The sequence below is a fragment of the Watersipora subatra genome, chromosome 2, assembly GCF_963576615.1.
Source record: "Watersipora subatra chromosome 2, tzWatSuba1.1, whole genome shotgun sequence".
NCBI lineage: Eukaryota > Metazoa > Bryozoa > Gymnolaemata > Cheilostomatida > Watersiporidae > Watersipora > Watersipora subatra.
Genome location: NC_088709.1, coordinates 40,896,204 through 40,948,920, shown reverse-complemented (window position 1 = coordinate 40,948,920; position 52,717 = coordinate 40,896,204). Strand labels below are relative to the sequence as shown.

Below are 52,717 nucleotides of genomic sequence, written 5' to 3'. Positions count from 1 at the left end.
CCAGCCATTTTGCCGATATTGCTTAATATGTATACATTATTTTTTCAATTTCAAACTCGATCTAGAACGTTTGTTTGGGTTATATATTTCATTTTGCCAACATTTTAACAAGCACTGCTATACAAAAAGTTTTTTGTGTTTATACCTTGTGCATTTTAATTATCTGTGTAATCACAAAAAATTGATACGGCTATAATTTCATCAACATAAGTAGTTATTTGTTTTTTAACTCGGACGCATTTAATGAATTCACACAAAAATCTTTGTTTTCAAGTTGAAAATTATCAAACGGAGATTTAAAGTTAAATTTTAGGCTAATTTTGTAGAGAAATCTTTGGACAACACTGTCACTACTATAAAAGTCTTAAAGATCATCGGTTATGTTATCAACGCATAATAAATTTCAGTTACTAGCAATTGCTGGGAAAGTCGCAAAAATGTATCTATGGCGGTCGACCATAGAAAATGCATGAGTGAGTCTACTTCAGTGAAAGGGTTGAAAACGTTGGATTTGCCACTGTTTGTGATAATAAACATGTTCATTTCCTTCTGCATCTGAGTTACTTTTACTTTTTTTCCAGCTACGAGTACTGCAGAACTACAGCTACTACAGAACATGCACGGGCACTCCGAGCCTGGCGATAGGGACGGTGAGACGAAAGCGTGCAGCGTATATTACAAAAAAGCACACCATCTCATTTAATTTTAGAAATGCTTGAAGCAGTACAATGCCTTCCAAACGGCCTACTGCCCAAATGCAAGAACAGATTGATTCCTGTAGAGAAAAAGGCCGAATTCGCAAAGCAGCAGCTAGACGAGCAGAAACTGCAGAGCAAACACAGCTATGTCCACAACGAAACGGAACTGCTACTGCAGCTGTTAGAAGTGCAGAAACTGCAGAGCAAACGCAGCTACGCCTACAACGAAACAGAATAGCTACTGCATCTGCTAGATGTGCAGAAACTGCAGAGCAAACACAGCTACGCCTACAACGAAACAGAATAGCAGCTGCTAGAAGAGCAGAAACCACCGGACAAACACAGGTACATTGAGAGCAGGCCAGAATAGATGCTGCAGCCGCTAGAAGTGCAGAGACTACTGAACCTACCCCAGCAGCAACTCAAACGGCTCAGAGCAGCCGCTACATCGGCCAGACGTGCAGAAACCTCCGAGCAGATGCAGCGGCGACAAAAACATGATGCACTAGCTACAACAGCTGCTCGGCGAGCTGAATGTTCACAGCAGATGAAACGGCGACAACAGCAAGATGCACTAACTACAGCAGCTGCTACTAGGCGCCGTGTATGGTCAGAAAACTTCGCACTTGACTACAGTCCTGCAACACAGTATAGGGCCAAATTTTTTTATGGGACAAATGTCCAAAAATGCTCCAGATGTAGTGCCGTACGTTGAAAAGGCGAGAGGCCATATATGTAGTTTATATAGTAGATTTTATAGATAATAAATTTTATCAACAACCGCATTACTGCTGCACAGTTTGTATATACCATGTCAAAACACAGGCTATAGACGAAGAACTGGTGAGTCATGATTAGTGTTTCAAGCATGCAGAAGTCTCAATTCAATAAATGCTGGCGATAGCTAAGCAGTGCAATAGCAAAATATTTTCTAGAATTTCTTAAAATATGTAAAACCTTTTAGTACTGCCAGTTTGAAGAACGTCAGTTTGCCTAGCAATGTCAATTTCATTATCAGTTCTGTGTACAAAATAAAGGACAATTCCGATTTGAGTGGTTCGAGACTGATGCATTGTAAACTAGCTGTAAAACACATTGCATATTTCCATTGGTCTCTCCAACATTATTCACATGTACAACTGCATATGTGTATGCAGTCAGATCAGTACAAAAGTTTCAGTAGATTGCATATTTGGAGTTGTTTTACACTATGAAAGACAACTCTCAATAAAACTATTGCTTTACGTAAATCTGTTCCAGAACACAGGTAATGCAGCTAGTCTATATATATATATATATATATATATATATATATATATATATATATATATATATATATATATATATATATATATATATATATATATATATATATATATATATGTGTTTTTGCATTTTTACTATCAACATGTTGTTTATTTACTGTGAAAACGGAAAAATAATTTTTTGGTGTTGAAATAACACTGCTAAGAATCTGGCACTAAAAATTCCTACTTCAGAAAGTCCGTCTAAAAAGTCATAGACCACCAGGTTATAGATGCCATGACTATAGAAACATGACCAGAGAGAATATGACTGTCAAGAGCATAGATATAGAGATGATCACTCCATGGAACATGGTTATGGACACCTTGCCTTTGGGAACATGGCCACAGGGACATGAAAATAAAGATCTAATTTATCTAGAAGCTGGCAATTGAAAGCATGGCTATTGTGAACATGTTTATAAAAACAATGGTGATAGCGAAAACAGCTACACAGAACTTGGCTATAAAAAACTTTGTTATAGAAAACAGAGCTATAAAAGACATTGTTATGGAGAACATGGTTATAAAGAATGTGGTTATGGAGACCTTGGCCGTAGAAGACATGGTCTCAGAGGAAATCTACAGTAGATATGAAAAGCACAATTGCAAAGTACTTGAAGGTAGTGATTGTTTAAGTTTGATACCACTGTTTAACTGACCAATAGGAAAAAAGCTGTCGCTAGAATCACCTTGCTGAGCATCTGATGTTGCTTACAAAGCTGTCATGTCTGTTGAATAGAGAGACCAGAGTACCTAAACAAACAAGCAGGAAAGAAATGGATTGCTGTACATAAAATCTATGTTCCCACAGCCACCCATGTCATTCAATTGGCTTTCCTAAATTAAATCTACTCAAACACCAAACATAGCGGAGTCAACACGCATTTCACAAGTTGATAGGAAACAGGGAGGTGAAAACAAAATGCTACTAATGAACTTTGATAATTTTAATTTGAAGAATATGAAACACCAACCAGCTGTAATACGTCTAAATGCATAAATATTCATCTCATCTGCAATTGTAATAATACTAATTGTGTGTTGATCTTAATCTGGGTAGACAAAGACAGAGATATGGAAGTCAAGCTTATAAAGAAGATGGTTATAAATGTAGTGGTAATAAAAGATGATGAGAGGGAACAAGAGTGCAAAGAACATATCTCTTGAGAAAAATGGTTATAGAGAACATGGTAATAGAGAAATTCATGGTAGAGAAAATGGTGGTGGAGTACGTGTTTATGACGAGCAAGGTTGTCGAGGACATGGTTACAGATGCAATGACTATAGAAACAGCAACAGAACACATGGTTGTAAAGAATATAGATATAGAAATCATTACTACACAGAACATGGTTATGGGTACCATGGCTCTGAGAAAATGGTTACGGATGGCATGTCTCTGGGAACATGGTTACGAACACCATGGCTCTGGGAACATGGTTACGGATGCCACGACTCTGGGAACATGGTTACGGGCACCATGGCTCTGGGAACATGGTTACGGGCACCATGGCTTTGGGAACATGGTTACGAACACCATGGCTCTGGGAACATGGTTATATAAACAATGAGTTTGGAAACATGGCCACGAAGAACATGATTTTAGATAACATAGAAATGAAGATAATGATTATACAGAAGTTGGCCATAGAAAACACGGCTGTAGAGAACATGTTTACCAACCAAATGGTTATAGAGAAAACGGCTACACAGAAAATAGCTGTGGAGAACTTGGCTATGGCAAATGTGGCTAAAAGAACATGGTCATAGATAAAGTGGCAAGGAAGAACTTGGCTATAGAGAACATGGTCGTAGATAACATGGTCATCAAGACATTGGTATACAGAACATGGATATAGAGAACACCGTCATATAAAACATCCAGGCTATCAAGACCAATGTTATAAACAGTGGAATATAGAGGTAAAGGCCAGAAAAAACATGATCATGGAGACCATGTCTGTTGGCACATGGCCACTTATGACACGGCTGTAGAAAACATGAAGATAGAGGTCATGAATATACAAATGATAGCCATGGCAAACATGGCTATAGAGAACATGGTTATAGGTAAACTTGCTGTAAAGAACTTGACTAGGGAGAAAATCATTGAAGAGAACATGGTCATCGACGCATTGGTATACAGACAATGAATATTTAGAACATGGCTATCAAGAACATGGTTAGAAAGCGTGGCTATACGAACATGGCTATAGCTTACAAGATTACGATGAAGAACAAGGTTATGGAGAACATGGTTACAGATAGCACAGCTGTAGAGAACATGGTTATGGGGGAACAAGGTTATGGAGAACATGGTTACAGATAACACAGCTGTAGAGAACATGGTTATGGGAGAACAAGGTTGTGGAAAACATGGTTATTAATTGCTGTACGATTGATATAAAGTATATTGCTACAGAGAACATGAATATAGAGAAAACAGATAGATAGAACATATTTATAGGGTCGTGTTGGTAGAGAAAATGGCTGTAATGGATATGGTTATAGAGGAAATAGATCTAGTAGACAATGAGTTGAAGGAGTTTATGGATGACATGATAATACAGGAGAGAACTGTAGATGTTGTGGTTATAGAACAAATAGTTATAAAGAACCAGACTACAGATAGTATGGTTATAGAGAGCAAGGAGAAAAACATGCTGATAGAAACATTCTTAGAAAGAACACTGTTATACAGAACATGGCTATTAAGAACATGGTTATATAGAACATAGTTATAGAGAATGTGGCTGTACAAAATTTGTTTTAGGAACATGACAATAGAGAACATTGCTATGAAGAACCGAGTTATAGAGAACTTAGTTGAAGAGCGCATGGCCTTAGAGAAAATGGCTAAAGAGATCATCTATTAAAGAAAAGATGGCTATAAAAAACACGCATCATGGAAATGGATATCGAGAACATGACTGTAAAGAAAATGGATGTAGAGAAAAGGGCTGTAGAGCAAATGGCAATGGAAAACATGGTTTTCGAATAACTTTACATTATATATGGAAGTCATAATATCAAAGTACTTGAAGGCAGTAATTGTTAAAGTTTGATTACATTTTTAACTTACCCTCGGAAAGGAAGCTGCCACTAGAATCACTGGGCTGCATGTCCTATGTGGCTTACAGAACTGTCATGTCTGTTTTTTAAATTGAAAGATCAATGTCCTAAACAAACAAGCAGACTAAATATGGACTGTTTTATATAAAATCTACAACTCTGCAATAACCATGACAGACACTAAGTTTTCAAGGATGAAAACTACTCAATTACTATAACGTAGCCTTCTACAAGGGAACATAGTCATATAGATATTGGTATTCAGAACATGTACTGTAGCTCAATGATTCCCTTATCACTTCAGCAGTAGTCTTACCAGGGATAAAACTGAGAGTCCCTTTTTAGCAGACCCCTTGTGGTAGTATACCCAGCTGTATGCTCATATGACCAACATTATGGTATAACATAGCCTTTTACAAGGGAACCTGGTCATAGAGAAATTGGTATTCAGAACATGTAGCTCAATGATTCCCTTATCTCTTCAGAGGTAGTTTTACTAGAGATAAAACTGAGAGTCCCTTTCTGGCAGACCCCTTGTGGTAATATACCCAGCTGTATCACATGACCAACATGCAACTTGAGTATACTGAGTATGCATGTATTGATTCAACATTTTGCAGCTAAAGATGCGTAAGTTTAGGTCATGCCATAAAGTTTCATCATAGTTTCATTTTCAATATATTATTATCGAACAGTACCTGGTTGTATGGACCAGTTTTTCGCACTGTGAAATTTGGGACACTACCAGCAAGCTCATAGCTGCCATCCGCAACCACTTATCGTAAGGCAAAAATCGTGTGGCTGGTTAACATTAAGTTAACATTGATTTTTGATGGAGTTATTGCAGACTTAACAGTTCAAACAAACTGATCCCAGTGTTTCAATGCAAACATGTGCTAACTGGAAAGTGCTGAAACCATAAAAATAGGACCCGAGAAACAAGAGAAATTAAAATGGACAGATATATTGTTAAAAATTAGATAGCAATTATTGGTGATCCGCCACTGAAAGCTCTCCAAAGACCTGTAAAATCATAAAATGTAAAATTCATGTGGCGGTTATTTTGTGGTTGTGTTGACATCACCTCAACACTTGATTCTGTGACGAGTTTTCATAAAAACAAACTGTGGTAGGCAGTACCAATATTGCTTATCTTGCTTTAAAATAGTTGGACATGTATTCACGTGTATACAAGTCTATATACAGTATACAATGCAATTATACTGCATGCTACATGACTGTCACACGCTTACTACTGCTACAGCGCTACAAATGCAACTACATGGATGTCCTGTTATTCAATCCATTAAAGTAATACCATATTTACCTTCCTCACAGTTTGTGTTGACTGATGGACTCTAGTTCTGGGTTATATTCAACACCTACGATATAAACAATTTATCAGGATATTGTAAAACCTCTATTGGAATGCCACTATAGGAGAAGGGTTGAAAAATACACCACCACCCTTTAATTGAGCGTAACTTCCTATGAAATGCCACTAGAGCGGAAGGGTTGAAAAATAGAGCACCACAGCAGTAAATTGAGGTTTTACGGTAACTAGAATTATTAGATTTGTACAAGAATAGTTAAAGAAATTTGCTTTAAAAACTTTGTCTGATTAAAACCTAATTTACCTGCATTTATGAGAAAATAACACGTGTTTTTATTAGTTATAGCTCGTGTGTGTGTGTTTCTGTGTGCGTGTTTGTGTGTGCGTGTTTCTGTGTGCGTGTTTTTGTGTGCGTGTTTCTGTGTGCGAGTTTCTGTGTGCGTGTTTCTGTGTGCAGGTTTCTGTGTGTGTGTGTGCAGGTGTGTGTGCACTTCTCTGTGTTTGCACCTGTGTGTGTGCGTGCCCGCGTGCAGGTGCGTGTGCACTTCTCTATGTTTGCACCTGTGTGTGTGTGTGTGTGTGTGTGTGTGTGTGTGTGTGTGAGCGTGTGTGCAGGTGCGTGTGCACTTCTCTGCGTGCACCTGTGTGTGTGAGCGTGTGTATGTGTTTTCCTGTGATTGTTTATTCTGTGAGTGTGTGTGTGTTTTTGTGAGTGTTTTTCTGTGTGTTGATGAGTTTTTTGTGCGTTGTTGAGTTTTTCTGTGTCAGTGCATTTTTCTGCGTCGGGGTGTTTTCTGTATCGATGCGTTTTGCTGTGTCGGTGCGTTTCTCTGCGTCGGTGTGTTTCTGTGTCGGTGTGTGTCTCTGCGTCTCAGTGTGTCGGTGTTAGCGTATAACTGTGTCAGCATTTCGCTTTGTGTGTGTTTCGGTGCTTATATCTTGGTGCGTGTCCAGCTATAGCTATTAAAAATCCACATTCTTTTGGACTTGAACTGACGGAGATTGCAACCGCGAGTTCTAAATCCACACGCTCTCAGGGTTGGCATTCTTCCTGAGAAAAACTGGGGATAATGGGAAATATTATAATGCCAGAACTTTTTATCCAAACATTTTTGTAAACAATAGTTACTTTGATAAGAATTTAGAGTATAATTCAGCCGAATATTAACTTTTTAGTTTTGCCCGTTTTTGGACGAACAGTGAGTTTTTCATGGGGCGGTAAAAGACGCCTTGGGAAATATTACGCCAACCCTGCGCGCTCTACCACTGCAATATACAAGGAATATTGATCAAAGCCCCTATCATATACACTATACCGTATGATCACGCTAAATGACATATTATTTGAGCATTGTGCCCACGCGCTACGATGCCCCTGTTATAAAGTACTTTTCGCCAAACTCTAGGAAAAACAATGCTTTTTCGTTATTTCTTTTGTTATTGCGACATTTTTCCGCCACAAGGTATCAACAATTATTTTATCTCGCAATTAAAATTTGGCGATTTGTGTACTAAGTCTGTCTCAAAGGTAAGAACTCTCGACTTAGTAGGTACATTGTAATGTTATATTATCTTGCAGATCATAACCACAGCACACACTAAAGTCATTGTAGGTACATATAGTTAACTAAGGTTAACATATTATTTTGTTACTATTCTTTAATGATGATTGATTTTACCAGGAGGTGATTAGATTTAGATAATTAGATAGACGCATTAGATAATTACTGTGGGTTTCTAGTACTTTCTACACCACTCTATGTATGCCTATAGTCTGCGATATTGTCACATGCCAACACTGGCGTGCAAAAATTGGCACGCCAATTTCCGCATGCTAACACTGAAACGAACTAAAATCATATAATTGTATACCAAATAACTTTTTATTGTAATCGTAGCAAAACAGACTCTATTTAGCCATTACTTGCTAACAATTTCACATTTACATTTCTATTTTTCCTCTTAATTTATTTCAACGAAACACTGCCTTCAAGTTATTAAATTAAAAACTTAGTTGTTTTAGAAAACCTTTACAATTGCTTTATTTTTTTCTTAATTCATCTGAACTGAGCAAAAATACTTCTCTCATGATACAAAGTTTAAATGTTAGAATGGTAAATGTTGTATATGCTAAACAGAAATCAATTTTCTGTTCAAATACTTTTTATTACCCGGGCAATGCCGGGTAGTACGGCTAGTGTGAACTATAAATCAATATTGTAAGGGACGATCTGATTGGCCTGCTTTAGGTGAAATCAGTCAATACCGGTGATGACATCGGTTTGGTCGATACTAGGGTTAACCTTTACCTTAACTTTACTTTAATCTAGGGTACACAATGAGGCTGGACTTAAACTACAGAATCTAGGAATAACTCTAGTAAATGCAATAAGAAACCTTAGTTGTTGCATGAACTATTACGATGTAGGTGGGGAAATAATTGTGTTCTAGATGAATTATTTAAGAACAGAAGCAACCAATCAAATGCTTGCTTTGTCGGAAGAATAAGCTCGATATATGCTAAAAGCACGAAGTCGTCAGTCATGTTCGATTTGGTTCACTCAGATAGAACCAAAGCTTATCATTTATTGACATCTTAGTTTTATCAAATATAATACTCACTTTGTTTTTTACAAATAGTTATATTATCGTTCAATATGCATCATATGTGATCACATAACAAAAAGACAAGTCACCATACAATTTTTACAAAGCCAAATGAGAATATATGGGAGTATTTAAACGCATACCAGCATACAAAGGTGTGTCTTAAAAATGTCTTACAAGCAAAGCAATTACTGCACATCTTACATTAAAATGACTTCTCTCTATTGTGTGTCTTCATATGTCTTGTTAGACTTCCACGCAAAGTAAAACTACTACTGCAAATCTTGCATTGGAATGGCTTTTCTCCAGTATGAGTCTTCATGTGTCTTGTTAGACTATTGCGACGGGCAAACCTACTACTGCACAACTTACACTGAAATGGTTTTTCACCAGTATGAGTCCTTATGTGACCTGTTAGAGTATTGCGTCGAGCAAACCTGCTACTGCAAATCTTGCATTGAAATGGTTTATCACTAGTATGAGTCCTCATATGGATTGGTAGATAACTACGATTAGCAAACCGGCTACTGCAAATCTTGCATTGGAACGGTTTCTCTCCAGTATGAGTACTCATGTGTTCCGTTAGGGAGCTACGGCTAGCAAAGCTACTTCTGCAAATCTTGCATTGAAATGGCTTTTCTCCAGTATGAGTCCTCACGTGTCTTGTTAGATTATTGCGTTGAACAAACCTGCTACTGCAAACCTCGCATTGAAATGGCTTTTCTCCAGTATGAGTCCTTGTGTGAATTGTTAGACTATTGCGACGGGCAAACCTGCTGCTGCACGTTTTACACTGAAAAGGCTTCTCTCCAGTAGAAGTCTTCATGTCTCTTCTTCGAGTACTGCGGTGAGTAAATCTACCAGAATAATCACCTATAATAAAAGTTGACAGTGTGAGAGTTTGTTTGGCACACAGGCTTGGTGGTACCAAATATAGGTAAGTATTGTTGTCATGAAAGGTCACTTAAACCCTACAAGTAACATAAGATTTTTAGAGTTCTCATCACAAAACACCTAATTTATGTGACACTACAAACATGAGATGTAAGTTTAGACACAAATCTTGAAATGTGCTAATATTGACCAGCTGTCAAAGCTAAAGCATTGAGTATGAAAAGTTTAAATATTTTATAAGTCTAAATAAGTTTGATAAGTTTAAATATTTCGCTATTTGTGTCATGCATCTCGTGTCATGTTACAACATCCACATCCTTAATAGTCAAATAACAATATTATGTCTGCATGCCTTTTTTGTGTTAGGAAGTTTTGTGTGACATTCGAGTCTATCTATCCTTATTAAATAAGTTCATATAGTCAGCACTGTTTCATCAGACATGTACTTGCAATAAGCTAGTACGTATTACTAGTAAAGTAAACTTGTTAGGTTTATGAATGAGCAACCGGTGAATTCTAATATAAAGAGAAGAGGGAAAACCACTAAATAATTTAAAATGGATAGAAAAATAAAGTTCAGAGAGTGTTTGATCAAAAGTTAGCCCGAGTGCAGTTAAAATGTAATCAACTTGAATCAAATAGGCAAATTTCATTATGTGACAAACTGATAGAGATACAATTTTATTGTCTGAAGTCATTAGTCAGCTTTCGGTTTGAGCCAATCGCTGGTTTCTTATGCTGAGTAGCTTCTTCATGAAAAACCAGGAGTTAAACATGTCCAAAACTCAAGCAAGCTGCCAACCTCTTGTCATCTATATTTTTTTCAAATGATTCTCCAAAATGTTACCATCTTTCAACTTATTATAAAGCAAAAATAAGCCAATTTTCATCAACTAATACAAGTAAAAATGACGATGACGACCGAAGGTGTTGTGATGAAAATGAGTTGGATCTTGTAACAGTATGTAAGGATTAAAACTAGTGATACACATGTTGAGATGGCAGCCTGGCAAGACTGGACTAGCTAGGTAAAACTGCAGCTCAAAAGAAACTTGATGAGAAATACAGGTTCAAGATGCGCTAAAGAATAATGACATGTTGGGATGTAAAAAGAAAAGTACAGTCTAATAGTCTTGATGGAAAGAAAAGGGTAAATGAGAAAGTGGTGCATTGATTATAAATAACCAAAACAATTACGAAATAGGAAAAGTATTTTCTGTTAAAACATTTAGAGAAAAACATGACTTTATGAGTAGCTAACAGCAAATGTTTGTAGAGAATGCAAGCAAGGTTACAGTCATCATCACAGAGGTGCCATGGCAATAACAAAAACTAGCATTTACACCTTGGTGATGATGTCCTCAAAACCGGGGTATGTAGTGGTGGAAGTTAATATTGATTTTTGATGGAGTTATTGCAGACTTGACAGTTCAAACAAACTGATCCCAGTGTTTCAATGCAAATATGTGCTAACTGGAAAGTGCTGAAACCATAAAAATAGGACCCGAGAAACAAGAGAAATTAAAATGGACAGATATTGTTGAAAAATAGATAGCAATTATTGGTGATCCGCCACTGAAAGCTCTCCAAAGACCTGTAAAATCATAAAATGTAAAATTCATCTGGCGGTTATTTTGTGGTTGCATTGACATCACCTCAACACTTGATTCTGTGACGAGTTTTCATAAAAACAAACTGTGTGGTAGGCAGTACCAGTATTGCTTATCTTGCTTTAAAAATAGTTGGACTTGTATACACGTGTATACAAGTCTATATACAGTATACAATGCAATTATACTGCATGCTACATGACTTTCACACGCTTACTACTGCTAGAGCACTACAAATGCAACTACATGGATGTCCTGTTATTCAATCCATTAAAGTAATGCCATATTCACCTTCATCACAGTTTGTGTTGACTGATGGACTCTCTAGTTCTGGGTTATGTTCAACATCTACAATATAAACTATTTATCAGGATATTGTAAAACCTCTATTGAATGCCACTATAGGAGAAGGGTTGAAAAATACACCACCACCCTTTAATTGAACGTCACTTCCTATAAAATGCCACTAGAGCGGAAGGGTTGAAAAATAGAGTGCTACGGAAGTAAATTGAGGTTTTACGGTAACTTGAATTATTAGATTTGTACAAGAATATTTAAACAAATTTGCTTTAAAAACTATGTCTGATTAAAACCTAATTTACCTTCTGCAATTTTTGAGAAAATAGCATGTGTTTTTATTATTTATAGCTTGTGTGTGTGTTTCTGTGTGCGTGTTTCTGTGTGCATTTCTGTGTGCGTGTTTCTGTGTGCGTTTCCGTGTGCGTGTTTCTGTGTGCGGGTGTGTGTATGTGTGTGCGTGTGTGCAGGTGCGTGTGCACTTCTCTGTGTTTGCACCTGTGTGTGTGCGTGCGCGTGTGCACTTCTGTGTTTGCACCTGTGTGTGTGTGTGTGTGAGCGTGTGTGCAGGTGCGTGTGCACTTCGCTGTTTGCACCTGTGTGTGTGAGCGTGTGTGCTGCGTGTTTGTGTTTTCCTGTGATTGTTTATTCTGTGAGTGTGTGTGTTTTTGTGAGTGTTTTTCTGTGTGTTGATGAGTTTTTTTGTGCGTTGTTGAGTTTTTCTGTGTCGGTGCGTTTTTCTGCATTTGGGTGTGTTCTGTATCGATGCAATTTGCTGTCTCGGCGAGTTTCTCTGTGTCGGTGTGTTTCTGTGTCGATGTCTTTCTGTGTCGGTGTGTGTCTCTGCGTCTCAGTGTGTCGGTGTTAGCGTATCACTGTGTCAGCGTTTCGCTTTGTGTGTGTTTCAGTGCTTATGTTTCGGTGCGTGTCCAGCTATAGCTATTAAAATTCCACAATCTTTTGGATTTGAACTGACGGAGATTGCAACCACGAGTTCTAAATCCACACGCTCTCAGGGTTGGCATTCTTCCTGAGAAAAACTGGAGATAATGGGAAATACTATAATGCCAGAACTTTTATCCAAACATTTTGGTAAACAATGATTACTTTGATAAGAATTTAGAGTATAATTCGGCAGAAGATTAACTTTTCTTAGACAGTCATTTCCCAATATTCTAATCCGTTTGTTCAGTTTACCGGTCTCGACTACTTGGCATTATCTTCATGTGTTTTCGTTTTTTAATTGTTTTCTAATTTTCGTTTTATGCTTACTGCCATGTTTCACACATATCAATTTTGCATTTTGTTCAATATTAATATTTAATACATGTAAATAAACGAATAACATCTTGTAATCTGGTCTTTTCATTCAATATTTAGTAAATAAACTAATTATAAAGGTTATGTGATTTCTTAGCTTGTGTACTGATAAAGAGTCGTAAAGAAGCTCTATGACAGCTAATGGTAGAAGTGTATTGCTATTCTTTGCTTAAACATTATTCAACTTGTCAAAAAAAGGTGTTTTAGTTTTGCCCGTTTTTGGACAAACAGTGAGTTTTTCATGGGGTGGTAAAAGCCGCCATGGGAAATATTACGCCAACCCTGCGCGCTCTACCACTGCGATATACAAGGAATATTGATCAAAGCCCCTATCATAAACACTATACCGTATGATCACGCTAAATGACATTATTTGAGCATTGTGCCCACGCGCTACGATGCCCCTGTTATAAAGTACTTTTCGCCTAACTCTAGCAAACACAATGCTTTTTCGTTATTTCTTTTGTTATTGCGACATTTTTCCGCCACAAGGTATCAACAATTATTTTATCTCGCAATTAAAATTTGGCGATTTGTGTACTAAGTCTGTCTCAAAGGTAAGAACTCTCGACTTAGTAGGTACATTGTAATGTTATATTATCTTGCAGATCATAACCACAGCACACACTAAAGTCATTGTAGGTACATATAGTTAACTAAGGTTAACATATTATTTTGTTACTATTCTTTAATGATGATTGATTTTACCAGGAGGTGATTAGATTTAGATAATTAGATTATTAGATAGACACATTAGATAATTACTGTGGGTTTCTAGTACTTTCTACACCACTCTATGTATGCCCATAGTCTGCGATATTGTCACATGCCAACACTGGCGTGCAAAAATTGGCACGCCAATTTCCGCATGCTAACACTGAAACGAACTAAAATCATATAATTGTATACCAAATAACTTTTTATTGTAATCGTAACGAAACAGACTATATTTAGCCATTACTTGCTAACAATTTCACATTTACATTTCTATTTTTCCTCTTAATTTATTTCAACAAAACACTGCCTTCAAGTTATTAAATTAAAAACTTAGTTGTTTTAGAAAACCTTTACAATTGTTTTATTTTTTTCTTCATTCATCTGAACTGAGCAAAAATACTTCTCTCATGATACAAAGTTTAAATGTTAGAATGGTAAATGTTGTATATGCTAAACAGAAATCAATTTTCTGTCCAAATACTTTTTATTACCCGGGCAATGCCGGGTAGTACGGCTAGTGTGAACTATAAATCAATATTGTAAGGGACGATCTGATTGGCCTGCTTTAGGTGAAATCAGTCGATACCGGTGATGACATCGGTTTGGTCGATACTAAGGTTAACCTTTACCTTAACTTTACTTTAATCTAGGGTACACAATGAGGCTGGACTTAAACTACAGAATCTAGGAATAACTCTAATAAATGCAATAAGAAACTTTAGTTGTTGCATGAACTATTACGATGTAGGTGGGGAAATAATTGTGTTCTAGATGAATTATCTAAGAACAGAAGCAACCAATCAAATGCTTGCTTTGTCGGAAGAATAAGCTCAATATATGCTAAAAGCACGAAGTCGTCAGTCATGTTCGATTTGGTTCACTCAGATAGAACCAAAGCTTATCATTTATTGGACATCTTATTTTTATCAAATATAATACTCACTTTGTTTTTTACAAATAGTTAATTATATTATCGTTCAATATGCATCAAATGTGATCACATAACAAAAAGACAAGCCACCATACAATTTTTACAAAGCCAAATGAAAATATATGGGAGTATTTAAACACATACCAGCATACAAAGTTGTGTCTTAAAAATGTCTTACAAGCAGAGCACTTACTGCACATCTTACATTAAAATGACTTCTCTCTATTGTGTGTCTTCATATGTCTTGTTAGACTTCCACGCAAAGTAAAACTACTACTGCAAATCTTGCATTGGAATGGCTTTTCTCCAGTATGAGTCTTCATGTGTCTTGTTAGACTATTGCGACGGGCAAACCTACTACTGCACAACTTACACTGAAATGGTTTTTCACCAGTATGAGTCCTTATGTGACCTGTTAGAGTATTGCGACGGGCAAACCTCCTACTGCAAATCTCGCATTGAAATGGCTTTTCTCCAGTATGAGTCCTTGTAAAATGATTAAAACTAGCTATACTCATGTTGAGATGGCAGCCTGGCAAAACCGAACTAGCTAGGTAAAACTGCATATTTGCAGTAAATCTGCAGCTCAAAAGAAAATTTAGACTGTATAAAAGAAGCTTTGAGCTTCCTGATAGTCTTCATGTACGAAAGGACAAATATGGAGGCAGTGTGTTTATCAAAAACAGCTACAGCAATTACCAAATAGAAAAACTATTTTCTATTAGGACACCAAAAAACATGACTTTATGAGTAGCTATTAGCAAATGTTTGTAGAAAACACCAGCAAGAAGGTAAGTCATCATCAAGGAGAACTAAATGTACTAAACAAGGATGATAGCTCTGAGAGATTGATCAAAGTGTTATTGTAGCTGCAAATGGCGTATTGATCAATGGCAACAAGTCACAAAAACTGTAATTACAGCCTTATGCAATGACACCACTTGATCTAGTACAAGGAATACAATCAACCCCATATACAGTGAAACTCGGATGACTCGCATAACTCAAAAACACGGTTAACTCAACGTATTTGTTTGGTCCGTTCCCACGCAATGATAAATAGCTTTAGATAACTCGACCGAAACTCCGTTAACTCGAACAGTTTTTTGCCAAACGGCTACCGAGATGGTTGTTACTATCGCTTTAGAATATCACTTTATTCCAAGCCATAGAGATAAACATCGACTTTTAGTAGTTCTTAGGGCTCGTTATTACCAACATCGGCAAAATATTTTCATTAATGATTTTTCTAAAGGTTTGCAAAAATCAAATTTTACCAAACATCCCTTAGCGATAACCCTTCGAAAGCAAGAAAAGCGAGGTAAAATTCGGATAAATTTAAAGTAAAATCGGCAAAATCGATAATGGGTTTTTAATAGTAAAGCAGTTTTGTAATAACTGACTTACTGCAAAATTGATCTTGGTTAAAATGCTCGGTAAAAAAATAAGTATGTATTTTTTCTGAGCGTTTTAACCGCGATCAAGTTGTGCCAATTTTAATCTGAGAGCTTCCTGGCAGTCACATCACCTAAAGCAACAAACAAATCTCAAGTGATAGAAAAATATCTATACTTTCTGATTAAAAATATTTAAAACTGCACACGAGAGACCCTTTAACGTGCAACAAGCAATCTATGCTTTTGATTTATATATAATTTGTATATGTACATGTATCTACTGATAAATACGTGCACTTATGACTGTCTTGATAACTTGAACGCTTTAATAACTCGAACACTTTTGCTCGGTTTCTTGAAGTTTGAGTTATCCGAGTTTCACTGTATTTGTACAGAAAAAAGTGTTCAACGAAAACAAGTGATACTTTTAACTAGATGGGTGTATAAATAAACTGACGAATGTGAGTAACAAATAGATTGGAAAATCTCTGAGTGACAGAGCATCCAAACTAATAAAATTCTGTAATCTAATTAAACATTGACCCCTAAGAAATATTGACACATACATGTTGGATAGAACTAAGATTTTAAGAAAATCGCACAGAGCACAACCAAACTAATGCTTCAAAGTAGATAAATTGTTTGGAGAGAACAAAAATGATCTAAAATCGTATACTCCTTATGAACAAATGATACCAAATGATCTTTTGAATGGTACTCCATTCAAGTTATTTTTTAGCTAAAGCAATTTAATGGAACATGTAGTCTGTGATCAAGTAGTGCAAGAGAAGATAAGAATCGAACCAACGTGAACAAAATAGTCTCAAAGTAGAAATGATGCGCCGGTTGCATCTTCTCTGGTGTGTAAAGATTTTTGCCACGTAACTACGCACCATGGTGGACAGTAGGAACAACAAATTTAATCATGTAGAGAAAGTCTTTGCACTACTAGACTGGTGCACATTACATCTTCTATCTGATGATCTCATGAGATCTGTCAAGTGGCCAGGTAAAGAGCACATCATAAGACTTAAATACCCTACAGGATGAAAATATTGGATGGATATAGAAATTCGCGATTTCGCGAGCAGTCAATTCTGCGAATTATTAACTCTATTTTTAAACACAAAAGAGAATAACTATTGCCTCAAATTAAAAACTAGCCGCTAGGCAGAAGTACTAAACGTAGCCAAGTTCCATAATTTTTTTAAATCATCGCCATGATTACGAGTTAACCCCATCGCCAACGCATCACACTTCTTTACAAAATTATTCAAGGTTGTCACAAGTTATGTAGAATGGCGTCATCGCAAAAATGGCCGCTAGGGAGAATTACTAAACGTAGCTGAGTTCCAAAACTTTTTTATAATCATCGCCTGGGTTTCGATTGTCAATGCATCACACTTCTTTAGAAAATTATTCAAAGTTTTCACAAGTTATTCAGCATGGCGTCGTCATCGCAAAAATATCTCCTAGTCTTTTTACATTGAAATCAACTCCATCAACCTCTAATACCGAAGTTGATGACGATAATAATTATAATCTGGACATTAATTAAGGTATGTATTTTATTTGCAGTGCAGATACGTTTTTTCCATATTTAACTGCGTTAGTTCATTATATTGTTTAAAAACTGATAGCTTTCATTAAATACTTCAGCTATTGTTTTTGTACTTCCTTTACACTTATTAATATTTTTTCTTTTTTTGTGTTTACTGCAGATTGAGAATGAAACAGAACCTATTCAGATTACGAAAACTAGAGACAAGTAGTAATATTGACCAAGGCAGGAATATTGGCAGAGAAGCAACCAGTTAAGCTAGACCCCTTTATCAACAACAACTCTTTGATATGGCTGCAACCATAGAGTTATCTCCCCCTAGAGTGATAACTACACAAGCGTTTCCGGTGCCAACAAGGAGCGTTTAGGCCACGCCTCTTTTTTTGTGCTAGTCAGTCGTAGTGATTGACTAGATCGATAACATCAGCCATGAGAAGGGTTAAACAAGGATCATGAATTCCAGTTGAGATAGTAATTAATGCTCATATTAAAAAAATGATGATTATAGTTTATTACTCTAATATATGCTTATTATTTAAAGCAATTCAATACCTACCAGGGATTGCTAAACATATGGAAATGTTTACTTTTTCATTTCCATAAACATAAATATTTCCATAATTTTAGGGAAATAGATATGGAAATTTTATTTTACAAGTATGGAAATGGTATGAAAATGGAAATAATATGGAAATGAATTATGGAAATGCTATAGAAATGGAAATGAATTATGGAAATGGAATTAATATGGAAATGAATTATGGAAATGGAAATAATATGGAAATGGAAATACTATGGAAATGAAGTAGGGAAATGGAATTAATATGGAAATGAATTATGGAAATAGAAATAATATGGAAATGGAAATAATATGGAAATGAATTATGGAAATGGAAATACTATGGAAATGAAGTAGGGAAATGGAATTAATATGGAAATGAATTATGGAAATAGAAATAATATGGAAATGGAAATAACATGGAAATGAATTTTGGAAATGGAATTAATATGGAAATGAATTATGGAACTTTTATGGAAATGGAAATAATATAGAAATTAATTATGGAAATGAATTATGGAAATAATATGGAAATGAAGTAGGGAAATGTTATGGAAATAGAAATAATATGGAAATGAATTATGAAAATGTTCTGGAAATGGAAATAATATGGAAATGAATTATGAAAATGGAAATTGTGACATACACGTATTCCCTGATACCTACATGACTTGCCAAGGCACTGAATAGATAGTGAGTAAAAGTGAAGGTAATGCAAGCAGTTACTCATAGATAACATACATAGTCATACTGGGGTTGTATTACATTGGTGTGATGGGAAGCTAATCAACTGCCATCAACTATGAGCTGTACTACCCGGTGTTGCCCGAGTAATTAAAAAGTATTTGGACAGAAAATTTATTTTTATATAACATTTACTATTCTAACTTTTAAACTTCATATCATGAGAAAATATTTTTAAGCAGTTTAAATGAATTAAGAGGAAAAAGAAAACAACTCTAAAGGTTTGCAAGCTTTTTCAAACAACTACAACTTTTAAATTTCATATCATGAAAGAAGTGTTTTGTTGAAATAAATTAAGAAAAAAATAAAACTGTAAATGTGTTTAAATGTAAAATAATTAGCAAGTAATGGCTAAATATAATCTGTTTAGCTATGATTACAATGAAAAATTATTTAATAAATAAGGTAATAAAAAAGTCTATTTTATTTTTATATAATTATAGTTAGTAGAATTAAGTATTTATTTTTATTTAACATATAACAACATTTACCACTTTAACTTTCAAACTACATATTATGAAAAGTGTTTTGTGTAATTAAAATAAATGAAGAGAAGAGAGAAAATAAAAACAACTGTAAATGTTTTCAAGCTTTTTCAAACAACTACCACTTTTAAACTTCATATCATGAAAGAAGTTTTTTGTTAAAATGAATTAAGAAGACAAATGAAACTGCAAATGTGTTTAAATGTAAAATAATTAGCAAGTAATGCTAAATATAATCTGTTTAGCTATGATTACAATAACAAATTATTGTAATCATAGCTAATTTTTATTACTTTATTTAATAAATAAAGTAATTCACAACTACTTTTTATTACTTTATTTAATAAATATTACTAGTAATTTTATTACTTTATTTAATAAATAAAGTAATAAAAAGTCTATTTTATTTTTAAATTTTTAATTATAATTTAGTATAATTAAGTATAATTTATTTTTATTTAACATATAACAACATTTGCCACTCTAACTTTCAAACTTTTTGCTTGCTTACATCAAGCAAAGATGTCCACTAACTAGTGGACATCTTTGCATCAAGCTAGTCTATATATTTGATTGATATGTATTGAAATCTAAGATTACATGCAAGGGCTGTTTATGAACTGAGGTGACAATGAACCACTCTATCACCATACAATGTCAATACTTTCAGTTGATGGCAGTTGATTAGCTTCCCATCACACCAATGTAATACAACCCCAGTAGGACTATCTATCTTACCTATGAATAACCAATGATATACAGCCCCTCATGTGTGGGGGCTGTATATCATTGGAGTAACTGATTGCATTAACTCACTTACTTAACACCATCTATTCAGTGCCTTTGCAATGCATGTAGGTATTGAACTGCTTTAAATAATAAGCATACATGTATATTAGAGTAATCGTTATTTCTTTAATACGAGCAATAATTACTATCTTAACTGGAAATTCATGATCATTCTCATGGCTAATGTTATTGTTCTGTCGATCACTACGATTGACTAGCACAAAAAAGGGGCGTGGCCTAAACGCTCCTTGTTGGCACCAGAAACGCTCGTGTTGTTGAATGCAGTTGTCACTCTAGGGGGAGATAACTCTATGGCTGCAACAAACATGATTATATTATATATAATTATATTCTATTTCATGTATAGATATATTATAATTTATTACAAACTTGAGCGTAGAAATAAAATATTTCAAATACAAATAAAATTTTACAAACAATCAATGGAGTAAATAAACAGTTTAGTCCATATGGTGGTTGTCTGGCAATAAAATTAAACTGATACTCTTGATAAGTAAATACTAGCATGTAATGGTGCTCTCTGACTAGTTATTTTGGTTATAGCAGCTCTATATCGCTCTCACTGTCTTGGGTAGGTGATGAAGGCGATACTCTCGCTACCACATGGCTGGTAAGGGAGTTATCGTCAGAACTCTCTTCATGGTTTACCATTGCAAAGTTCTGCCGGTTGGCCAAACATTTGTGCTCGTATCGGCGTTCTTGTTCCTTTTTTAAAACAGATATATTCTCTTTTTTAGCAGCTGTGGTCACTTCTAACTCAATTTCAAGATCTTCCTGAATTATTGGTGATCTTGTATTGCAGTACGCAGTAATTTTAAAGTGCTTTATAACTTTCTAATGATGAGCAGACTTACTGCTGCTGCAACTGTGCTTCTATTGCAAATTGTCCACTGCGCTCTACGGCTCATTTACTTCCAATATGCAATCTGTGAAAATCAGCAACTCATACATACATTGAATGCGCATTATACAAAACCTAAACTGTATGTACACCGCAACTGCGCTTTAGTAGATACTGTAGATCAATTGATACCACATCTGCCCTTTATTGTACAAAATAGTCAGATGTTATGTTTAGCAAACCCATGAACTTGTGCTCTAACTCCTATATCATTTCAGATTAGCGTCAGGCATTATCACTATTCCTATAAAATTGGGGTAATTGTAGTATATTCCCATTAAAATTATGAATTAAAACCTTAATAGATTCTCTTTGCAACGGTATACAACATGCTAATTGTGATCAATTTACTCACTCATACTCAATATTGACCAGCATTCATATCTGGTGGTTATTTTGTGGTTGCATTGACATCACCTCAACACTTGGATTCTCTGACGATTTTTCATGAAAAAATGCTGTGCATATATGTGTAGTGTTATTCAAAGGTTTCTGCTGCATCTAGCTTTACGCAATGTGCACTAGCGATGCACCAACCACTCTATCTAGCAATACACAGTGTGGTAGGCAGTACCAAATAGTTGTACTTATATACACGTGTATACAGTGCAGTAGCGCAAGTATACAATGCAATTATACTGCATGCTACATGACTGTCACATGCTTACTACTGCTACAGCACTACAAATGCAACTACAGTAATACTTCAACTTACGAGTGCTCCAACGTACGAGAAACTTGAGATACGAGCCAGCTTTTAAGCAAGTTTTAGCACTAACATACGAACCATGTTTGAGATACGTGCACGTGAGTCAGTTGCCAAGTATGCCGGAGGTGTTTTATGACAACAGCATCCATCTGTATTTTTTAACTGCTCAGGTTATACTTTTGTACCGTGTTTTTGTGCACGCTTTTCAGTGCAAAATTATGCGAATTAAAAGTACTGCGCGTAGACCGAAAGTTTGCCAGTAAAATGAAAAATAATGCAAAGAAAAAGCAAATGATAACAATTGATATTAAACGAAAAATTATTGAAAACATGCGAAATGTGTATGCATGATTGAGCTAACTCAGCAATATGACAGAAATACATCCACAATTATCAAACAGAAGGATTGTATTCAGGGCATTTAGCTCGCAAAAGGACTAACCATAGTTTCTAAACGGCGCAGCGATCTTCACGACCGCTAATGGAGAGACCGCTCAGGCATTGGGATAAAAGATAAACAATTGGCCGGTGACAGCGTAACTGAAACGACGCTACCTATTTGAAAAGGCCGGTGCTATCTATCAAAACTATAAAAATAGACATTCGGACAAGTTGGCTAGTGGTCGTGCATTAAACCTTTGTGACGACACCTGTGTTCGTCCTAATCGCAACATGTTGAAAGGGTCACAAAGGCAAACGTCCTTAGATAGGTTCATCTTAAAACGGCCGGCTAGTCGTGAAAGCGAAACAAAGGAAAAATTAGCTAACCAGCGAGAACCTTCAAACTATGAACGCTGAAGAAATTTTAATTACGCTAAGTTAAAAACGAAAGTTTGCTTTTAGATTTGCTTCTAAGTTTGTCTTTTAAGACTTTGATAAAATCCAAATTTATCAAAGTCAACTGTCGTAAGGAAGGATAACTTATATCTCCCTCTCTGGCAAATGCTAGCGTTGGCTGCTATTGTATGTATTTAATTTTACATTTTAATTTATCACATTTCCTTGCATTATTTTTTATTTGTTTCTTTTTGAAAGCGTGTGGTAAGTTAGGACAATAACCAACATGTTCTTTCTGTTACAATATCTTGTTTGAGTGTTTTATTTGCATTTTTTAGAGTATGGAAACCAATCAATATATATTTAATTGTTCTATATATAAATAAATGCACCAACATACGAGTAAATTGACATACGAGCTCAGTCTCGGAACGCATTAAGCTCGTAAGTCGAAGTATGACTGTACATGGATGTCCTGTTATTCAATCCATTAAAGTAATACCATATTTACCTTCATCACAGTTTGTGTTGACTGATGAACTCTCTAGTTCTGGATTATATTCAACATCTACAATATAAACAGTTTATCAGGATATTGTAAAACCTCTATTGGAATACCACTATAAGAGAAGGATTGAAAAATACAGCACCACCCTTTAATTGAACGTCACTTCTTATAAAATGCCACTAAAAAGGAAGGGTTGAAAAATAGAGCACCACAGCAATATATTGAGGTTTTACGGTAAATCAAATTATTAGATTTGTACAAAAAAAACTTAAACAAAGTTGCTAAAGAAATTATATGTGATTAAAACCTAATCTACTTTCTGCAAACTTTGAGAAAATAGCTCACATTTCATTAGCTCTCATGTACCAGTAGTAGCCAATCAAATTCTAAAACTAGTCAAGTTCAGAATTTCTTCATAGAATTTACACTTAAACTGTAACTCTGGTCAGATTTAGTATTTTATCTTGAACAACAAACCAGTAGGTGAGACAATAGAGGAAAGTGATTACCATATTTAATCAACTCAATGGCAACAAAGCTTATCAACAGCAGTTATCACAATTATCTGATAAATCCATAGATACTGTATATAAACCTAGATTGGCCAATAGGGAAAAAGCATGTCAGACTTAAATAGCATGACGTAATGTCATTGTATTGTACCTCATGCTTGACTGCACTCCTTGTTGTTAACAATGGAGATAATCAGGAGAAGGTGACAAAATCACATTTTTTTTCACATAAAAACCTTCTTGGATACATAATCCAGTAAACTAAAGCATTTCTGTGATAATATCTGATAACCACCATAGATTAAAGCTATAAAAGCTATGAATTGCTGCACACAAGTCATGAGCCATCCAGGCTTTATTTGCCACCCTCTCCTATCCCCATTCTCTCTTTTCCCCTTCTCCAAAGAAGAAGTGAAAAGGGGAGAAGAGAGAAGGGGGAAAGGAGAGGGGGGGGGCAAACAGCCCACCCACCCAAAGAGCCAGACCTTGGCTAGGTAAAAGACTAATATCATGTTGAACTAAACATGACTAAATATGATGAGCCTGTGAAGTTTTGATCTGTTCAGGGAAATGGAATCAATGGCTTTCTTAGCTAGAGCTGGAACGAGACCAAGGAATGCAGGGTCGGATCAGACTCAGGGTCAGCAATGAGGGCCAAGATCGGGTCGGACCAGGTCAGCACGCGCGATTTTTTATTCATTTAAGGTTAAGAGATAGTTCTATTACAGCCTAATGTTGTTACATCAATAAACTAAGAAAAAAGAAACCATTATCACACCAATCATTATATTTTGTGGCTTGGTTTATAGATGCAATCTACAATTTACGGCTAGACATTGGTGGATCAAGGCTATTCAATAGGTGATAGATTAATGGCATGTTTTATTTCGTCTGGTCCTTCCGCTCTAGGACTATATGCGACTCAATTTCAATCGCACTTAAAAAGCGATATACAACCGCTGTTGTTTAGCCATAAACCTCCCTGTGTCTTTGTATAGAAAGACCCGAGGGTCGGGTAGCCAGACCCGGGCACCTCTGACCCGGTGGTTAAAGACCAGACGAACTACCTGTGCCAGCACTATTCTTAGCTTCATAATGCGCCCTAATCGAAATATATCTCTTTGCTATCTCACGAGCTAGGCTACTAGCTTGGTGATTACACTTAAACAATAGCAGGATGTTGAACCTCAGCAACTTCTCCATGGTAGCCATTAGTGCTAGCCTGGGAAAGTTTTTTACCAATCCAGCACTACTAAGCAACACCCTCATCGCTTTCTCACTGTGATTGCAAACTTCAATCACCACAGGCGAAGACAAAGTCAAGCTACCTTAGCTTAACTGAGTTTAAGTCAAGTTAGCCTTACACTCCCACAGTTAGCCTTAAACCATAACTGTCACGTACAACTTTTATCGTATATTTTAGGTAAATCAGCCACGCTGGTTCCGATTTTGTACTCAAAATAAAGATTGGTCTGCTAACCTTCAAAGTAATTTAGGCTTTTTTAAAGCGTTTCAATATCCGTTTCGAAAACAACACAATTGGCATTACAAGCTCCGCCCATAAATATGTGACGAAACCTAGCTTTTTCAAGAACAGAAGTTAGGAATGTTTAGTCTGATTTAGAATAATAAGGATAGGTGTCTTAAAACCCATTATTATAAGGCTGAATTTAGATATTAATGTATTTTAAAACACCCATCTCTATTATTCTAAATCAGTCTAAACATCCTTACGTAACTTCTTTCCTAAAAAGCTAGGTTACGTCACATATTTATGGGCGGAGCTTGTTGTGCCAATCATGCTGTTTCGGAGACTGATATTAAAACGCTGTAAAAAAGCCTTCATTACTCTGAAATTTAGTGGACTAACCTTTATTTTGAGTACAAAATCGGAATCAGCGTGTCTGATTTACCTAGTAACAACGATAAAAGTTGTTCGTGACAGTTATGGTTTAAGACATACTTGCATACTCATCATATTTATATTTTACAGTCATGTTTAGTTCAGCATGATATTCGTATATTTACCTAGCCAGGGTCTGGCTCTTTGAGCGGGTGGGCTATTTGCCCCCCCTCTTTTTCCCTTCTCTCTTTTCCCCTTTTCAATTCTTCTTTGGAGAAGGGAAAAGAAAGAATGGGAATAGGAGAGGGTGGCAAATAAAGCCCTGATGGCTCATGACTTGTGTGCAACAATTCATAGCTTTTATAGTTTTAATCTATGGTAGTTATCAGATATTATCACAGAATTGCTTTAGTTTACCGGATTATGTATCCAAGAAGGTCTTTATGTGAAAATAAATTAGATTTTGTCACCTTCTCCTGATTAGCTCCATTGTTAAGAACAGTGCAGTCAAGCATGAGGTACAATACAATGACGTTACGTCATGCTATTTAAGTCTGACCAGGCAACCGATGGGAATAGCTATTATTGGCCAATCTAGGTTTATATATCTATGGATAAATCTCAAACTAACCAGTAGGGTAAAGATTATCTGGACCACCATCATAACCTGGTTCTCTTTTCACTTCTGTAACTTCTACAATAATTATGAGAGTTTGTCAGAAGCTTTAGGTATATACAATGAATAATCAAAGTTATCATGAAAAATCCTTCTGTATAATTACCTTCATAACTGTCATTGTTGACTGCTGAGTCATTAGGTTCTACCTTAACTTCAATATCTACAATATAAAGTATTGATAATTTACTAGCTACAAACACTGGTTTAGTGGAGCTACACAAAAGGACCAGCCTAAACAGTACTTTAAGCTGGCTGAAGCACCACAATAGAATAGTATGTAGTTACAATACACTATGGTACAACCCTTTCTCTATTATTATAGTGGCGGTCAAATGGAACTGGTGTTCAAAAAGAGGCTGACATTGTATTTTTCAAAAAGCTCATCAGAATTTAAGAAAAATATATTTAACTGTTTTATAGGCGAATCGATTATAGTCTACATTGTGCACTTTCCGTCAGACTGCGACATTAACCCCTTTGGATGCACTGAATCTGCTAATTTGTCAAGGATCTCTAAATAAATATGCATTGGGAAACCAAGAAATATCTCTAACAGTTCATATATATTGCTTACAGTAACCTTCACTGATATTATTTTGCAATTTGCTGGTGCTTTCAACTTTTTTTGTATTCTCAATTTCCAAGTAAATGTTCATTTTATAACCATATCTAACAATGTTGCGTAAAAGCTCATTGCACTCATTTATATCAGGGTTGGCAAAATATCGATATTTTTAAAATATCATATCACTGATATACATCATGATATTTATGATAATTATTTTTGAAACGAATGACACTTTTGAAAAAAAATTGAAGTTAGGTTGAATTTGTATGATGTTTACATTGTGATTGACGTATTTTATAGGTTGTATGTGACCAGTCAGCAACGTTTAATACCAAACACTTGAATTATTGTAAGCCAAATATAATAATAATATTTATAAATATGAAAATGTTTATCAAACATTGGATTGGAAATCATGACATGAATGCAAAGTGCAAACAAAATAGAGCAAATAGTAAATACACACTATGATAGTCTAAGCATGTTTTAATGTCCTACTCTTGTCTAGTTTAGGTATTTGTAAACACCAGCTTGCCAGCCTTCACCACATCAAGACGATTTCTCAACTTGCTGTAAACCAGTCCACCTTCGATGAAAACACACTCAACACTAGCAGCCAGAGTTATATCATCATATTTATAGATTTTATACTGAGCCAGAATTCTTTGAAGCTATTCATTGAAAGACATACAGAAAATGATGAGATGAGTTACTCTGTCATCTCAGGGAGTCAGTGTAATGTGCTTACAATTCTGTCTCTGGGTGTCAGATTGTTCAATTCAAAATCATGGATTAGGAAGTTCAAAGAGTTTTCGGCAGGCTGGTTTTCCAATAAGGCAATAGATTATAACAGTTGAACATGAGATAAGATAATCAGGTTAGGGAGATAGTACTGGGATGAAGGAATACAACTTGGATTTGAAAAACTCTTCGCAACTCAAACACTAATTAATTGGTCTAGCCCAGGGGTAGGGAACCAATGGCTCTTGAGCCATATGTGGCTCTTTTGATGATTGCATCTGGCTCTTTGATAAATCATTGGAAAAATAATCCATAAATTGGCTGTTAATTTAATGAACATAATAATACAAATAATGCTGAAATTACAATAATAATAAACACAATAAAAAATAACGTCAATTTAATAAAGATATATTTTCATTTGCAGCTTTTTTATGTGGCACTCGCAGCAGTTTCTAGTGCTTTCTGTACTACGCTCTGCTCAGGCCGCACAAAGATCGCACGAGTTATTGTTAGATCAAAAGGTAAACCCTTCAAACCAAAGTATGGCTAAAAGAAAAGCTTGTTATTTAAACATTGTTGTTCAAAAATTTTTATACTCCAAAATTGCTCAAACGTACTAAATTTGTTGGTATTCCTTTTTCATTTTAGGTTTTCGAGATTCAAAATATACATATGGCTCGCTGAGAATTAAATTTTGAAACATGTGGTTTTTTGGCTCTCTCAGTCAAAAAGGTTCCTGACCCCTGGTCTAGCCAATGTCACCTCCTTAGTCTGGCTGTCTTTGTTTGTCTGTATTGGGTAAGCATAATAGCCCCCTATGCAAGTATTTGATGACTTTAAATTTAGGTGTTATTTAGCATTTGTAGACTGCTAGCAATAGTTGTAAGGTGAAAACGGAACGATAAAATTGATATTTTTCAAAAAGATCAAAAATATCGATTTTTTTGACCCAAAAATATCATATCTATCGGCAATATATATCAAGCGATATATATCAAGCCAACCCTAATTGATATGTTCGCTACAATATACAGCCGGAACTGACTTTTTATATGCAATACAAGATGAGTTATGAGCATCAATCTATTGTAGGCCGTGTTACGATAAGCGCAATGATGCTATCAGATAATATGCTATAAATTTAAAAATTTATAAGTTATACAATAATGATTTATCAAACGCTACAAATATGTATTCATAAACAACTGACTAGCGTACAAACAACTTCTTGAACAGAGCAAAACATTTATGCGTTGCATTTAGCTTAAGCAATAACCTTTTAGCAGCATTGCATAGCAAAACTTTCGGTCTAAAATTAGTCGTTCATATACCATCATAAATATAAACTGGTTTTACATACATCAAAGTATCAGGACCACATTAAACAAGCAACTACTATTAGCCTGATACAGTTAGTAATTATTTCTATGATGTTGCTTTCAATGTTTCAACGAAAAGAAAAACGAAAACCTTCCGAGTTAAAAAATGGACTTCGATAGGAACAGAAACAAGGGAAGAAATAATTTTTATTGATGTAACCGAGTCATTGTTAGTACGATTTGGAGGACACTTTTCTACTGATCACTTGCTATTATGGATTCATAAAGATCAAATAATGTCAAAGTGGTGGTGGTCAAATGGAGGTGCCGATCAAATAAAGGTGGCATTCCAATAGAGGTGGCATTCAATTAGAAGTGTTACGGTATGTTTACAGAGAACATAGCTATACTAAACATGCATATAAAAGAAATAACAATAGCAGACAGACTTATAGAAAACTAGCTGTGCTACCCGCAACGCCGGGTAATAAAAATATCTTTGGTCAGAACATTGATTTGTATTTAACATACAACATTTGCCATTCTAACTTTCAAATTGCATATCATTAGACAAGTGTTTTGCATAATTGAAATAAATTAAGAGCGAAAATAAAAACAACTTTAAAAGTTTTCAAAATTTGTCAAACAACTCTTAAACTTCATATTATGAAGAAAATGTTTTGTGCAGGTCAAATAAATTAAAAAAATAAAACGACTATAAAAAGTTTAGATGTAAATGTGAAATAGTTAGCAAGTAATAGCTAAATGAAGTCAGTTTTGCAACAATTACAATAAAGGATGATTCCATGATACAATTATTATGAGCTGAGAAAACAAAATAAAAATCCTAAATATGTTAAATTAATAATAACTATTCTTGCATAGAAGTGTGTGTTTAAAAAAGGTTACTGCTTCACCAGAAGATATCCATCAAAACTTTGAATTTGACGATACTATTACTTCTCGATACTGGTATAAATGTAAAAATGAGATATCGTACTTTGTCTGATCGAAAGGAGAGAGAATGTTGAGGCTTTACCACGGAGACGATATAATTATCCGCGCGAGAAGAATTGGCCTTGACTCCAGATATAGTAATTGAACCTTATGAAAGATATTTTTTAACAGGGGCATCGTAACACGTGGCCGCATCGGTACAATAATCAGTGTGCGCTATAGCTATATCTATTATAGCCGGAATGCATACAGACATACGACATACTTCGAGAAATATATATATAAACATGGCTAAAAAGCAAATAGATATAGAGAAAATTACAAAGTGATTTGATAATTTGATTGATGAATAGGAAATAAATGCAGTGAACATGGCTATTAAATGGCTTCAAGAAAATAGGTATGGAAGACATGAATACATATTGCAAAAATTCTTAAAGGTTGCCTTGCAACAAAATTCACATTGCAGTTGTTTGGTATCAAAAGATTCACCATGTCTTACTCTGCGGTGTTGTAAGTGCAAAATAGAGTCAAACATGGATAACTCGTCCACGGATAGCTCGAACACGTGGTTAATTCGAACATTTCCTTTGGTCCGTTCCCACGTAATGATAAATTGCTATAGATAACTCGAACTCAACACTGTTAATTCGAACTGTTTTTTTGCCCAACAGCTACCGAAACGGTTGTTATCGCTTTAGAAAATCACTTTATTCAAAGCCATAGAGGTAAACTTCATCTTTTCGTAATTCATAAGTGTCGTTATTACCACCATCGGCAAAATATTTTTGTCAACGACTTTTCTAAAAGTTTGGTGAAAATTGATTTATACTGCGATACGATGAATAGCACGGGCTAGCCGGGTCACGCGCGCAAGGATTTTCGCCACGCACATATAAAACAAAAATCGCATGTTGTTTTGTATGTGCGTGGCGAAAATCCTTGAGTGCGTGACCCGGCTAGCCCGTGATGAATAGTTTTCCGACGTTGATTCCGTGTTGAATCAACGTCGGAATGTTGAATGTTTAAAACGTCTTAAAATTGGTGTAATTAAACGTATACGTTGTCTGAGCTACAAAAAAACTATTCATCGTTTGACCTAAACACAGAATATGTGCGTACATTCAATAAGTATCTATTGAAAAAGCGTGAGTGATATAGAATGTACTGTAAAACCTCGTAAAACTTCTAATTGAACTGCCTCGGAGTGTTGCTCTTAACGAATCCCAGGTAAAGTAAGGTAATCTGCATAAACTTCAAGAAAAAATGGCAAAATTGATCGTGGGTAAAACCCCAAAAGAAAAAAATGTCTTTTCTTTTGAGCATTTCAACAACGATCAAGTTTTGCCAATGTCAATCTGAAAAACGTCCTGGCAATAACATCACCTCAAACAACAAACCAATCTCAAGTGATAGAAAAATCTCTATACTTTTTCATGAAAACGTTTTAAACTTTACATTAGAAGCATTTAATTTGAAACAAGCCATTTGTGCTTTTGATTTATATTATAGTTTGTATATGTACATGTATCTACTAATAAATAAGTAAATATATGGACTTGTGACAGTGCTCTGATAACTTGAACGCTCTGATAATTCGAACACTTTTGCTCGGTCCCTTGAGGTTCGAGTTATCCATGTTTGACTGTATGTGGAAATGTGACTACAAGCTCTTAAAAGCTCAAAAACAAACAGTTAATCGCCGCCATCACGAAACCGCCGGAGATCAGAATCCCTTTCCAAAACGGCTCAAATGGGATGTAGCTGAACAAGATGGCTTCTGTTTACACTTTCATGCAACCTCATTCGTCGAAATATTTTCACAAATATACTTTACGCAATCAATAAAACCATGTCTATAATTGTCCTTACACGTCTAATTCATCATCATTGTAATGCTGTCACTTTGAGCACTGATATCTCAAAACCGACTGTAAAAATTCGTTTAATTTTTTAACCTTAGCTCGAAAGAGTACATATCATCCTCTGATAAACATTGTTGGTCACCAGTGATAGTTGAAAAACGCTGCAGAAATTGTTCGCGCCAATTGGCAAGAAGTATGGGTCACATGATCAGAATACGACTAGATGATTAGACCAATCCGAAACAAATTTGTAAAATAGCGAACAACTATAATTGATGCAGGCTTTTTGGTAAAACCTGAAGTGTTTGTCATAAACTAGTGCTATGAGAAGTTTTATATTGAGCCTTTTATTGGCCTTTCAATTCGTGTCAAAACAATAACCAAATCGTTTGACTACGTCAGAGAAATAAATGTATTCCAATATACGGCGGTTTCGTGATGGCGGTGATGGACTGTTCGTTTTTGAGCTTTTAAGAGCTTGTAATCACATTTCCACATATTTTGTACCTACAACACAGCAGAGTAAGACATGGTGAATCTTTTGATACCAAATAACTGTAATGTGAATTTTTTTGCAAGTCAACCTTTAAGGCCAATAATCTTTATAATATACATAGTTCAGTAGAACTCTCTAACTAACCTGTTGGATAGAGACTGTCACTCAAATCCTTTGCTGCTGGGTCTGATTTTACTAACACAGTTTTCATTGCAGACATTATATGGAGAGATCAGTTTATCTAAATAAGAAAAGAGCGTAAGACTAGTTTAGGTAAAATCCATGTTTGAACGCCACCTCTATTTGACCGCAACTACGAGAGAAGGGTTGAAAAATAGAGCTCCACCCTCTATTTGAACGCCATCTCCATTTGACTGCCACTTTGACTATTTTTGATGTTTATGAACCTATAAAGTCAAGTGATCAGTGAAAGTGTCCAAAAAATCGTATTATTAACTAGAAATTCCACTGTCATAAAGCCCACGACCAAAGTGATAATGGAAAAAAGAAAGGGTACTGTTGATTGTTGAAAAAGTAGTTCTCAGCAGGAATTGACAGAGTATAGTGTAAATGAGACCTGTTTGAAATAGAAATATAAATGTTCTAGAAATAGCTTGAAAAGCTTGGTTTAATATGATAATAAATCACACCTAATCACACAAGAAATCACACCTAATCTACTACTATCTCAAACCTGTTTTACAACGATAAAAAAAATTAATTTAAGCTGTAGGCCTAACCTACTGTAATGTATGTATTTTGACAACAACAATAAGGAAACATGTTTATTATAACTCTGAAATTCAAAAGTAGCTGTAAAATGGCAAGCTAATGTGTACTATACACAGTTTGAAAGTCGGATGTGTTGAATGTAGAATGGTATTGATAGCGGTCTTTAAAAGAAAGCAAGTATGAGGGTTCACGCGTCTGGAAGATTTCTGCAAACTGCAGCAAAATAAAAGCTGTTATAAAAATGTTATAAAGCTGAAGGCCTAATCTACTGTAATGTATGTAATTCAACAACAATAAGGAAATATGTTTATTATAAATCTGAAATGCAAATTAGAAGTAAAATGGCAAGCTACTGTGTACTATACAGTTTGAAAGTTGGCTGCGTTGAATGTATAATGGTTTTGATAGCGATCTTTAAAGCACATAAATTACATAATTTTTTATTGTATATTTCAATACATCGGAGTCTTGGCTTTCGAATGAACTATTGTTTGCCATGGTGAGACAGACATTGGTTGGTGTTTATAGGATTTCCCCAGAGCTCTACCGCGAAAAAGTTTACTGGCATAGTCACGAAAATTGTGACGTCACAATTCTCATATTCGTTGTTGTGTGCTCTTACCGCTTATTTATCAACTACAATAATGACGATAATGACGCTAGTGGCAGGCGAAGGTAGGACAACTCCAGAGAACGAATGAAGATGACAAAGGAATTAGTGTCATTAGTTCTCCATGTACATATTATTTCTATGATAAGTACCTCAGATTCCAAGAACCATACTCTGTTTTCCCAATGATATTATGCACTAGCTCTTTATTTTTAATGTGATGTTGAGGGTGACAACTGAGACTAATTAATTTCAAGCATTGCGTGATCTCGCGAAAGTGCGATTGACATTTAGTCCAAGGGCCACGCAACAGCAGGTCATAATTTAATCGATGTGATTTCATTACCTTTATCAACGACAGTGCATTTATTGAAGCATAATTAATTAACCCAGAACATGTGTTTGCATTGGTCGAGCATTAGCCCGATCGCGGGCTTTGTTGATTATCTAGAATCTTAGTCTATTATTAGCGCTCTTCGGGTTTAACAGCACCGATTGTCACAGAAAAATGCAGCCTCAGTGACAGCGAACGGGATCGACGACCTAACGCTAAATGAGAATTATGACGTCACATTTTGAGTACCTGAACCAAGTGTTTTTTTTTGCAGGACGTACTTTTGACACCCCATTTTTCATAGTTCTATTATTCTTTGTGTATTGAATATAGGCTCATTCGAAAGCCAAGACTCTGATGTATTGAAATATATAATAAAAAAATTATGTAATTTATGTGCTTTAACAGAAAGCAAGTATGAGCATTCACGCATCTGAAACTGCAGCAAAATAAAAAATGTTCTCATCATAAAGGGGCGTTGTAGTTCCGCCCTAGCTTGTACATAAGTTGTAAAGAATTTCGGCTAGCGTTTTAAATAATGAAACCTTCGGTGATTGGACAAAAAACATAGGCTGATAAACTGTGTACCACAATTTCGTACCTGTAATTCGGTCTACGCCTCAAACGGTCTAGGTTTATTACAGAAACCTTCGAATAAATTCGATTACAAGGAAACAATGCCACAGACTGGTGAAGTGAGCAAGGTATTCTCGTGAAATGCGCACTGCTAAATAGTTCTACTATCTGTCGTACGGCTTTATTGGCGTATCGTAGGCCAGTCTTAACTTTTATTAAACCAAGCTTTTCAAGCGTTTTGTGGCGATTTTCGTCCAAATTAATCTGTCTATTTGTGTATAATCCGATCGGATGGGTAAGTTTTAAGATAATGCCGAGGGTTTACACAGACTCGATAACATATTTAAATAGGCTTAAATGTGTTTTGTATCGTTATTATACTTCAATGACTCTACAAAACGATGGTTAAATTTTTTGATGAGATTTCAAAACAGGGGTTCGTCTCATTGTTGATGAATAATTTTCGTAAGTTGTGTGCACATGCACTTATCATAAAAACTCTCAAACTTCGTTCCGCTCGTTTGGTCGTGGGATTAATCGTTTACATTATTAACAATCAATTCTCTGGTTGTCCAACTCCAAAGCTTTTTGCTTTTTTGTTGTTAAAACTTTGAAAGCAACACTATAGAAAAAATTAATATCTGTCTCAGGCTAATAGTAGTTCCTTGTTTAACGCGGTCTGTTTATTTCGAAGTAGTCTACGTATATAAGAAAAAACAGTTTAAATTTACGATGATAGATGAACTTTCAAAGCAAAGCCATAGAAATAATTACTGTCTCAGGCTAATAGTTGTTTCTTGTTTAACGCAGTCTTAATACTTCGAAGAACATGCATAAAAAACGGTTTGCAAGTTTTGGGGCAAAAGTTTTGCTTAACGAGCAAAGCTTTTACGTGTTGCATTTGTGCTAAATGCAGCGAGTGAAAGTTTTGCTCTGCCAAACGATTGTTTGGACACTAATATCGACTAGTTCAGCAGTGCAGAAGAAGAGTTGAAGTCAGAAAATATTGTGGAAGGCATTGGACAACTAGAAGATGTTCGTTCCATCAAAAGCAACAATCAGAACATAGCGATCCGAGCAAACGATGCAAATATTTTTGTTTTAAAAATGTTCATTTTTGTTTTTGCATGTAATATAAGTGTGGTTCGTTTATGTCACTTGTTCATGAATATATATATGTGTATTTGTATAATTTGATAGATTATCATTATATAACTTATAAATATGCAAATTTATAGCAGGTTATTTAATAACATCCTTGTAGCTATCTTCACATGGCTTACAATGGACCGATGCTCGTAACTTCACTTCTATTGCACATAACAAGCTAGTTTTGGCAGCAAACTGTAACAAACATATTTATGAGTGAAATGAACTTTTATACAACATTGTTAAATATAGATATAAAATGAAAATATGTCTTCAAATTTAGAATGAAACAAAAATTGAAAATGTCAACAAACTTGCAACGGAGGACGCAGGCTATAATATCATCGCAGGTCAATATGAAGCAATAGATATCAACTGGTAGAGGTATTTCTCGGTTTGTCGATGCATATTTATTAAAAAATCTTTGACAGGTTGGAGGGAAGGTAGCAGATTTATTGCATCCAAAAGGTTTAATATCGCTCCACCAGAAAAAGAGAACAAAACATAGGTGACATTCGCTTCTCCTGTAATAGGGCTAAACTTATTTTCCCAAAATTTTGACGAGCCATTCGAGAAATAAAATGCCAACCTCTATTTGAACGCCGCCTCCAAATGACCGCCACTATAAAGGAATGGTGGAAAAATAGAGCACCATGGCATTCAATTAGAGGTTTTACGACGTATTGATTTGAGGATCATCGATGGTGATTGGTTGAACTCAACCTGTCAAAACTACTATCTAGGAATATAGTGACAAAATAATATTTCCATGTTTTGATATATCTTGGCAGTCTCAGTGTTTTATACTTTTAGCATTACAGTTACCGGTCTTTTTGGCTTATACTGACCTTCCCTTTTTTGCACAACTGCTATAACTGCTATAATAGTGATAAATTTGTTGCATTATGTGATAAACAATGTCTACAGCATTATAATAATTGTCAAGTAATGTAAGCTCCACAAACGGCTCTACAACCAATTGGATTGATTCCGCACTGTAGGTTTTAAAGTATGAATACAACAAGAGAAAACAACTTTTGGAGCTAATAGGTAGTAAACAGGCGTAGTGCAATCACTGCAGAAGGATCGACCTGACATGTGATCAGTGTAGGACAAAACACAAAATCTCAGAGAAAATTTAGTGTATATGCTAAATGCTGTGAACAGGGATGCTCTAAAGTTAGTACCAGAAATCACCATGATCACCTTAGATGCTAACTCCTTCTGTACATTAGTTTATATAACCAGTTTACACCAGAACCGTGTTTTTCAGGCATGTGACTCGTATGTATGAATCCAGTCTTGTTAGCAATATCTTATAGAGTACTTTCAAGTTAGTTAGGCAAATAGGTAATCAGAATAGAACCAATATCTGAACATTCCTAATTTGGGTTTAATAATATTCCATTCTTGTTTTGTTATTGCTATACAGGCATCGATAATTCTGTTCTTATCAAACTGTTGGCTATCCAAGTACGGGATCTCACGTTGATGGATATCTATATATATATTTCTCAAAGTTGGTCGTATGTGTGCTGTTCCAGCTATAGCTATAAAATCTTGGAATTAAAATTCCGCGTTCGGATGGATTTGAACTCACTACAAATGCATCCGTAAGTTTCTTATCCAGACGCTCTACCATTGAGCCTACAAGGCGTCATAATCAGAGTTGAATACGTCATCAAAATAAAGGGATTCCAACCTACGACCGTTTTTTTGAACTGTTTCTTTTTGATCTTTTAAGAAGTTGTAATCACATTTCCACATATTTGGAACCTAAAACACAGCAGAGTAAAACATGGTGAACCTTTTGGTACCAAATAACTGTAATGTGAATTTTGTTGCAGATCAACATTTAAGAAATATTTTTTGTAAGGTTCAATTACTATATCTGCGTTCAAGGCCAATTCTTCTCGCGCAGACAATTATATTATTTCCGTGGGAAGAGCCTCAAAATTCTATCTCTGTTCGGTCAGACAAAGATTGTACGATAACTCATGTTTACATTTGTACCAGTATCGAGAGGTACCAGTATCATCGTATTCAAAGTTTTGATGGAATAGCTTCTGGTGGAACAGTAATCTTTTTTATACACACACACACTTTTATGCAAGAATTGTTATTATTAATTCAACATATTCAGGATTTTTATTTTGTTTTCTCGGTTCATATTATTGTATCATTACCGAATTATCTTTTATTGTAATCGTAGCAAAACCGACTTAATTTAGCTTTTACTTGCTAATTACTTCACGTTTCCATCTAAACCCTTTTATAGTTGTTTTATTTTCTTTAATATATTCGCACAAAACATTTTTCTCATGATATGAAGTTTGAAAGTTAGAATTGCCAGTGTTGTTATATGTTAAATACAAATCAATTTTATGAGCAACACCAGGTAGTACAGCTAGTTCAAGTATAATAAGAAGTAGTAGTAATAAAAAGTGTTTATCACAACTTATACAACATTTACCGTTATAATTTTATATGCAGGGTTTTTCTGTATGAGCTAAAAGTTTAATTATATTTAGTTATACACATATTTATAGCATTTTTAAAAAAGTCCGGGCACATATTTTCTAATAGTAGTTCAAACGTATTATCTGAAGGATGTGTATTTTAACAAACCACCATTAAAACTTGGTAGGTGTAACAAATATGTGCACAATTATTCCATAGAATGGCAAGTAAGCTGTGGTGTAGTGGATAGCACGCCTGTCGGTAGAACTGGGGTTTCCCAGTTCAATTCCAGTGCAAAGCAACTTTTTCCATTCTTAAAACTTTGGCGCTATAGCTGGACATTTGGACGACAGACCAACAAATGACAAATAAACATTAAAGCTATATACACTGTATATAGATGAAAATGCAGTTTCAGTTTTATCCATCCATGTATAATGCTTTGAATTTTATGATTCTGTCTAGAGCATATTAACACTTGTCATTAGGAAGTGAAGTCCATGAACATCCTCATATTGTCCACAAACTCAAAACTACCGGACAACAAAGGCTGTTTCTGGAGTTTACTTATAATCCACTACTTTCCACCTAGTGTGAACTTTTTAACATTAAAAAGTCCTTCATACATCAGTCCCAAAATATTCCCTAGTATTGAATGATGCAGGCTATACTGGATTTCTATTTATAACGCAAAAAGTTTTTAGCTTTTGAGTTTTTTTTAAATATTTTAAAAAATTGTTTCAATTTGGATTAATTTACGCATGTTGCTATACGCTTGAAGGAACATTGGTGCTGCTACTAGTGAACTCATCTATAGGGAGGCAACAAAATCTTTTTGCAAACACTAATATAAAAAACTGCTTTAACTTGGAGTAGTTTACTCATGTTTGTCATACTCATGAAGGGGCACTAGTGCTGCTCAATCACAAACGCATATCTGTATCGTTATAAGTATTTAATTAATTATAAGCTAAGCTATCTGTAAAACTTAGTAATCTGTTAATGGCATTAGTACATCCTCACAATTTTATCTCACTTTAACTTTTCGAGAAAATTTGTATTACACTCAATGCCGAGTTTCAAGCACGTTTTACTGCCGCTACAATATCGCATGTGTGATTGTTTGGATCGTTACGACTGAAAGGCGGAGCTTTATTTCACTAATTTTAGCAGAGAGGATAAATAAATACTCATAAATAAACAAAGCAGACAACTCCCTTTATATGAGGTTTCTCACTAGAAAATTTTAATTAGTTTGACATAAAAGATTAAATTAGTTTATCTCGTGCCTGCCAAGTCTTTTTTGTAAAATATTTTGGGTTTAACCCACTCAGGACTGTTCCCGAATACCTCGGGAAGAGTTGTGCTCTCCAGGGCCCATTCCCGAAGTACTCGGGTTAAACTTTGATTTGCTCTATTGCTTAGCTGTTTAGGTACATCGGTTTTATTCATTCACCAAACGAAGTTTAAGAGTCTGGGCATCATTTTGATACCAAATATGTGATTAGACAAGAAAGTTTTAACTAACAAATTATGTGATAGATATCAACTGTTTTGGAAATTTGATGATCGCCATTTTGGAAAAGGTTTATCCGAACGATGGCAAAATTTTTAAGTGAATTAGATGTGGTAATCAGCTCAGGGAAAGAAAATAGCAACAAAAGTAATGTTCAAGAAGAAAATGAGAATTTTCTGATGGAAGAAGGTAAGTTTTATGTGGCTATTTATAGAATTTTACCGAAAAAAAAAACGATAAAAAGCCGAAATTTTTCTTGTGAATTTCTAACAAACTTTATTCTAACCACAGGTGTCCTTTAGCGGGGATATTGCCGAAGCCGAGATCGGGCCGTAGTCTACACACACAAAATAACAACAAAGGTCCACGTAGTTATGAGCAAAAATAAAAGTATCCACCCAAATATCTCACCAATCCGATGAGCAGCACAGACAAAAACTAAACCAATCGACTGAGCCACCCATCATGTCAAAATATTCCAAGTTTCAAGTCATGTCTTGGACAACTCACCTTATGGTTTGCCAAAACTTGTCCCAAAGTCCCTATTAATTTGAGACTGTCCAATATCTGTTTTAGAAATGGTCGCCGCTAGCCTAACGTCCTGATTCAACATTTTAGTAACTATCAGGGCATTGCTGAGCTCTCCCGATCTTTTTGATTCCCTCTTAAGTTTTGTTTACAATAGCGTTAACCCGATGTTGATTGGTTCTTGCATGCTTAAGAAAGATTCAAAAAGATCAGGAGCACTCAGCAACGCCCCGATAGTTACTAAGATGTTGAATCAGAACGTTAGGCTAGGCTAGCGGCAACCATTTCTAAAACGGATATTAGACAGTCTCAAATTAATAAGGACTTTGGGACAAGTTTTGACAAACCATAAGGTGAGTTGTGCAAGACATGACTTGAAACTTGGAATATTTTGACATGATGGATGCCTCAGTCGACTGGTTTAGTTTTTGTGCGTGCTGCTAATCGGATTGGTGAAATATTTGGGCGGATACTTTTGTTTTTGCTCATAACTAGGTGGACCTTTGTTGTTTTTTTGTGTGTGTAGACTACGACCCGGTCTCGGCTTCGGCAATATCCCCGCTAAAGGACACCTGTGATTCTAACAGTGTAAGATATGGATTTTTTTCATGATACACATGATTATAACATTTTCAATCCAATAAAATTTAGATCTTTTTGCAGCATGAACTCATCACTCTATTACCCCATAATAAACAATAGTTTTATGATTTCCTTGTAGAACTACAAGATAATAAAAATTTCTTATTTCATTTATATCCAATTCTTCAACCCACAATTAGTCAAGCATATAGTTCTCAACCTCAACATCTACTATAAACTAGCCCCAACCACTAGGCTCTAATATTGGTCGATAGGGGACACTTACCACAGTAATCATCTCCATGACTGTTTGTGTTTATATTTACAGTATCAAAAAATATTTGCAATTTGTAGGCTATTACCAATTGTTAGCTGCAGTAGACTACTTATTTTCAATTTTTTATCAGGTATTTACCCTGAAAAGCTACTAAAGCACAATTCTTTTAGGCTGTATCATATTTGCTACATGAAGGTGAAGACAGCCAAGGGCTTGTGAGTGATGATGCCGTTGATGATGAGCCTAGGGCTTCAACACCAATATCTGATGAATACTGCATCAACTAACTTATAATGGCAGCAAATATGCATGTGTAGTTGGCATCAAATAACTCTCACCGTGTCATAATTTTTTAATGAACTCACCCTTATTATACATGTATATATTGTTTCGTTTTCATGCATTTTCATTTTTACTGTATTTTTTACAATATATTTTACTGCATTTTTACACCTATTTTTTTTGCTGGTAATTGATTGTCTGTTAGCTGGTAACTTGAGTATTTTTTATGCATAATATATTCATAATAACCTCTGCAATGCATTTCAATATAAATTAACAAATTGTTTGATTATATAATTGATAAAACTGTCAGTGACGTAGTGTTGGTTAGAAGCTAGTAACACTTGTTCTATTGCTCGGAATTGAGAAATCTTTTTTTTTAGTTGCTGCTGATAAAGTTTGCTATCAATCTAACATAGGTCCAACAATGTCAGTATCAAAAAACTGCTTGTGAGCTGCTAGGAAACATGAAAAACAATTTTGATAAAATAAAAGTTCACAGAATTATTAGAAATTGTGGTCAGTAGAATTTGTAAAGGTGCACAAAAATTTATATCACATTGTAGCCTGGAATGTCTTTGTTAAGCTGCAAAAAACAAATCAAGATTATTTTGAAAAGAACTCTAGTTATACTCAATTTTGTGTAGCTCTATTTTAATTGTAAGGCTAGTGAAAAATTAATTGGGCTGGGGGAGCAGTCAACCATTAACTAATTAGTCCTGAATGGGTTTTAATTATCATGCTAACAAACTATAGGAGTTGAGGTGTTTTAATTAGGTATAGTACAAAATTAGTTTTTTGTGAAATTGTAAAAGTAATTTTATTAAAGCAAAGTCACACCACGAGCAGACAGCTTCATCTTTGCAATAAATGAATTGAATGAAAATTTAAAAGCTAAAATGGAAAGCCTGAAATGCAGCTCAGTAGCAAAGCTTTCGCCTGTAAACCTCTGACCCATAAATGTAAGTAAGCTTTACAGCTTGGAAAAGTGATATCATGGTTCTGGAGCTTGCGGCCGCAGAGATATATTTAAAAAACGATAACTGCCATCAAAGGTATTATGTTTGCATTATGTTGCTAATATTCACCGTCTGTAAAGAATTTTTATTGTAACATTCAATGAGTATAAAAAATCAAGCTTGCCTAGTTTTATGTATACAAAGTTGTTTTTATTAAATAAACATAATCATTTAATAGTTTTTCAATTAAGATTATTAGCACATTTGTTTTGTAAATACAGTCAAACATGGATAACTCGAACTTCACGGGACCGAGCGAAAGTGTTCAAATTATCAGAGCGTTCAAGTTATCAGAGCACTGTCACAAGTCCATGTATTTACTTATTTATTAGTAGATACATGTACATATACAAACTATAATATAAATCAAAAGCACAAATGGCTTGTTTCAAATTAAATGCTTCTAATGTAAAGTTTAAAACGTTTTTATCAAAAAGTATTAAGATTTTTCTATCACTTGTGATTGGTTTGTTGTTTGAGGTGATGTTATTGCCAGGACGTTTTTTAGATTGACATTGGCAAAACTTGATCGTTGTTGAAATGCTCAAAAGAAAAGCCATCTTTTTCTTTTGAGCGTTTTACCCACGATCAATTTTGCCGATTTTTCTTTAAGTTTATGCAAAGATGACCTCACTTTACCTTGCTTCCGAAGGGCGATCGCTAAGCGGATGTTTGGTATAAATCAAATTTCACAAAACCTTTAGAAAAGTCGTTGACAAAAATATTTTGTCGATGGTGGTAATAACGACGCTTATGAATTACGAAAAGTTGAGGTTTACCTCTATGGCTTGGAATAAAGTGATTTTCTAAAGCGATAACAACCGTTTCGGTAGCCGTTGGACAAAAAACAGTTCGAGATAGCAGTGTTGAGTTTGAGTTATCTATAGCAATTTATCATTACGTGGGAACGGACCAAAGAAACCGTTCGAGTTAACCATGTGTTCGAGCTATCCATAGGCGAGTTATCCATGTTTGACTGTAGTTTGCAGTATTTTTACTGAGTCAACCGGTAAGAAAACAGCAAGTGCTGACCTAAAGTTTTAAAAAGCTGGTCTTTGTTTCTTGGCATTTCCTCTGTACTTTTAAAAAGAAAATTACTCAGCATTATCAATTTGAACTTAGCTTATAACATCAAAACCTTTACTAATATAAAACATTCATTTAGTTTGTGTTTTAAACTGTGTTTTTAAACATCTGCAATAAATGCTCTCATAACATGATTGATCCATTTTGAGAAAGTTTATGTTATGGGGATTTTACGCTACACAAATGATAAAATTGTGAGCTGCTTAATCTGTTACAATGTAGTCACAAACTCACCTTTTCATCCTTCAAATAAAAAACAAGTAAGCCTAAGTTTTAATGATTGCACAGTAATTGTCATATTATTAATTTGTATCAACAACTTTTCTAAAACATGAGAATATAAATCTTAGTTTATATTATCTATTGAGTTTTGAAATTGAGGAAAAAGGATTTTGAGGATTTTGAGGAAAAAGTGTTAGTGAAAGGTTAGATCAGAGAGTAGGGAAAATGTGAGTCAATTGTTATGGGTTTTCACAAAAAAAGAATGTTTTTTCATGTTTGTGCTAATGGTACTTTTAGTACTTTGGTGTCGTGTGTATAGTGCATGTGGGCATTAGAGTAAAAATCTAAAGGGATTGCAATTTTTTCAGTAATGATTTTATGTTTTAGCTTTTGCTCTTAAGTTTTTCGACACACTGCAAGAGTGGCCCATGACCACTCAGACATGAGGTCAGAAATCATGTCATTTTTGGTAAGGTTAAACGCCCACCTAAAAGCTTTCTATTCACTGATTCGAGAGAGTGAATAGGAAAAATAAAAATGGGCTTTGATAAAAATGGGGACCAGACAGTTGAGGAATACTCAAGAATTGGGCGGCAGATGGTTCTAAAAGAAAGGGTTTTTGTTTTGAGGGAGTAAATTCTTAAGGACCTCATCAGCATAAATAGGGTGGATAAAGACTTAGTTATGGTCTTTTTTATGTGGAAGTTAAAGTTGAGTTTGTTGTCAATAATAAATCCAAGATATTTAAAGTGAGTGACAAATGTTCAGGCCTGTATTCCCTGGTTGAGAGTTGAAGCGGCTAAGCAAGTTGGTGCGGCTAATGTTAGGCGACGAGTTATGAGCATCTGGGGGTTTGGAGGGGCCGTGTCAGCCCCCTCAACAGTTCCTTTTATGTGGGGCCTCAACCGGACATCTCATGTAAAGTTTTAAAATATTTTATCCGGAAGTATAACCATTTTTTCTAGTATTTGAAATTTGTTTGTTTTAGGTGATGTGACTGCCAGGACGTTTACATATTAAAATAGGCTAAACTCGACCGCAGTTGAAACGCTCAGAAAAAATACATATTTTTCTTTTGATAGTTTCAACAAAGATCAATTTTGCCGATTTTATTTTAAGTTCATCCTAAGGTTTCTACGCTTTCGTGGGGCTATTGCCAAGCGGATGTTTGTTAAAACTTGACCTTTTGCAAACCTTTATAAAAGTCGTTAACAAGAATATTTTGCTGATGATGATAATAATGACGCTCAATAACTATTAAAACTTGACGTTTATCTATATAGCTTGGAAAAAAGTGATACTCAACAGCGATAAAAACGGTTCCTGTAGCTGTTGGGCAAATAACTGTTCGAGTTAATGCTGTTGAGGTCGAGTTATCTAAAGGAATTTATCATTGCGTGGGAACGAACCAAACATATCCGTTCAAGTTAACCAAGTGTTCGTGATAAAATTTTACATTTTATCCGAGGGCGAATTATTCTAGTTTGACTGTACTTAGCCACCAAAAATTCCTAAAAAGTTGGGGCGGCTCAGCCGCCAGCCGCCCCAGAGAATACGGGCCTGCAAATGTTAGCTGTTGGCCTTTCATTAAATATTTGTGAAAAAAGCTACATTCCTGGGACTTTACAAAAGAAGTTGTCTCACATTGAGTGATGTTAAATTCTATTTGCTATTTATCAGCCCAGTCTATGATAGAATCAAGGTCTGATTAGAGGTTTGTACAGTCATTAGTTGACTCAAACTGTGAATATAGGAGAGCATCGTCAGCAAAAAGTCTGAGTTTAGAGGTATTTGTGACTGTTGGCATATCATTTATAAAAATCAGGAAAAGGATGGGGTCTAAAACAAATCCCTGGGGCACACCAGATCTGACATAGTTTGGAGTATGTTTCATTTATAAAAAATAGTCTGTGTACGATCTTTTAACCAGTTTTCGACCCAAGCAATAATTGAGCTATCCAGTTTGGTTTGCCTGAGTTTGAATATAAATTTGTTTTGGGATACTTTGTCAAAGGCCTTAGAAAAATCAAAAATCACTGCATCTGTATTGGTACCAGCATCAGAGAAGTCAATAAGGTCATGTGTTGTAAGGATTAGCTAGCTTTCACAGCTTCTTTTGGAGTGAAGACCATGTTGGCAATCGTGGAAAAATCAATGGAGTCCAGGAGGTTACAAATGAAATGTGCTACTATGTGTTCTGTGGTTTTTGATAAAACACATGTCAGAGAGATTGGGCTGTAGTTGAATGGCGGGTTCTGCTACCTTTATTTTTAAAAATAGGTATGACAGTAGCAGTTTTTAATCTTTGAGGACAGTGTGAGTGGAAAAAGAGTGCTGCATTAACTTTGTGAAAATATGTGCGTTATAGAGGGCCAGGTGCTTCAGTAGTGAGGGTAAATCATATTTAACTTTGAGCATATGCTACGACTCCCTAAAATTCTCAAAATTGATAAAAATAGGTAATTTAAAATGTTTTATTTTCCATGGATCCATTTTGTGGTTAGGTATTACCCCCTACACTGTAAAAATTCAAGGTTTGCTGATTCATGGTTTGTTATCCGCAATCGACGCATATCTGAAATAAAAACCTATGCCCAAAAACCTAACAAGGCAACGCAACCGCCTGGTGAGAACTCTGTTAGCCCCAAAATCCACGCTAGCACAATCCGAACAGAGCTCGATCAATAAACCACGCCCATATGATAGCCGTCACCTATCCTGTGGGGGTTTGTATCATTGGTTTACATAAGTTACAGGAAACGCCAAGCTTCAAGGTCGAATTAAATTTTATTTTGAACGAGTGAGGTTTATACTGCAGAGAAAAAATAAAAACTATTATATATGTCTAAAAGAAAGTAGAACAGAAATACACTTACTATCATTACTGTGTGTCTGTCCATCCATTTTCCGCAGACAAAGTTAGAGGTTGGAGGTTAGGTAATGATCCATTTTTAACAAGGTGGTGAATGCTGTAAATGATAGCATGTTTGGCTGCTCTGCTGATTCTCTGCGGTGGAATCTCATGCAGTACACTTTTCCCCACCAACCACCTATGGCTTCACAAGGAAAGGGGGGCACAGCTCCTACTATAGTAAAGACTAAAAACTCAGAACATCTTATTACATATAGATTCTTTGCCTTTTTGCAATGGCCTCATATAAAAAGACACTGAAAATCAATAGAGCTACTTCAACCTTCAAAACCAGAGTTATCTGCTCTTATTTAACGGTCATACAATTTTGTAGGCATACATGCACATATCTTTAATGTATACTGTGTCACAAAGTAGAAAATCAAATACAACACACTGCTGACCTCAATTTTGTATCATTTCAATAGAGCCAACATGTATATAGAAAATACAGACATAACCTACATAGCATGAATAAAGAGAAAATTGGTAAAGGGAACATGACAATAAAAACATGGTCATAAAGAACATGGCTATATAGCACATGGTTATAGAGACCATGTCTAAGGAAAATTTGGATACAGAGAATGTGGCAATCGAGAACTCAGTTGTGGAAAATATGGCAATATGGAATATGGTTATGCAGAACGTGGTTACCGAGAACATGGTTACAGAGAATGTGGTTACAGAGAACATAGTTACAGAGAACGTGGTTACAAAGAACGTGGTTACAGAGAACGTGACTGTAGAAAACATAGATCTAGAGAACTTGGCTGTAGAACGCATGACTATATAAAACATGGTTACGGAGAACAAGACTGTAGAGAGAATGAATACCTCTCGTGTTCTCTGTGTACGTAATCTCTTGTTGATTATAATAGCAGTTGAAAATAAAATCTGTAATAAAAACACTAGCCAAATCACGCCATTAATCTATCACCCATTGAATAGCATTGATCCACCAATGTCTAGCCATAAATTGTAAATTGCATCTATAAACCAAGCCACAAAATATAATGATTGGTGTGGTAATGGTTTCTTTTATCTTAAGTTATTGATGTCGCAACGTTAGGCTGTAATACAACTATCTCTTAACCTTATATGAACAAATAATTGCGCGTGCTGACCCAGTTCTACCCGATCTTGGCCATCCTTGCTGACCTGAGTCTGGTCCGACCCTGCATTCCTTGGTCTCGTTTCAGCTCTAGCTAAGAAAGCCACTGATTCCATTTCCCTGATCAAATCAAAACTTCACAGGTTCATCATACTTAGTCATGTTTAGTTCAACATGATATTAGTCTTTTACCTAGCCAAGGTCTGGCTCTTCGGGTGGGTGGGCTATTTGCTCCCCCCCCTCTCCTTTCCCCTTTCCTTTCCCTCTTCTCTCTTTTCCCCTTTTCACTTCTTCTTTGGAGAAGAGAAAAGAGAGAATGGGGATAAGGGAGGGTGGCAAATAAAGACCTGATGGCTCATGATTTGTGTGCAACAATTCATAGCTTTTATACTTTTAATCTATGGTGGTAATCAGATATTATTACATAATTGATTTAGTTTACTGGATTATGTATCCAAGAAGGTTTTTATGTGAAAATAAATGTGATTTTGTCATCTTCTCCTCATTAGCTCCATGGTTAACAACAGTGCAGTCAAGCATGAGGTACAATACAGTGACGTAACGTCATGCTGTTTAAGTCTGACAGGCTTTTTCCTTATTGGCCAATTTAGGTTTATATATCTATGGTGGTGAATAGAAAGCTTTTAGGTGGGCGTGTAACCTTACCAAAAACGACATGATTTCTGACCTCATGTCTAAGTAGTCAAGGGCCACTCTTGCAGAGCGTCGAAAAACTTCTGACCAAAGCCTAAAACATAAAACCGTTACTGAAGAAATTGCAATCTCTATAGATTTTTACTCTAATGCCTACTTGCACTATACACACCACAAAAGTACCAAAGGTAACATTAACACAAACGTAAAAAACATTCTTTTTTTGTGAGGGCCCTTAACAATTAACTCACATTTTCCCAATCACTCATTTAATCTCTCCCCAACACTATTTACTTCAAACCTGTTATTAAATTCAAAAGCTCAATATATAATATAAACCAAGATTTATATTCTCTTGTTTTAAATAAAGATATTGCTCTAATGCCCCAGTTGGGGGTCGAATGCAATTAATTAAACTGGCTTGAAATTGACTTGACTGGAAATCAACCGAACAACGTCCTTTTTTCTCTAGTTTCTTATTTATATTTTGCCAGCCCTAATATAAAATGACAAAGTCAGTTATCATTGTCATATTGTTTGACCTGGCCAATAAGATGGGACAGCAGACAAAGCTGTGCAGTGTAGTTTTCGTACTCTAAATCTATAACCAAATTTGGACCATTTCACAATGGCAACTATTAATATCACGAATGCTTGTGAATGGCAACTGACTGATCATAACGGTGACAATATTGGGCAACTATATTTTTTGAAAACAAATTGAAACCAACAGATCAGTAAAATCACCACTATTGTTAAAATATTTGTAAATTTACAAGGGACTTTATTCAGCATATTTCTTTGGGTTCATCCCAACAGAGCTCGATCATTAAATCCCGCCTACATGATGCTCGTCGCCTATCCTGTAGAGGTTTATATCATTGCATAAATGTACCGCAACCAAGAACCCTAAACCAGGTGAAAGTGGCACAAAAATAGAAAAGTTGTTGATACAAATTAATAATATGACAATTACTGTGCAATCATTAAAACTTAGGCTTACTTTTTTTTATTTGAAGGAAAAAAAGGTGAGTTTGTGACTACATTGTAACAGATTAAGCAATTCACATTGTTATCATTTGTATAGCATACATCACCATAACATAAACGTTCTCAAAATGAATCAATCATGTTATGAGAGCATTTATTGCAGATGTTTAAAAACACAGTTTAAAGCGCAGACTAAATGAATGTTTTATATTAGTAAAGGTTTTGCTGTTATAAGCTAAGTTCAAATTGATAAGGCTGGGTAATCTTTTTTTTAATAGTACAGAGGAAATGCCAAGAAACAAATACCAGTTTGTGTTAAAACTCTAGGTCAGCACTTGCTGTCTTCTTATCAGTTGACTCAGTAAAAATACTGCAAACCATTTACAAAACAAATGTGCTAATAATCTTAATTGAAAAAGTATTAAATGATTATCTTTATTTAATAAAAACAACTTTGTATACATGAAACTAGGCAAGCTTAATTTTCTATACTCATTTAATGTTACAGAAAGAATTATTTACAGACAAGGTGAATATTAGCAACATAATGAAAAAATAATACCTTTGATGGCAGTTCTCGTTTTTTAAATATATCTCCTCGGTACCATAGAACCATGATGCCACTTTTCTAAGTTGTAAAGCTTACATTTATGGGTCAAACATTTACAGACCAAAGCTTTACTACTGAGCTGCATTTCAGTCTTTTCATTTTAGCTTTTAATTGTCATTCAGTTCATTTATTGCAAAGATGAAGCTGCCTGCTCTTGGTATGGCTTTGCTTTAATAAAATTACTTTTACAATTTCACAAAAAAACTAATCTTGTACTGTACTTAATTAAAATACCTCAACTGTTATAGTTTGATTGCATGATAAATAAACCTAAAATATTTTAGGAAAAAGACTTGGCAAGCACGAGATAAGCTAATATGTCTCTTATGTCTAACTAGTTAAAATTCGCTTAGTGAGAAACCTCATATAAAGGGAGTTGTCTGCTTTGTTAACCAATGAGTTGTCCTCTCTGCTAAAACTAGTGAAAGAAAGCTCCGCCTTTCTGTCGTAACGATCCAAACAATAACACATGTTATATTGTAGTAACAGTAGAGCGTGCTTGAAACTCAGCATTGAGTTTAGTACAAATTTTCTCAGGAAGTTGAAGTAAGGAAACTGGTACTCAAAAAATTAGAACACTAAGGTAATATTGATTTTTAGACCATGGCAGAGAGCTTAAATGTCTTTTTATTAGCATAAAGTACACGGAATTGTATTTGCTTTATCCTACTCACAAATTTTATTTGTGAGTAGTCATCTTATTTGCAGTTTTTGCCCTTAGTGTTTCTTTGCATATACGGTAGTACAAGATTTTTTGGCGGAACCTCAAAAAGTTTGCTGTTTGAATTTGGGAAAAAATTTATTTGGTGGCAGTATAATTGGTTTTATTATTTTAATTTGTGTCAAAATGAAGCTTAGCTTTACATCTATTGTGTGGCCTTAAATAATGAAAATGCTGCTTAGTTTACGCGTAGGCCTAGATTACGAGTGTTAGTTGTTACGAGTGTTGCTCTCTTGAAGCAATCGTCTTATAATAGACCAAAAACCCCTTATTTTCTGTCTTTATTGACTTGTTTAACTGAATTATGGACGGTTGGGCGACAGTCAATAGGGCGACAGACACTTAGGCGACACTTTCGGTTCGAAAGGCGACAACTTCAGGCGGAAGGGCGACACAGCGGACAAACAGGCGACAATTCTGGACATTGAGGCGACAATTCTGCGGGCAGGATTAATTCAAAATATTAAGTCCTGCTATGGCCTGTTATGTTGTTGTGAATTAGTAGTGAACACTAACAAGACACCAACTTTATTGATGCCCAGATCGGAAATCTTGCATTAGCATACTTTTTACACCTTGCTCCACCTTACTTCCTTGGCATCTATTACCTGCTTATATCCTCATTAATGCCATTAATCTGATTACACTATTCTTTTGCACACAGTAGAATTTCATATTGTATTAATGAATGTACCAAATATTTATTTAATTGAGATAGTTGTTATTTAAAAAAACTGCTGAGATTAATCTGTCTTTGATCGCCCAACTATTCTTCTGTTCATCCTTTTCTACAAATTTAACTTTAGAGTCTGTCAACACGCTCAGAAGTCATTTAGCCAGTCACTATTTTCTTTTTCACTTCCTTCCTTGAATGCTTGGAAAAACTGGCAAGATGCTTATCAGTGTGGCAAGAGTCTGAGATTCCTTACCGCCTAATTTATGACATCATAGAGGTACCAACTTTTTCAACCCCTTTGAAGCGATGCATTCTTGAGTCACTAGCATACCGCTGTTGATGAGTCATTATACTACCTTTGGCTCATGTATCATGTATTAGGACCCTCAGTAGTAGATCTCAAATTAATGTATATTCTTGTTCTGATTGCAGTATGAAAATAAATACATACATATGAGTTTAGCTTTATACATTTTAATAAATTTGCTTTTTGGTATATTTATACAAATAGTAAAGCTGATTTTTATCATATATAACTTTCAAAAATACGTATATCAATAGTTTGCAGCATTAATTTTTTTTACAATGACTTTATTCTGATTTATAGTATGTAGATAAACCCATCTAGCGACAGAACTTCTCTTTCCTATCTAGAATGACGAGATCAGGTTCACGGTTATAAATTGGCAACTGAATATTACTTTCTACTAATTCTAAAACTTACATGAAAAGATAATTTGAATTACAGGAGTATAATTGTACACAGTGACTCGCAGGTTCTCGAATGCACTTGCACTTCCAATCATACACAAAAATAATTGCAGGAAATTCCCTACACCACTATTTAATAAAGTTGTTATTAAAGTTCAAGCCAATGGCTGTCTATGTAATATCTTCCCATCTTTTCTGAAGTCTGTCTTTTGTTAAAATAGTCGCATATAAAAAAGATTCATAGAGCGTGTTAAAATGCAAAATATAGTATATGATGTGGTACATGGCAGCATTAACCTGCAACTGAGTATATATCACAAAGGTCTTTGAGGTGTTGATCACTCCTCATTGTCTCAAACTACAGGTTGTGTGTGCCATCGGGATCTGTGACAAGGGTAATTCGGTCAAATATCTCAAGTGACTCTAGGGTAACATGGCATCAGGACCAATTGATTTCTATGCTTTGGAGTGGATCATTTCTCCATAAGCTTTCTGTGATGCTGTTTAGTCTTCTTGCAACAAGCTGCAGAAGTTAGTAAAATATGGATATATCTTAGACACCTATGTCAGAAAAAGCCTTCACTCTTCATACTCAAATAAAATCTCAACAAAAATAGCTCCGTGTGAACCGCAATTTAGCCTATTGAGTCTGCATTATAATGACATTGAATTATTATCATAATTGTAAAGAAACAAGGATAAGGAAATCATTATTTCCACAAGTAAATGAGAAATTA

General features: G+C 35.1%; 1 protein-coding gene across 1 annotated transcript; it reads right to left on the bottom strand.

Moving 5' to 3' along the window:
- Positions 1-9,109: 9,109 nt before the first annotated feature.
- LOC137387870 (gastrula zinc finger protein XlCGF57.1-like) lies at positions 9,110-32,462 on the bottom strand. The gene is made up of 5 exons (XM_068074386.1): positions 32,365-32,462; positions 26,375-26,431; positions 26,224-26,286; positions 11,813-11,869; positions 9,110-9,890 (listed from the first exon to the last, which is right to left on the bottom strand). The coding sequence occupies exons 1-5, from the start codon at positions 32,438-32,440 to the stop codon at positions 9,223-9,225; spliced, it is 921 nt and encodes a 306-aa protein (XP_067930487.1). The 5' UTR covers positions 32,441-32,462; the 3' UTR covers positions 9,110-9,222.
- Between the last annotated feature and the right edge of the window lie 20,255 nt (positions 32,463-52,717).

Excerpts from the sequence above, each read along its gene's own strand:
- LOC137387870 (XM_068074386.1), bottom strand. The coding sequence starts at position 32,440 with ATGTCTGCAATGAAAACTGTGTTAGTAAAATCAGACCCAGCAGCAAAG. Across the intron at positions 11,870-26,223 it reads AGATAATCTTTACCCTACTG|ATGTTGAACATAACCCAGAA; the intron begins GTTAGTTTGAGA and ends TTTATATTGTAG. Across the intron at positions 9,891-11,812 it reads CAACACAAACTGTGATGAAG|GTGATTATTCTGGTAGATTT; the intron begins GTGAATATGGCA and ends CTTTTATTATAG.